At 46.4% G+C, this 72,089-nt stretch overlaps 1 protein-coding gene across 1 annotated transcript; it reads left to right on the top strand.

Moving 5' to 3' along the window:
• The first annotated feature begins 45,502 nt into the window (after positions 1-45,502).
• LOC139264104 (putative nuclease HARBI1) lies at positions 45,503-50,857 on the top strand. The gene is made up of 2 exons (XM_070880193.1): positions 45,503-45,642; positions 49,921-50,857. Exons 1-2 carry the CDS (start codon positions 45,503-45,505, stop codon positions 50,855-50,857), a joined length of 1,077 nt encoding a protein of 358 aa, XP_070736294.1.
• Positions 50,858-72,089: the final 21,232 nt, after the last annotated feature.

Raw genomic sequence — 72,089 nt, 5'->3', positions numbered from 1 at the left:
CTGGCTACCATTTTACACATACATACATGCATACATATATTCAGCAGGTGCCTTTGCCTTTGAATGTGCCCTACAACAATCCCTCCTTTCGGTAAGGGACTAATCCTAGTCCCCTTTAACCGACAACATAATTTGTTACTCTATTTTTATGTCCCACCCGGTACCTCCTGCCTCAACGTGTTGGCCAGTCACGTGGTTTCAGAAGTCCTGGTTGCTTAGATCAAATTGATATAGTTCAGATTCCCCTGTCCCTCTGCTGGACAAGTCTCTTTATTTACTTGAGCCCTTGTTCTAATACTCCTTTGTCGCGCATAATGCCTGTACGATCGACATGCCATGACGCCCCATGTTAGTGTTTAGACCAGCTGTATCCCTACCAGTATGTGTGATATTATTTGAATCCAGGGGTGGATGTTTACGTTCATCCCCCAGTCCCAGACCCTCCTCCACCAACTCTGGTTTTGTAACTCTTGGTCAGTATCCTTCTCCAGTATTTCAATCTTTGTCTGTAGTTGGTGGTAGAGTCTGACAGACTGGCCTACTCTGAGTCTTAGTTCCCTAATACTTCAACTAAATGTGGGATAGGGGCCTGCTCTGGCTCGTCATAATCCTGCAGGTGATCGTGGAGCTGATCGATGGCATTCATGATTTTGGTGCCTCAGCGTCTAACCTGGATAATGCGGGCTTGTCCTATTGTGACGGGTCACAGGGGTGTGAAGCAAAAGTTTGGTTGCGAGATCTAGCATTGTAAGCCATTGTACCTATATGAATGTGCCGTGGTAGAGACACAATATTTCCCTTTGCCTCCGTAACTTGCTCTGGCAAAATGTGTGGGGGCAGGTAGTATTTCCAATACACAACCATCGGTTGGATTAAATCCATACTCGTCTAGTTCTCCCTGTCCCACTGGGTGAGGGCACACCATAATGTCACCCGTCTGCTTGCATCCCGTTAGGGAGATCCCATAGAGTGTGTTGTCTCTGCGGATAGCAGAGGCTGCGGTCAGATAGTAATGGAGGGAGGTGTTTTCCCGTATGATCCCGATATTCTCCAGTTGATAAAGGGGAAACGGTCCTGAGTCTTGTGTGACTATAGGTATCATCAGGGCTATTCCCACTCCGGCAGCTTTTCCCATTGGGCAGTTTGGGATCACTGGGTATACTCTGGTTAGTCCCTTCAGAGTGCAATTATCCAGTGTCCTCTTCAGTTTGGCCAACAGAGCCAGGTGTGGGCTGTCTATCCAGTCTGGCAACTCCCCCCTTTGGATCTGATCGAGGTTGTGCCGTATCTGTCCCACCATCCATAGGCCATAAGCGTGACAGAGTTGCCCCTGTCTAAGTTTTCCGGTATCTTCTCTCTCTCTGTGAATAAGGTGATTGATTGTTTTTGTGTGAGCTTCCAGGACCGAGATACTATTCAATTGGATTTCGGCACCCTCTCTTCCTAGTTCTGCTTGATCTTCCTGATTCCGCTCTGCCCATTCTAATAATCCCTTCATCACCCTTTTAAGTTGCTCCACTCGTTCATTTAGCCCTTGTATGTCCAGTGAGTTTACTATGGAGGTTCCAGCATTAAAACATCATTAACTATTTCCCTTTTAGTCCTATGAACTGGCTCCTGCCCTCGGAATCTACTGGCACCCATGGCATCGGCAGCCTGCTGCATTACAACTTTACTTAATACATTATACATTTTTCTTGCCTGCTCTGTACAATATCCTGGCATCTGTATATCTGAGATATTGATCAGGACAGGCACAATTTCATGCTCAACATTATCATACAATAGTTCACCCTCGTTGGACAGCACGATCTCATTTTATGGTCCCCTTGTAATTGTTGGACATGGCAATTCCATGGGCAGTGTGGTGGTTCTTCTGGGGCGCAGTCTCGGAGGGGGTGAGAAGCATACATATAACGATATTGCGGCAACCTCTACCTCCTCATATTATCCACACAGCCCCACCCCCTTTTTGTTGGTGACGAACGGTTGTGGCTGGGCAGGAGGCGCGCGAATTATTCCAAAGGTACATTCATGGGGCCCCACAACCTCCCTTCGTCTAATGCAACTGCTCCTTGTACCCGTGGAGCATTGCACACATACTCTATTCTTATCCGGATTCACTTGCAGCCACGCGTTAAAATAAGTTCTGCCTTGCTCCAGTCCTTGGCTGCTGGAATGCATATTCCGTCAGTCAAAGTAAACAAAACCCCATAGTTCATGTAGTTGTATCTTTCCTGCGTGTGCTGTATTTCTCGTAGTCCGTCTGTATTATCCAGTGCTTGCATGGGCCTGACACCTAGGTCTTGCTGCACCTCCCCTGGCGCAAAAATAAAAAAGGGAAGGTGGCTCAACCGTGGCTATCAAGGGAAATCAGGGATAGTATTAAAGCCAATGAAGTGACATACAAATTGGCCAGAAATAGCAGCGAACCCGGGGACTGGGAGAAATTTAGAACTCAGCAGAGGAGAACAAAGGGTTTGATTAGGGTAGGGAAAATAAAGTACGAGAGGAAGCTTGCAGGGAACATTAAAATGGAGTGCAAAAGCTTCTATAGATATGTAAAGAGAAAAAGGTTAGTAAAGACAAACGTAGGTCCCCTGCAGTCAGAATCAGGGGAACTCATAACGGGGAACAAAGAAATGGCAGACCAATTGAACAAGTACTTTGGTTTGGTATTCACTAAGGAGGACACAAACAACCTTCCGGATATAAAAGGGGTCAGAGGGTCTAGTAAGAAGGAGGAACTGAGGGAAGTCCTTATTAGTCGGGAAATTGTGTTGGGGAAATTGATGGGATCGAAGGCCAATAAATCCCCAGGGCCTGATGGTCTGCATCCCAGAGTACTTAAGGAGGTGGCCTTGGAAATAGCAGATGCATTGACAGTCATTTTCCAACATTCCATAGACTCTGGATCAGTTCCTATTGAGTGGAGGGTAGCCAATGTAACCCCACTTTTTAAAAAAGGAGGGAGAGAGAAAACAGAGAATTGTAGACCAGTCAGCCTGACATCGGTAGTGGGTAAAATGATGGAATCAATTATTAAGGATATCATAGCAGCGCATTTGGAAAGAGATGACATGATAGGTCCAAGTCAGCATGGATTTGTGAAAGGGAAATCATGCTTGACAAATCTTCTGGAATTTTTTGAGGATGTTTCCAGTAGAGTTTCCAGTTGATGTGGTGTATTTGGACTTTCAGAAGGCTTTCGACAAGGTCCCACACAAAAGATTAATGTGCAAAGTCAAAGCACATGGGATTGGGGGTAGTGTGCTGACGTGGATTGAGAACTGGTTGTCAGACAGGAAGCAAAGAGTAGGAGTAAATGGGTACTTTTCAGAATGGCAGGCAGTGACTAGTGGGGTACTGCAAGGTTCTGTGCTGGGGCCCCAGCTGTTTACATTGTACATTAATGATTTAGACAAGGGGATTAAATGTAGTATCTCCAAATTTGCAGATGACACTAAGTTGGGTGGCAGTGTGAGCTGCGAGGAGGATGCTATGAGGCTGCAGAGTGACTTGGGTAGGTTAGGTGAGTGGGCAAATGCATGGCAGATGAAGTATAATGTGGATAAATGTGAGGTTATCCACTTTGGTTGTAAAAACAGAGAGACAGACTATTATCTGAATGGTGACAGATTAGGAAAAGGGGAGGTGCAACGAGATCTGGGTGTCATGGTACATCAGTCATTGAAGGTTGGCATGCAGCTACAGCAGGCGGTTAAGAAGGCAAATGGCATGTTGGCTTTCATAGCGAGGGGATTTGAGTACAGGGGCAGGGAGGTGTTACTACAGTTGTACAGGGCCTTGGTGAAGCCACACCTGGAGTATTGTGTACAGTTTTGGTCTCCCAACTTGAGGAAGGACATTCTTGCCATTGAGGGAGTGCAGCGAAGGTTCACCAGACTGATTCCCGGGATGGCGGGACTGACATATCAAGAAAGACTGGATCAACAGGGCTTGTATTCACTGGAGTTCAGAAGAATGAGAGGGGATCTCATAGAAACGTTTAAAATTCTGACGGGTTTAGACAGGTTAGATGCAGGAAGAATGTTCCCAATGTTGGGGAAGTCCAGAACCAGGGATCACAGTCTAAGGATAAGGGGTAAGCCATTTAGGACCGAGATGAGGAGAAACTTCTTCACCCAGAGAGTGGTGAACCTGTGGAATTCTCTACCACAGAAAGTAGTTGAGGCCAATTCACTAAATATATTCAAAAAGGAGTTAGATGTAGTCCTTACTATTAGGGGGATCAAGGGGTATGGCGAGAAAGCAGGAATGGGGTACTGAAGTTGCATGTTCAGCCATGAACTCATTGAATGGCGGTGCAGGCTCGAAGGGCCGAATGGCCTACTCCTGCACCTATTTTCTATGTTTCTGTGTTTCTATGTTTCCTAATCTGTCACCATTCAGATAATATTCTGTCTTCATGTTTTTGCCACCAAAGTGGATAACCTCACATTTATCCACATTATACTTCATCTGCCATGCATTTGCCCACTCACCTAACCTGTCCAAGTCACCCTGCAGCCTCTTAGCACCCTCCTCACAGCTCACACCTCCATCCAGCTTAGTGTTATCTGCAAACTTGGAGATATTACATTCAATTCCTTCATCTAAATTATTGATGTATTTTGTAAGGGGTCCCAGCACTGAACCCTGTGGCACCACACTGGTCACTACCTGCCATTCTGAAAAGGGCCCGTTTATTCCGACACTCTGCTTTCTGTCTGCCAACCAGTTCTCTATCCACGTCAGTACATTACCCCCAATACCATGTCCTTTAATTTTGAACACCAATCGCTTGAGTGGGACCTTGTCAAAAGCCTTTTGAAAGTCCAAATACACCACATCCACTTGTCCACTCTACTAGTTACATCCTCAAAAAATTCTAGATTTGTCAAGCATGATTTCCCTTTCATAAATCCATGCTGACTAGGACCGATCCTGACACTGCTTTCCAAATGCGCTGCTATTTCATCTTTAATAATTGATTCCAACATTTTCCCACCACCAATGTCAGGCTTATCGGTCTATAATTCCCTGTTTTCGCTCTCCCTTCTTTTTTAAAACCCTCTATCCAGTGTCACCTCATTGGAACAACCTCTCTCACCATTGACAGATCACTTTTGTCATTTAAATCTCACCTGCCATCAATGCCAGCAGCATCGGTGCCCTTGACAGAATTTTACCATGGTTCTCAGAATCCCACCACGATCAGCCCCAACACCAGCATCACCAGGCACACCAGCAGCACCAACAACAACACCAACCTTCTCTGCAATCAACTGATGCTGCACAGGAGACAGGGCTATAGCACCCAATCACATTGCTGCCAGGGATGCCCGGGGTGGCCTCACCATGACCAGATTTACTTCACTTGACACTATACACCCTGGCTGCCACATGATGCACCAGGTTGGCACCACCCCACACCAACACCATAAAGCATTCCTACAAAACCCAAGCCATTCCTTTCACACTCTTCATCATTGCGGAGGTACCTTTATGTCTCACCATTCACTGCTACTCGCTATGTCACTTTCACAGATGCACACAAGTCTGTCCAAAAACACAAAGGGCTAGATTTTCCACTTTTTCTTTGCATGCATAATGCCTACTAAATGTCCATTTTACCGCTGACATTATGTATAACGCCCAGATATCGTCCATTTAGCCACAAAATGGAAACTGACGGGCATTTTACAGACACTTATTGCCGAGCGTTACTTTCCCCATCTGCATAATGCCAGAAAAAAATAATACCACCCACCCACTTTTTTTGGCCAGATCAGCAGAATGGGCAAAATCAACGCCCATAATATTGCCCAGCATTAGTTTCCGCACGGTATTAACACTGAGATTCAATAATACCAACCGCGCACTTTTTTTTGCCATTAAGATCACATTATGCCGAAACTAACGCCCAGGAGATCGGCCAGTGTCACTTTAACCACCTCGCACATGTATCGCCCACAATATCGCTCGCCCAAAAAACTGCCCGGAAAAAGTGGAACTGTTCTGAACTAATCACTGCGGTATGGACGCCATGTTCGACATCACATGCCACATCATTTAAAAGGCTGCTCTGCTTCAACCTCGGGGGAGTTCGGATGTACTTTGGAGGTGATGTGCACATCTGTACAAGCATCTTTATAATACTTTGAACGATTGGAATTTAATTGGTGTCTTCGTCACGACATTCATTCTTTGTGACCGAACGGTGGAAAGCAGAGAGCTATTGCAATGCGGCCTGTCCTTTCTCACCTTTTCTTGATGACCAATTACATGCTGCAGACTCGAGATGGCAAAAGGTATGCTCCACAGCATTATGTGCCCAATGTAAGACGTGCCAGACTGATGAGGAAGACCAGACGTTACACCCTCCGCAAGTATAGGAACAAGCAGTCTTACCTCAACTTGCCTGACACCACCTGCCTTCGGAGACTGCACTTCCACCAAGAGGTTATCACTGAGGTATGCCAGCTCAGAAGGGGAGATCTGCAGCCTGCCAGCGCCATCAGTACTGCACTGTCCGTCGAGGTCAAAGTCATCGTGGCACTGTCGTTCTACACGTCGGGTTCTTTTCAGTCCTCAGCTAGCGACATTTGCAGTCTGTCTCAGCATGCCACACATTGCTGCATTAAACAGGTCACTGAAGCCCTGTACGCATGCAGGATGGAATTTATCAGCTTCCCTGTGACCAGGGAGGCTCAGATTGAGAGAGCTTTAGGATTCTTCCGAATTGCCAACTTTCCCAAGGTGCAGGGAGCAATAGACTGTATGCACATCGCGATGCAGGCACCTTTTCAGGATGGAGAGGTTTTCAGGAACCGCAAGGGATTCCACTGCCTGAATGTGCCACTCGTTGTCAACCACCAGCAAATTATTATAGCAGTGAATGCTAAATTTCCGGGCAGCATCCATAATGCTGACATCCTGCCTGAGAGCATTGTATATGACTTGTTTGACAATCAGCGTCAAGGTCAATGCTGGATGCTTGGTGACAAAGGATATGGCCTCGGCACCTGGCTGATGACCCCACTGCGTGACACCCACACCGAAGCCGAGAGGCGATACAACGAGTGCCACAGAGCCACTCGTAATATCGTGGAGAAAACTATTGGAGTGCATAAGCAGCAATTTAGATGCCTGGACCACTCAGGAGGCGAGCTCCAATACCACCCTGAGCAGGTAGCTCAATTCGTGATGGTGTGCTCCATGCTGCACAACTTGGCTATCAGGAGGGGAAAAGAATTGCCTGAAGTGTCTGACAGTCCACCTCACCAGAGAGAGGCAGTGGAGGACGAGGAGGTGGATGCTGACATCGGCCCAGACAATCAGGCTGACGCTGAAGCCATGCCCCCGTCCCCTGTAGACCGCATGAAAGGGCCCGTCGTGGCATGATAGCTGCAAGACCCTTACGTCAGGAGCTCATAAATGAGTGCTTTGCCTGAAAGAACGTTGGTGGTATTTACAAAGCTGACACACTGCTGGGTGTGCAGGTCATACATCAGTGGTGGGTGTGCAGGTCATACATCAATGCATCACCTTGGTGACAGTTAAAGTTTAAGTTGATTGAAGTTAAGTGTAATTATACCCTTTGATGTTAAGGAATCACCGGCGTGTAACAGTGCAGCTATCTGAGCCAATGCGCTACAAGGTCTTGTTAAATAAAAAACATTTAAACCGAACATTTGTCTGAAATCATAAGTATTTCTGTAAAAACACGCCCGAGCTTCTTCTACCCACCTCTACCCCTTACCCTTCCCCTCCTGACTCCAAGCCACCTGTACGAGGAACTCCTCAGGTGATGCTTCATTGTGGTGGGGGTCGGGGGTGGATGACGGCTGAACCACTGCTTGGACGTATACGGGAGAGGACGGTCCCGAGGTGGGAATGTGCTCCGAGCCCAAAGCAAAATGTTGCTCCTGGCTCTCGTGTGTCATTGGCAAAGGGGGTGCGGCACCTTGGGGTGCAGTGCCACGCTCCGGGATCACTGGGAGCCCTCTGCCACCAGTGTTCCTGGCTACCAGCTCCAGAGCCTCCTCCATCCCTTCCGTGTTATATATTATTTGTTGGACAGAAACTTGGTGCCAACTATGTTCTTGGTGCTCAATAGACTTTTTTCTGCTGGTGAATCTCCCTTGTGCCTCCCACAACAGCCAAACAAGCACATACCACAGCCACACACGCTTTCTGTTCCTCTCAGCTCCCTCTCTGTCTGTCTCCTCTTCTGCGCATGTCATGATGACCCTTAAAACATAGAAACATAGAAAATAGGTGCAGGAGTAGGCCATTCAGTCCTTCGAGCCTGCACCACCATTCAATAAGATCATGGCTGGTCATTTAACCTCAGTACCCCTTTCCTACTTTCTCTCCATACCCTTTGATCCCTTTAGCCATAAGGGACATATCTAACTCACTCTTAAATATTTCCAATAAACTGGCATCAACAACTCTCTGCGGTAGGGAAATCCACAAGTTAACAATTCTCTGAGTGCAGAAGTTTCTCCTTATCTCAGTCCTAAATGGCTCCCACTTATCCTTAGACTGTGTCCCCTGGTTCTGGACTTCCCCAAATCAGAAACATTATTTCTGCATCTAACCTGTCCAATCCCGTCAGAATTTTATATGTTTCTATGAGATCCCCTCTCATTCTTCTAAACTCCAGTGAATAAAGGCCCAGTCGATCCAGCCTCTCCTCATTTGTCAGTCCAGCCATCCTGGGAATCAGTCTGGTGAACCTTCGCTGCACTCCCTCAACAGCAAGAACGTCCTTCCTCAGATTAGGAGACCAAAACTGAACACAATATTCCAGGTGAGGCCTCACCAAGACCCTGTACAACTGCAGTAAGACCTCCCTGTTCCTATACTCAAATCCCCTAGCTATAAAGGCCAACATACCATTTGCCTTCTTCCACCGTCTGCTGTACCTGCATGCCAACTTGCAATGACTGATGTACCATGACACCTAGGTCTCGTTGCACCTCCCCTTTTCCTAACCTGTCGCCATTCAGATAATATTCTGCCTTCGTGTTTTTGCCCCCAAAGTGGATAACCTCACATTTATCCACATTATACTGCATCTGCTATGCATTTGCCCACTCACCTAACCTGTTCAAATCACCCTGAAGCCTCTTAGCATCCTCCTCACAGCTCACACCGCCACCCAGTTTAGTGTCATCTGCAAACTTGGAGATATTACACTCAATTCCTTCATCTAAATCATTAATGTATATTGTAAATAGCTCGTGTCGCAGCACTGAGCCCTGCGGCATCTTACTAGTCACTGGATGCCATTCTGAAAAGGACCCATTTATCCCGACACTCTGCTTCCTGTCTGCCAAACAGTTCTGTGTCCACACCAGTACATTAACCCCAATACCATGTGCTTTAATTTTGCACACCAATCTCTTGTGCGGGACCTTGTTAAAAGCCTTTTGAAAGTACAAATACACCACATCCATTGGTTCTCCCTTGTCCATTCTACCAGTTACATCCTCGAAAAATTCCAGAAGATTTGTCAAGCATGATTTCCCTTTCATCAATCCATGCTGACTTGGACTGATCCTGTCACTGCTTTCCAAATGCGCTGCCATTTCATCTTTAATGATTGATTCCAACATTTTCCCCACTACCGATGTCAGGCTAACTGGTCTATAATTTCCTGTTTTCTCTCTCCCTCCTTTTTTAAAAAGTGGTGTTACATTAGCTACCCTCCAGTCCATAGGGACTGATCCAGAGTCGATAGACTGTTGGAAAATGATCACCAATGCATCCACTATTTCTCGGGCCACTTCCTTAAGTACTCTGGGATGCAGACGATCAGGCCCCAGGGATTTATCTTCCTTCAATCCCATCAATTTCCCTAACACAATTTCCAACCTAATAAGCATATCCTTCAGTTCCTCCTTCTCACTAGACCCTTGGTCCCCTAGTACTTCCGGAAGGCTATTTGTGTCTTCCTTCATGAAGACAGAACCAAAGTATTTGTTCAGCTGGTCTGCCATTTCTTTGTTCCCCATTATAAGTTCACCTGAATCTGACTGCAAGGGACCTACGTTTGTCTTCACTCATCTTTTTTGCTTCACATATCGATAGAAGCTTTTGCAGTCAATATTTAAGAACATAAGAACATAAGAATTAGGAACAGGAGTAGGCCATCTAGCCCCTCGAGCCTGCTCCGCCATTCAACAAGATCATGGCTGATCTGGCCGTGGACTCAGCTCCACTTATCCGCCCGCTCCCCATAACCCTTAATTCCCTTATTGGTTAAAAATCTATCTATCTGTGACTTGAATACATTCAATGAGCTAGCCTCAATTGCTTCTTTGGGCAGAGAATTCCACAGATTCACAACCCTCTGGGAGAAGAAATTCCTTCTCAACTTGGTTTTAAATTGGCTCCCCCATATTTTGAGGCTGTGCCCCCTAGTTCTAGTCTCCCCGACCAGTGGAAACAACCTCTCTGCCTCTATCTTGTCTGTCCCTTTCATTATTTTAAATGTTTCTATAAGATCACCCCTCATCCTTCTGAACTCCAACGAGTAAAGACCCAGTCTACTCAATCTATCATCATAAGGTAACCCCCTCATCTCCGGAATCAGCCTAGTGAATCGTCTCTGTAACCCCTCCAAAGCTAGTATATCCTTCCTTAAGTAAGGTGACCAAAACTGCACGCAGTACTCCAGGTGCGGCCTCACCAATACCCTATACAGTTGCAGAAGGACCTTCCTGCTTTTGTACTCCATCCCCCTCACAATGAAGGCCAACATTCAATTCGCCTTCCTGATTACCTGTTGCACCTGCAAACTAAGTTTTTGGGATTCATGAACAAGGACCCCCAGGTCCCTCTGCACCGCAGCATGTTGTAATTTCTCCCCATTCAAATAATATTCCCTTTTACTGTTTTTTTTTCCCAAGTAATGACCTCACACTTTCCGACATTGTATTCCATCTGCCAAACCTTAGCCCATTCGCTTAACCTATCTAAATCTCTGCAGCCTCTCTGTGCCTTCGACACAACCCGCTTTCCCACTAATCTTTGTGTCATCTGCAAATTTTGTTACACTACACTCTGTCCCCTCTTCCAGGTCATCTATGTATATTGTAAACAGTTGTGGTCCCAGCACCGATCCCTGTGGCACACCACTAACCACCGATTTCCAACCGGAAAAGGACCAATTTATCCCGACTCTCTGCTTTCTGTTCGCCAGCCAATTCTCTATCCATACTAATACATTTCCTCTGACTCCGTGTACCTTTATCTTCTGCAGTAACCTTTTGTGTGGCACCTTATCGAATGCCTTTTGAAAATCTAAATACACCACATCCATCGGTACACCTCTATCCACCATGCTCGTTATATCCTCAAAGAATTCCAGTAAATTAGTTAAACATGATTTCACCTTCATGAATCCATGCTGCGTCTGCTTGATTGCACTATTCCTATCTCGATGTCCCGCTATTTCTTCCTTAATGATAGTTTCAAGCATTTTCCCCACTACAGATGTTAAACTAACCAGCCTATAGTTACCTGCCTTTTGTCTGCCCCCTTTTTTTAAACAGAGGCGATACATTAGCTGCTTTCCAATCCGCTGGTACCTCCCCAGAGTCCAGAGAATTTTGGTAGATTATAACGAATGCATCTGCTATAACTTCCGCCATCTCTTTTAATACCCTGGGATGCATTTCATCAGGACCAGGGGACTTGTCTACCTTGAGTCCCATTAGCCTGTCCAGCACTACCCCCACTAGTGATAGTGATTGTCTCAACGTCCTCCCTTCTGGCATGGTTTCTGTGTATTCCACTGTGAAGACCGAAGCAAAATAATTGTTTAAGGTCTCAGCTATTTCCACATTTCCCATGGTTAAATCCCCCTTCTCATCTTCTAAGGGACCAACATTTACTTTAGTCACTCTTTTCCGTTTTATATATCTGTAAAAGCTTTTACTATCCGTTTTTATGTTTTGCGCAAGTTTACCTTCGTAATCTATCTTTCCTTTCTTTATTGCTTTCTTAGTCATTCTTTGCTGTCATTTAAAATTTTCCCAATCTTCTATTTTCCCACTAACCTTGGCCACCTTATACGCATTGGATTTTAATTTGATACTCTCCTTTATTTCCTTGGTTATCCACGGCTGGTTATCCCTTCTCTTACCGCCCTTCTTTTTCACTGGAATATATTTTTGTTGTGCACTCTGAAAGAGCTCCTTAAAAGTCCTCCACTGTTCCTCAATTGTGCCACCGTTTAGTCTACTTTATCTAACTCTGCCCTCATCCCACTGTAGTCCCCTTTGTTTAAGCATAGTATGCTCGTTTGAGACACTACTTCCTCACCCTCAATCTGTATTACAAATTCAACCATACTGTGATCACTCATTCCGAGAGGATCTTTTACTAGGTGATCGTTTATTATTCCTGTCTCATTACACAGGACCAGATCTAAGATAGCTTGCTCCCTTGTAGGTTCTGTAACATACTGTTCGAAGAAACAATCCCGTATGCATTCTATGAATTCCTCCTCCAGGCTACCCTGTGCGATTTGATTTGATCAATCGATATGTAAGTTAAAATCCCCTATGATTACTCCCGTTCCTTTTTCACATGCCTCCATTATTCCCTTGATTATTGACCGCCCCACCGTGAAGTTATTATTTGGGGGCATATAAACTACGCCCACCAGTGACTTTTTCCCCTTACTATCTCTAATCTCCACCCACAATGATTCAACATTTTGTTCATTAGAGGCAATATCGTCTCTCACAACTGCCCTGATATCATCCTTTATTGACAGAGCTACCCCACCTCCTTTCCCTTCTTGTCTATCTTTCCAAATCGTCAGATAACCCTGTATGTTTAATTCCCAGTCTTGGCCCCCCTGCAACCACGTTTCTGTAATGGCCACCAAATTATACCCATTTGTAATGATTTGTGCCGTCAACTTATTTACTTTATTTCGAATGCTGCTTGCGTTTAGGTAGAGTGTTTTAATACTAGTTTTTAAACCATGATTTTTAGTTTTGACCCCTCCTGCAACCCCTTTACATTCAGTGGCCCTTTTTGTTTTTTGCCTTGGGTTTCTCTGCCCTCCACTTTTAATCATCTCCTTTCTGTCTTTTGCTTTTGTCTCCTTTTTGTTTCACTCTGTCTCCCTGCATTGATTCCCATCCCCCTGCCATATTAGTTCCCAGCAAGCTTCCTCTAAAACTCTTTTTTCCCCCTCTGAATTAAACCCTTTCTCCTCCTCTGCTGAATTCTAAATTTTTCCCAGTCCTCAGTTTTGCTGCTTTTTCTGGACAATTTATACGCCTCTTCCTTGAATTTAACACTCTCCTTAATTTTCCTTGTTAGCCACGGTTGAGCCACCTTCCCCGTTTTATTTTTACTCCAAACAGGGATGTACAATTGTTGAAGCTCATCCATGTGATCCTTAAATATTTGCCATTGCCTCTCCAACGTTAACCTTTTAAGTATCATTTGCCAGTCTATTCTAGCCAATTCACATCTCATACCATCGAAGTTACCTTTCCTTAAGTACAGGACCCGAGTCTCTGAATTAACTGTATCACTCTCCACCTTAATAAAGAATTCTAACATATTATGGTCACTCTTCCCCAAGGGGCCTCGCACAACAAGATTGCTAATTAGTCCTTTCTCATTGCACATCACCCAGTCTAGGATGGCCAGCCCGCTCGTTGGTTCCGACATATTGGTCTCGAAAACCATCCCTAATACACTCCAGGAAATCCTCCTTCACCGTATTGCTACCAGTTTGGTTAGCCCAATCTATATGTAGATTAAAGTTGCCCATGATAACTGCTGTACCTTTATTGCACGCATCCCTAATTTCTTGTTTGATGCTGTCCCCAACCTCACTACTACTGTTTGGTGGTCGGTACACAACTCCCACCAGCGTTTTCTGCCCCTTGGTATTCCGCAGCTCCACCGATACAGATTCCACAACATCCAAGCTAATATCCTTCCTTACTATAGTATTAATTTCCTCTTTCACCAACAACACTACCCCACCTCCTTTTCGTTCCTGTCTATCCTTCCTGAATGCTGAATATCCCTGAATGTTGAGTTCTTAGCCTTGGTCACCCTGGAGCCATGTGTCCGTGATGCCAGTTATATTATATTCATTAATTGCTGCCTGTGCAGTTAATTCGCCCACCTTATTACGAATACTCCTCGCATTGAGGCACAGAGCCTTCAGGCCTGTCTTTTTAACACACTTTGCCCTTTTAGAGTTTTGCTGTAATATGGACCTTTTTGATTTTGCCTTGGGTTTCTCTGCCCTCCACTTTTACCTTTCTTCTTTCTATCTTTTGCTTTTGCCCCCATTTTACTTCCCTCTGTCTCCGTGCATAGGTTCCCATCCACTTGCCATATTAGTTTAACCCGTCCCCAACAGCGCTAGCAAACACTCCCCCAAGGACATTGGTTCCAGTCCTGCCCAGGTGCAGACCGTCCAGTTTGTACTTGTCCCACCTCCTCCAGAACCGGTTCCAATGTCCCAGGAATTTGAATCCCTCCCTTCTGCACCACTCCTCGCGCCACGTATTCATCTGAGCTATTCTGTGATTCCTACTCTGACTCGCACGTGGCACTGGTAGCAATCCTGAGATTACTACATTTGAGGTCCTACTTTTTAATTTAACTCCTCGCTCCCTAAATTCTGGTTGTAGGACCTCATCCCGTTTTTTACCTATATTGTTGGTACCTATATGCACCATGACAACTGGCTGTTCACCCACCCTCTTCAAAATGCCCTGCAGCCGCTCCGAGACATCCTTGACCCTTGCACCAGGGAGGCAACATACCATCCTGGAGTCTCGATTGCGACCGCAGAAACTCCTATTTGTTCGCCTTACAATAGAATCCCCTACCACTATAGCTCTCCCACTCTTTTTCTTGCCCTCCTGTGCAGCAGAGCCACCCACGGTGCCATGAACTTGGCTGCTGCTGTTCCCCCCTGACGAGTCATCCCCCTCAACAGTACCCAAAGCAGTGTATCTGTTTTGCAGGGGGATGGCCACAGGGGACCCCTGCACTACCTTCCTTCCACTGCTCTTCCTGTTGGTCACCGATTTGCTATCTGGCTGTGTAACTTTTTCCTGCAGTGTGGCCAACTCACTAAACATGCTATTCACGACATTCTCAGCATTGTGGATGCTCCAGAGTGAATCCACCCACAGCTCCAGTGCCACAACGTGGTCTGTCAGGAGCTGCAGCCGGATACACTTCCTGCGCATTTAGTTATCCAGTGTCCCTGACTTCCCACATAGTACCGGAGGAGCATAACACGTGTCCGAGCTCTCCTGTCATGACTTAACCCTTAAATTAACTTAATTGGCAACAACAATGACAAAGGTTACCTACTGACCTCCTGAATCCGGGAATCGAGCATTGCCATGCCATTGCTAAGGACGGCCACACTTTACGGCAGAAGTTCGGAGAGATTTAACGCTACCACCCATTTCATATCGCTCACGGTAGTGCCCAATTTCAAAAATGGAGACTAGGTGCTTTGAGAATGGGCTAGAAGCCGATGATCTGAAAACCCCTTTTTACCGACCACGCCCAAAATAACGCCCATTTTTGGGCGATCTGCACAAAAGTGTAAAATCTAGCTCAAAGTGTTCAAACTAAAGGTTTCAGTGTTTGACACCACATTAACAGAAACTTCACACGAACATTGGCGAAAATACCCAAGTGCCTGCCCTTGTGTGTTGTTAGTTGGTATGATTGGACACGGATGAGGGTGAGGGTGAGGGGTGGCTAGTGAGATGGGGATGTGATAATGTAGATAGAGAGAGAGGGATGCCTGGAGGTACAAGGTAAATTGGTATGAGTAAGGATGTGTGGGACTAGGGTAGGGAAGGCAGAATGATAGGGATGTGATGAGTGGAACAGCAGGATGAGGTTGAGTTTAACTTTGCAGTAACTTTTCGTGGTTTAAAGCGATCATTGAAAGGTCTGCGCCACTGCAGCCTGGTCCTCCTGATGACCTCCCTGCTTGTGCCCTCCTCTATAATGTGCAACCAGGCTGTGTTGGTCTCCTGGGGAGGTCGCTTCCGCCCACTGGAAGGGATGAGAACCTCCCTGCATGCAGTGACTCTCTCTATAAGCGTCGGGAGGAAGTCATGGGAGAGCCTGTGTTCAGCCGTGCACCTCTGTGCAGTGCTTGTCAGTGTTTGCAGCACCTCAATGCTGTGGAACACTAACAGCACAACTGTCAAAATCAATTTGGACATGGTCCCTTTAAGAAAACCGACTGATGACGCATCATCAAATTATGTTTTTTGAACTGCTTCCTTTTAATTGACTGGGAACCTCGATGGGCAGGCGTAATTACCATAAAATTACTTGTAAAGAGTGGGATGGACACGTGCTACGGATGTCGCCCGCCTCGCTCCTGTCTCAGTTGCTGAAATCGCAGCCAATAGCTCTGTTTAGGTAGGTTGATAAAATCAAGGCTCTTTTAATAAATCTTAATAAACTTATTCTGAGCCTTTTAACTATGCAATAATTAGAAAACTCTTGACTGCACAATGGCCTAAATGCTCTATAATTCCCGCACTTTTGCATCAGGCTTTGATACTACAAAGTGCTGTAAATTGGCAGATCTACTTTTGTGCACTTCCTTTACTTTATTCAAGAATTCATTGCAAAATTTAAAAAAAATGAAGATCCCCTTTGTTCCAGAATGGTTTACTGTTTTTGTCAAATATCAAAAAAATGTAAAAGCAACGTGACTTTAACCACATACAGTTTATTCCCTTACAGTGGTACGCATTTCAAAGGCATAGACTTCTACATTTACCCTCAACTGTCATCTATCAATGCACTGGCAGCACCTTTCAGCCAAGGGTTTTTGCCTTGTGATTGTACTAGCTATAAAATGTGTGTGTATTACTAATAAGAATGAAGCAGCATTTCTTAGAACTGATCCTAACATAAAGATAGTAGACAGTCATAAGTAGTTTATTGATTATAGTACTTTTTTAAGGTTTTTCCAAAGCTGAAAATGGAAATTTCACCCAGTGTAAATGAAACTGTCAGCATCCATTCAGTAGCAATCAACAATAAAGAGCACTGAAAAGCAAGTGCACAATGGAAACAATCAAGTGGTGTTAATCTGGATGAATGAGACTGAAGAGAATGTGAGCAGATAATCTTTACCAATCTCCTCAGACATCAACAGTAGATTAGCATAGTGATCATTAAACTAGTGCATTGTCCTCTCAAAAAATATTTTAATATTTACTTATGAGAAGCTGTCTCGAATGCTAATAGGCAAGACTAGAATATTTTATTTTGAATAGCAAGCGTGGGAATTGGTTCCTAAAACAATTTAAAATGCAAGGGTGAGGCCATTGTAATTTTTTTTAGGAACACATATCAAAAGTAATCTGTGAGAGATGAATGGCTGTGTCTGTGACCTCTGTTCAAGCTCAAAAAGAATCCTCAGGCACAAGTCACAAATATAGCAAAAAAAACTGTGAATAAATTAAAACTTGGACATTAAACTGTCCTAAAAGCAGTGACAGGATGGAGACAACAAATACAGGAGATGCCAAGTATGGCCTTCCTCAGATAAGGAGACCAAAACTGTGTACCGAACTCCAGCTGTGGTCTCACCATAGCCCTGTACATTTGTACTAAGACTTCCTTACTCTTTACTCCAATCCTCTTGCAGTAAAGATCAACATGCCATTTTCCTTCCTAATTGCTTGCTGTACCTGCATTCTAACTTTCTGTGTTTCCTGTATGGGGACACCTAAATCTCTTTGAACACCCAACAGTTATTAGTTTCTCACCATTTAAAAAATATTCTGCTTTTCTATTCTTCCTGCCAAAGTGAATAACCTTACATTTCCTTACATTAAACTCCATCTGCCACCTTTTTGCCAACACATTTAACATGTCTATATTCTTTTGCAGGCTTTTGGGTCCTCCTCACAGCTTACTTTCCAACCTAGCTTTGTATCATCAGCTAACTTGGATACATTACATTCAACCCCTTCATCAAACTCATTAATATAGATTGTAAATAGCTGAGACCCAAGCACTGATCTTTGCGGCACCCTACTAGTTACAGCCAACTGGAAAATAACCCGTTTATCCCTACACTCTGTTTTCTTTCCATTAACCAATCCTCCATCCATGCTAATATATTACCATGAGCCCTTATCTTGCACATGAAACTTTTATGTAGCACCTTATTGAATGTTTTTTGGAAATCCAAATATACTGCATCCACTGGTTCATCTATATCTACTGTTCTAGTTACATCCTCAAAACCTCCAATAAATTTGTTAAACACGATTTCCTCTTCATAAAACCATGATGACTCTGCCCAATCACATTATGATTTTCTAACAAATAGAAAAACTTGCATTTATATAGCACCTTTCACGACCACCAGACGTCTCAAATTGCTTTACAGCCAATGAAGTACTTTTTGAAGTGTAGTCACTGTTGTAATGTACCCTGTTACCATTTCCTTAACAATGGATTGCAGCATTTTCTCGATGACTGATGTCAGGCTGACTGATGTCAGGCTAACTGACCTGTAGTTCCCTGTTTTCACTTTCTCTCATTTCTTGAATAGTGCGGTTACATTTGCTGCCTTCCAATCCACTGGGACTGTTTTGAATCTAGGGAAATTTGAAAGATCACAACCAATGCATCCACTATATTTGCAGCCACCTCTTTTAAGAACCCTCGGATGTAGACCATCAGGACCAGGCGACTTATCAGCTTTTAGTCCCATTAGTTTCTCAAGTATTTTTTCTCTACTGATATGAATTACTTTAAGTTCCTCACTCTCATTAGCCCCTTGGTCCTCAGTATTTTTGGTATACTTTTGATGTCTTCCTCGCCCTCCCAACACTCCTCCCATCCTCAGGGTGAACCCTGCCAAGCAGGTCTCTGCATCCCACAGGACTCCACTAAAGAGTCAGACGTGAAAGTTGTACAAAAGTACAGGTGTATGTGCAAACCTCTGAGCAGCATTCAGCAGGTTGAATGGAGCCAAACCAATTAATAAAATTATATGAAAAGATAAATATTGAGGATGCTAGAAAATGAAATAAAAACACTAATAATGAATAAAATTATATGAGAAGATAAATATTGAGGATGCTAGAAAATGAAATAAAAACACTAATAATGAATAAAACTATATGAAAAGATAAATACTGCGCATGCTGGAAAATGAAATAAAAACAATAATAATTAATAAAACTATATCAAAAGATAAATACTGCAGATGCATGCTGGAAAATGAAATAAAAACACTAATAAGTAATAAAACTTTTTATTTACTAAATGGCCCCAGCAGTGTCACGTTCGAGCACCACATTGAAAACCTCACGGGGGCACTGCCGGGAAATGTCCCACCTTTTCCTTTGTGAATTTTGCTGTGGTAGTCCCTTTCCAGCAGTCTGTACGCTGCAGAGTTCACCGCTGGAAACCTTCCTTTACAGCAACTTCACCGCGCCGTTTTTGGTGGAAGTGAGCACCACTGAAATCCTCCCCGAGCTGAATATGGCTCAGGGAGGGAAAAGTTCCCGCCTGTGGCGGCTGATCGATTTTTTCAATCGACCGCCCAAACTCCACGGTAGCTGTCCTTTCAGGGACGGTGAATTTTGGGTCCGATATCTTCACAAGATGAGCATAGTGAGGAGGAAAGGGTGTCAGAGAAAAGATAGTCATCCGTGGCTAACTAAAGAAATAATGGATGGTATCCAATTAAAAACAAGAGCATATAAAGTGGCTAAAACTACTGGGAGGACAGAAGATTGGGAAGCTTTTAAAAGCCAGCAAAGATTGACTAAAAAAATAATTAAGAAAGGGAAGATAGACTTTGAAAGTAAACTAGCATGAAATATAAAAAGAGATAGCAAGAGTTTCTACAAGTATATAAAAAGGAAAAGAGTGGCTAAAGTAAATGTTGGTCCATTAGAGGATGAGACCAGGGAATTAGTGATGGGAAACATGGAGGTGGCAGAAACTCTGAACAAATATTTTGTATCAGGCTTTACGGTAGAGGACACAAAAAATATCCCAACAGTGGATAGTCAAGGGGCTATAGGAAGGGAGGAACTTAACACAATCACAATCACTAAGGAGGTGGTACTCAGTAAGATAATGGGCTAGACGTTCCATTATTGTCCAGATCACCTAAAAGTGGGTGATATTTCCAGCGTTTATATTGGTTTTTGAGATTGCCGGAATAGCGCCCATTTTCAAATCCACTAGTTTCCACTTTATAATTTGGGTGTTAGCGGGAGTGATGTGAAATGGGCGTTAGCGTTTTTCTTAGTTTTTTTCTGTCATAAAAGATCTGCATCCATAGCACCGCCATAGCAACGGTCTTTTCCCACTTTTCAGGAGGTCAGGGATCATCAGCACATATGCAGAACATAGAGAAAGAGAGAGAGAGAGAGAGAGAGATGGAGGAAAAAGCTTGTGGGAATTGTGGAGATTGTAGTGGTGGTGACTTATATTGAGATTTTTTTTGAAAACTACCATTAGGGAGTGAGAGAGTGATTATATATATATATATATATATATATACATATATTATATACATATCTAACAGAAAAAGACAAAAGAATGGAGGACATGGAGAAGGTGCATGCTGATGCTTTTGAGGTGGAGGAGGTTGGTGAGGGCAGTGATGTGGGTGAGGTTGGAGAGGAGATGGCGATGGATGGAAGAAAGAGAGCCAGGCGCATTTTGGATGAGGCCATTGCTGCCCTCCTGCAAGAGGTTGAATCTCGTTGGGCCCAATTGACCCAGGTGGGCGTGGAAAGCCAACCCCAAAAGTTTGCCAAGAAATCTGGGGTGAAATCGCTAAAGTGGTGTCGTCGGTGAAACACGAGGTCCGTGAGGCCAACCAGAGCCGCAAGCGCTGGAACAACCTTGTTGGTTCCAGTAGAGTATTACATTTATTTATATATATATTTATATAATTGTAATTGTAAGTGTAATGAGGCAATGATGATTTTAAATTCAGATCTGATGTATTGCAGTTAGACCTGCAATCTTTTAATCCAAACATACGTTTGCTGTGGACTACCATGTGTGTTGTGTAGCATAATAATAATAATATTAATAATAATAATTATAACATCTGTCAGTAATGTGCTATGTGCCTGAGGAAAAGAGTGTTTGAAGACCAGACCCTCAAAACTGCCACCAAGCTCATGCTCTACAGGGCTGTAGTAATACCTGCCCTCCTGTATGGCTCAGAGACATGGACCATGTACAGTAGGCACCTCAAGTTGCTGGAGAAATATCACCAACGATGTCTCCGCAAGATCCTACAAATCCCCTGGGAGGATAGACACACCAACATCAGCGTCCTCATTCAGGCTAACATCCCCAGCATTGAAGCACTGACCACACTTGATCAGCTCCGCTGGACAGGCCACATAGTCCACATGCCAGACACGAGACTCCCAAAGCAAATGCTCTACTCGGAGCTCCTTCACAGCAAACGAGTCAAAGGTGGGCAGCAGAAACGCTACAAGGACACCCTCAAAGCCTCCCTGATAAAGTGCGACATCCCCACTGACATCTGGGAGTTCCTAGCCCAAGACCGCCCTAAGTGGAGGAAATGCAGCTGAGCACCTCGAGTCTCAACGCCGACAGCATGCAGAAATCAAGCGCAGGCAGCGGAAAGAGCGTGCGGCAAACCAGTCCCACCCACCCCTCCCCTCAACGACAATCTGTCCCACCTATGACAGAGTCTGTGGCTCTCGTATTGGACTGTTCAGCCACCAAAGAACTCACTTCAGGAGTGGAAGCAAGTCTTCCTCGATCCCGAGGGACTGCCTATGATGATGATGATGATGTGTTGCATCAGTATCTGCAACAGTGTCTAGCAATGATCTTACACCATGCCATCTGTTGTCACCTTTTGCAGAAGACTCTTTCAAAGAATAGGGCCGAGCAGCGGCACCTGGGTGGCGACCCACCGGTAATTTGTGAGCTCACTGATATTGAGGAACGGGCGCTGGCACTCGTGGGCATCCACAACCGGTCGGCCACCCGTGCAGCATCAGAACCTGTCCTCATGCCATGTGAGTAAAGTATAAACCATTGCGTGATGTAAAGTCAATAAATGCCACACCCATATAATATATGATTGATGATATGATGTATTTTATTGATGCAATGTTATGTAATGTTATGTAATTAATGATGGACTCATGAAAATCAGTGTAATGCAGATTTTATACTCTCATGGTGTTCATTAAATGTGATGTCTGTGATTATTTTTATGCTGTGTGTAGCCTTTGCATTCCCCTGTTATCCAAGCACCCGCTTCTCCCCTAATTACCTAATTTATGTTTTCTAGCTCAGTCAAAATTGCAGGCCCTTCCAATTGCACTGAGGCAAGGTATCGATCCAGCAGCGGTGGATCGTGTTTTTGGGGGTGAGGAGCCCTGAATCTCGCTTGTCTTGCTGCAGATCATCCTCTACACTGAGGACAGTGAAGAGGTGCAGAAGGAGCCTGCAGCAGCAACACCACGTCCTTGCAGTGCTCCGATGGCATTGTCCTCCTCAACTGTGGAGGTAATGGGCCCAAGCACTTTGCCGCAGGGCACCCCAAGGGATTCCATGCCACGCCAACCCCACGGAGGTTGATTCGGCGCAGCAGGACTGTTCCACGATCGGCAAATCTGAGTGTGGACATGGTCAATTTGTCCAGGAGAAGTGTTGAAATTGGTCAGCAGCTCCTCCAGGCAATGGGCGGAATATCAGACCAGATGGCCATCCTATCCATGAATATGAACAAAAGAATGACGCGGATAGCGGTGGCCCTGGAGGTAATAGCTAGGAACACTGGTGCCAGAGGGCTATCAGTGTTTCCGGAATCCGGCACTGCACCCCAAGATGCCACACCCGCATTGCCAGCGACACATGCGAGCCAGGAGGAAGCTGTTGCTTCTGGCTCGGAGAACGTTTCCTCGGAAACCTCTTCTCCAGCATCCGGTCAAATAACGAATGTGCCATCATCCCCCCAACAAAGCAGCGCTTGAGGAGCACCGCGGCAAAGTGACTTGGAGTTGGTAGGGGAAGGGGAAGAGGTGGGGTAAAGACCTGGGTGGGGGGGAAGGAAAGGAGAGGCGTGGCTGCAGGTAGGGATGGAGGGAGGGAGGGAGGGAGGGAAGGAGTTGTTACATATTTGCTGTTAAAAATTGTTTGTTGTTGTTGTCATCAATTTTTTCAATGTTGGAATGGTTTGAGGGAGGGGAGAGGGGGGGTGCTTTTTATAACCCTTGTTGTATTTGTTATTGTTATTGAAAATGTTCTAAAATTGTTGTCGAGGAAGGGGTACTGCATTCTTTTATGTTTTTTGAATAAGAAAACATTCCATGTTAGCATTAAAAAAAAATGATTTAACATAACATTGTTATGCATTTTCTCAGATAGCTGTAACATTAAACACAGGCGAGTCCTTACCATGAAAGGGGATCATTAAACGTAACGTAAATGAACTTTAACTTGAACTGTCACCAAGGTAATGCACACCATTCATGTATGAGCTGCAGACACAATAGTCTTGCAGCTGTGTAAATGCCACGAACGTTATTTCAAGCAAAGTGCTCATTTATGAGCTGTTGACGTAACAGTCTTGCAGCTGTGTAGCCACCATGGGCCCTTTCCTGCAGTTTAGAGGGGGGGGGGGGGAGTGCATACAGGCCCAATTACAATAACAATCACTATTATACCTATTCTTCGCAAACAATACATTTTCCTACTAAAACTCATAAAATAAATTCAAGTCAATTCGTCCACAATATGATAATATGTTTCTTCAGATTTTCAAATCAATTTAAAAGAACTCACAGATTAAATCAAAACTCCCCAGAATTTGAAGCAGCTGGGCGATAAATGAGCGATACATGGGCGTTAGTTTCCATTTTTTTGTGAAATAGATGATAAATGGGCGTTATACTTCATTTCAGCATTAAAGGCGGATAAATCCTGGACCTGATGGCTTGCATCCTAGGGTCTTAAGAGAAGTAGCGGCAGGGACAGTGGATGCATTGGTTGTAATTTACCAAAATTCCCTGGATTTTGGGGAGGTCCCAGCAGATTGGAAAATTGCAAATGTAACACCCCTATTTAAAAAAGGAGGCAGACAAAAAGCAGGAAACTATAAACCAGTTAGCCAAATCTGTGGTTGGGAAAATGTTGGAGTCCATTATTAAAGAAGCAGTAGCAGGACATTTGGAAAAGCAAAATTCAGCCACGCAGAGTCAGCATGGATTTAGAAGGGGAAGTCATGTTTGACAAATTTGCTGGAATTTTTTGTGGATGTAACGAACAGGATGGTAAAGGGGAACCAGTGGATGTGGTGCATTTGGACTTCCAGAAAGCATTTGACAAGGTGCCACATAAAAGATTACTGCACAAGATAAAAGTTTACTGCACAAGATAAACGTTCACGGGCTTGGTGGTAATATATTAGCATGAATAGAGGATTGACTAACTGACAAAAAACAGAGAGTCGGGATAAATGGTTCATTCTCGGGTTGGCAATCAGTAACTAGTGGGGTGCCGCAGGGATCAGTGCTGGGACTCCAACTATTTACAATCTATATTAATGACTTGGATGAAGGGACCACGTGTAATGTAGCCAAGTTTGCTGGCGATACAAAGATGGGAGGAAAAGCAATGTGTGAGGAGGACACAAAAAACCTGCAAAAGGACATAGACAGGCTAAGTGAGTGGGCAAAAATTTGGCAGATGGAGTATAATGTTGGAAAGTGTGAGGTTATGCACTTTGGCAGAAAAAAATCGAAGGGCAAGTTATTATTTAAATGTAGTAAAATTGGAAAGTGCTGCAGTACAGTGGGACCTGGGGGTCCTGGTATATAAAACACAAAAGGATAGTATGCAGGTACAGCAAGTGATCAGGAAGGCCAATGGAATCTTGGCCTTTATTGCAAAGGGGATGGAGTATAAAAGCAGGGAAATCTTCCTACGTCATATCGGGTATTGCGTACAGTTTTGGTTTCCATATTTAAGAAAGGATATACTTGCTTTGGAGGCAGTTCAGAGAAGGATCACTCGGTTTATTCTGGAGACAAGGGGGGTGACTTATGAGGAAAGGTTGAGTAGGTTAGGCCTCTACTCATTGGAACTCAGAAGAATGGGAGGTGATCTTATCGGAACGTATAAGATTATGAGGGGGCTTCACAAGGTGGATGCAGAGAGGATGTTTCCACTGATTGGGGAGATTGGAACTAGAGGGCATAATCTTAGAATAAGAGGCCGCCCATTTAAAACTGAGATGAGGAGGAATTTCTTCTCTCAAAGGGTTGTAAATCTGTGGAATTTGTTTCCTCAGAGAGCTGTGGAAGCTAGGTCATTCAATAAATTTAAGACAGAGATAGACAGTTTGTTAACCGATAAGGGAATAAGAGGTTATGGGCAGTGGGCAGGGAAGTGAACCTGAGTCCATGATCGGACCAGCCATGATCGTACTAGATGGGCCAAATGGCCGACTCCTGCTACTATTTCTTATGTTCTTTTATGTTGCCACCTTCCCACAGGTCTTTACTTTATCTTAAAGAGGCCTTTACCCCCACTTCCTTTCTCCAACGCAGCACCCCCCCCCTTCCCCACCACTCCCACACCTACTCAATGGGGTCTCAGGGCCTTCAGCAAGGCTGGTAGTCGGCTGCTGCCTTGGATCCACAGCCACACATAATAGCCTAGCAGGACATCCCCGACCAGCTCAGGCCCTGGAAGACCCGGCTGCGAACTGCATTACCTCAGCATGGTGGAAGCACTCTGTTGTAGATGGGGTGCAAAGAGCGGCAGCTGCGAAGGCGGAATTATGTCATCCTGAGAAACGACATCACATTCCAATTCACCCAACAGGCTCATACTCTCCCAGGGCAGAGCACATCATCTGCAGAAATCTAGGTGAGGTCGGATTCCTCCCCTAGTTCGGCAAGGTTAAGTCCCCATTGAACTGATGGTGCCCCAGACTGGATGGTCAGTGCGTAAGTTGAATCTATTTGCATCTGCACCAAGAGTGTCTGGAGTACACCAGAGAGCTGACTCAGGACCCCACACATTGATGAACTTTGAATATGGCCTACAATAGCATAAGCCTGGTGCTAACTGGCCACTGCAGTGTTGTGCCACCATGTCTGGGGTCCCATGGTCACTGTTTGTATCCAGCATCTGTTGGGATCTACCAAGGATGGGCTCAGTGGGCTGCAGAGAGGCATGATCAATAGTTGAGGTGGACTCCTCCATCCTCACAGCTAGTGCATCAAGACTCTGGGGCACCTTTACCAGAGTACCCAGCAGGTCAGTGTGCAACTGCAGGGATTGTCTTGTGACAACCTCTAGGTCAGGCTCATCATCAGAGTGCTGCTGAACATTACTCAGGCAAGCACTCACACTCTGGGTAGCTGGCCCCTGGGCTTCCCCTCCCCCGTGCCATTGCTGCAGGCCGCTGGGACCAGAGCATCACATACCTCTGCCTCCCCCACCTCTCCTTTGTCAATAGCACTGCTGGCCACACTCTCAGATGGCGCAGCCTCCTGCGTGAGGTCGAAGGAGGTGCCGTCCTCCTGCTCCTCGTCCTCTTCATCATCATCATCTCCACCAACTGCACCTCTGGAAGGCGTCCAAGAAGGCCCTGGGCATCTGGTTGATCATCTGTAAGCACAAACACAGAGCAGCAGTTACCTGCATGGACGGGGGCCAGGAGCGAGAAAGGCATTTGTGAATGCCAGTCTCATGGAAATAGCTGAACGTTGATGGTGTGAGGGCCAAATATCCTGCAGGTCGCTGCAAAGGAACTCAACACACCATCACTGTCCCAAGGGGGGTCAGCCACACCCACCGCCATTGTATCAACTTGGACACACATCAGGGCAGCTAGCTCTTCCTCCAACGGAGTGAGCACTTGGAGGTCTGGCTCCTCTCAATAGTCTACATTTGCTACTGTCAGTTTTGTGCGAGCTTTGACTGTAACATTAAAAAGAAATCGAAGTTGGAGACATTCTATCAATGTGTCCCAAATGCTTTTCATACTTTAGTACATTTTACTCTATGACAGTTTTCACAGTTCGATGTAAGTACCATTCGCTGCGTTGTCTTGCTGTGGCAATGGTGGGAATAGAGTGCAAGGACCTAACAGTAATGGAAGGCTACTGTCTTCGAGACGCCTATTAAGACTGAGGAGTCAACTGTCATGTATCTCACACGACTGTACATAACTGTATCTTACCATGCTATACATGACTGTAACTAGATATGACCTGTACCCACAAGCATACCTTACCATCAGGAGTGCACTTGCAGGGGACACTGGATACCTGTTCCACACAGGTATATAAGGACAGGTCTCAGGCAAGTGAGACATTCGAGAGCTGTGTAATAAAGGTGCAGGTCCTGAGTGACCTTGACTTCAGCATGTGCCTCGTGTGAGTCTGTACTGCAGGGACAGGACTTTACAGTGGCGACGAGTTACGGGATTACAGAATCCACAGAATGGCGACCAACGGCTCAGATGAAAAATACAATGCTGGAGATAATTGGGAGGACTTTATAGAAAGGCTCCAGCAAAGCTTTGTAACCAAAGACTGGTTAGGCGACGATAAGGCAGACAAGAGAAGAGCCCATCTCTTGAGCATCTGTGGCTCGAAAACATACGCCTTAATGAAGGACCTGCTGGCACCCGAGAAACCAGCAAGCAAGTCGTTTGAAGAGTTGAGAACACTGGTAAGAGACTACCTGAAGCCAGCGAGCAGCCTACACATGGTCAGATACAGGTTCTACAACTACAGACGCTGTGTGGGCCAGAGCATACCCGACGTCGTGGCAGAACTTCGGAGGTTGGCTAGCTTATGTGAGTTCTCCGATGAACTAAGGAGAGAAGTACTGTGAGACTTTTTCATTGAAGGAATAGGCTACGCAGGCATATTCCAAAAGCTCATAGAGACCAAGAACTTGACTCTAGAGGCAGCAGCACTGGTTGCACAGAAATTCTTGGCAGGAGAAGAAGAAACGAGGTTGATCTACACTGCGGGTATGACAACTAACGAAACATCGGAACAAGGGGTTCACAGCGTGAAACAGGCCACTACCCCCACACACACAAAGGCAGGAGAGCAGGCCCCCAACAGCAGGCAGTGGCACCAGAAGCCATCAAGGGCCACATGAACGGCCATTCACACCTCATCAACCCACAATGCGAACAATCAACTACAAACTGAGAGAAGCTCAAGAGAGATCAGCCAGACGCAGCTCATCCTTCGGAAACAATGGAAGCGGTCTGTGCTGGAGATGTGGGGGAAGGCACTCATCAAGGCGGTGTCGATTTCAGCACGCCATTTGCAGAAACTGCAACTATACAGGGCATCTGGCCCACATGTGCAGGAAAATGACAGCTCGGCTGGTATAGGAGTCGGAAGGGTCGGAAGGCGGACCAGAAGACGGTGGGGACAGTAACCGGGACATCAGGGTACAGCGGGTCAACACGATCAATGTCCACTGTTTTTACAACAAGACATCTCCAATAATGATAAGGGTCCTACTCAACGGGATACCTGTCAACATGGAGCTGGATACGGGAGGGAGTCAATCTCTCATGAGCGCTCAACAATTTGAACAGCTGTGGCCGCACAAAAACTCACAAGAGTCGACACCAAACAAAGGACCGAGACCAAAGAAATCGTCCCAGTCCTTGGCAGTGCCATGCTCTCAGTCACACACAAAGGGACAGTGAACCGACTTCACCTGTGGATTGTCCCCGGAGATCTCCTAGCACTGCTGGGGAGAAGCTGGCTGGCTAAAGTAAATTGGAAATGGGATGATGTTCATGCCATGTCATCAGAGGAACGGACCTCCTGTTCAACAGTTCTAAGTCGATTTGAACATCTCTTTCAGCCAGGTATGGACACCTTCAAAGGGGCTAAAGTCAAAATCTACATCACACAGGATGCTAGACCGGTCCATCACAAGGCTAGAACTGTGACCTATGTGATGAGGGAAAAGATTGAACATGAACTAGACAGGCTTCTGCGGGAAGGCATTATATCACCTGTGGAATTTAGTGACTGGGCAAGTTCCATCGTCCCAGTTATGAAGCCTGATGGATCTGTACAAATCTGTAGGGATTATAAATCAACCATAAACAGAGTCTCCCTACAGGACCAATACCCGCTGCCCAGAGCAGAGGAACTATTTGCCACGTTGGCTGGAGGAAAACTTTTCTCGAAACTAGACCTCACATCTGCGTATATGACGCAAGAACTGAGCGAAGAGTCTAAGCTACTCACCACCATCAACAGACTTCAAGGCCTTTTCATGTACAATCGATGCCCATTCGGTATCAGGTCAGCAGCTGCTATATTCCAGCGCAACATGGAGAGTCTGCTCAAGTCCATCCCGGGGATGGTTGTATTTCAAGACGACATACTTATCACGGGCAGGGACACCGACTCCCATCTCCGCAATTTGGAGGAAGTACTAAAGCGGTTGGATCGGGTAGGCCAAAGAGTTAAGAAATCCAAGTGTCTGTTTCTTGCGCCCGAGGTTGAATTTTTGGGCAGAAGGATTGCCGCTGATGGAATCCGCCCAACAGAGTCCACAGGTTCGCCCATGGCGGCTCGCCAAATCAGAGCCTGGAAGACCAGCGACCCCACGTTATCCTTAGTAAAAAGATGTGTCTTAACTGGTGACTGGGCAGAGGCTCACGATGACTGCCCCGAGGGGATCAAACCCTTTCATAGGCGCATGCATGAGCTGTCACTACAAGCAGACTGCCTGATGTGGGGCAGCCGAGTAGTTATGCCTCTGCGAGGCAGAGAAGCATTTGCCCGGGAGCTCCACCACGAGCACCCGGGGCTCGTTCTCATGAAGGCCATAGCCAGATCCCACGTCTGATGGCCTGGCATTGACGCGGACTTGGAGCTCTGCGTCCAACGATGCACCATTTGTGCCCAACTAAGTAATGCCCCCAGGGTGGCTCCCCTGAGCCCCTGGCCCTGGCCCACCAAACCGTGGTCGCGGGTGCACTTAGACTATGTTGGCCCATTCATGGGCAAAATGTTCCTCGTAGTTGTAGATGCATTTTCAAAGTGGATCGAATGCACCATTTTAAACTCGAGCACCACCTCCACCACTGTGGAGAGCCTTGGAACCATGTTTGCAACGCAGGGAATTCCTGACATATTGGTCAGTGATAATGGTCCGTGCTCCACCAGTGCAGAATACCAAGATTTTATAATTGACCACGGCATAAATCACGTTAAGACGGCACTGTTCAAGCCGGCCTCCAATGGCCAGGTGGAGCGAGCAGTGCAAATCATATAGCAAGGCATGCTTAAAATCCAAGGTCCCACGCTGCAGGGCTGCCTGTCGCGACTGCTGCTGGCATACAGATCGTGTCCGCATTCATTGACTGGGGTTTCCCCCGCGCAACTGTTGATGAAAAGGACCTTAAAGACAAGGCTCTCATTAATCCTCCCAGACATGCATGAAATCGTTGAGGCAAAGCGTCGTAAGCTAACTGAGTACCATGACCGAAATTCGAGGGGCTGGTGGAATGAGATAGGGGACAAAGTGTTTGTACTAAACTATGGCATGGGTCCCAAATGGCTTGCAGGGACAGTAACAGGCAAGGAAGGAAACAGGCTACTGGTGGTACAAATGGACAATGGCCAAACCTGCCGGAGGCATGTAAACCAAGTCAAAAGTAGATTCACCAACAACACTGCTGAACCAGAGGCAGACTACAATGTGGAACTCACACCACACCTGGTGGACAGACAGAGGAAACAACCTGAGGAAAGGGCAATCTCATCAGACAGCCCAGGTGAGATACCAGCAATCACACCGAAAGAAAAACAGGCACCAAGGCAAACAACTGAACCACAACTAAGACGCTCCATGCGAGAGCGTAGACCACCTGAGAGACTGAACCTATAAAGACAATAAGACCTTGGGGGAGAGTGATGTCATGTATCTCACACTACTGTACATAACTGTATCTTACCATGCTATACATGACTGTAACTAGATATGACCTGTAACCACAAGCATACCTTACCACCAGGGGTTCACTTGCAGGAGACATTGGATACCTGTTCCACACAGGTATATAAGGACAGGTCTCAGGCAAGTGAGACATTCGAGAGCTGTGTAATAAAGGTGCAGGTCCTGAGTGACCTTGACTTCAGCATGTGCCTCGTGTGAGTCTGTACTGCAGGGACAGGAATTTACATCAACAACATAAGGGGTGGGTCTGCAGAACCGAGTAGCAAGGTTAACAGCACATGCAGGCCCTTGCAGTGGGTAAGGCTGAAAATGGGAACCTTGACTGTGACCTCACCCACTTAGAACATGGATTCCGAAACACTACATTGAGCAGAGAGTGCACAGTGAGGTCAGAGCATAGCATGTTGAAGTTTGAAATGAAAGATACTCACCCTCACTATCCGTGTCAGGTCATTCCACATTTTTCGGCATTGCATAGCTATCCTTGACACCATGTCACTCGCAGACACTTGCTCTGTTTTTTCCCTCCATTGCCTTCAATAAGTTTGGGGTTGGGGTCTTCTCCCAGCTTCTGTCCTCAGCACCTGCCGATGCCTGTCCAAGACATCAAGGAGTGTATCGACTGCAGCGTCCTTGAACTGCTGGGCGCGTTGATGAGCTGCTGCTGCAAGGTCTGCCATGCTCACCATCTGAGTCAGCGCCTCAATTAAATCCAGGTGGCGCCACTATGTCTGCAGCGCAGCTTCAAATGCTGCCTAACGCCTGAATGTTGAGCCCACACTTAACGGCCCACTTAGCGCAGTGTAACGCCTCCAGGTAAGTGTGCAATGCCATGACTTTAGGTGTCAACACTGAATTTCGTGTTTGGGGACTGCGCCTGAAGCGAGGTGTTAAAAATTTCTCTCATTCGACGAAACCGCCTCAAAAATGGCGGTACCGAATTTCGACCCCGAAGTCTCTTGTTCCGGATTTAAGTATTTCACTCTCAAACTCAATGTGAAATTCTATCATATTATGACTTCTTTAGCCCAGAAGATCTTTTACTATGAGATTATTAATTAACCTTGTCTCATTACACAATACAAGATCTAAAATAGCCTGGTCCCTGGTGACTTGTAAATTTTGAGAGATGCCAACCAATTTAGCTATTTGTTTCTATCTATTTTTATCCTATCCAATATCTTTAATCCCCTCCCCTTTACTGTTACATTGGCAGCATCCTCATCTCGAAGGAAGACAGATGGAAAGTACTCATTAGGTACCTCAGCCAGGCCCTCTGTCTCCACAAGAATATATGGGATATGAAGTTAGGTCGCAGATCAGCCATGAATGACAGAACAGACTTGGGGGGGACTAAATGGCCTACTCTGGTTCCTATCTTCTTATGATTCCTATAAAGAATATCTCCTTTTTGGTCCTTAATTGACCAAACTCTTTCTTTGACTACCCTTTTACTATTTGTGTTTATGAAAGTCTTTTGGTTTCCCTTTTATGTGAGTCACAAATCTATTCTCATACTCTCTCTCTCTGTCCCTCTTAGTCCCTTTTTTCGATCTCCTCTGTACTTTCTATATTCAGCTTGGTTCTATACTGTATTATGAACCTTATAATTGTTATAAGCCTCCTTTTCCAATCTCATTTGAACTTCTATGGGGTGGAAATTCAGTTGGAGGCTTTTTAGTGCACTAATGGCGGTGGGTCAGTAAATTTTGCGCCGTAAAATGGTTTGCGACGGCAGCCAAAAACTTCAGTTGCTGCACCCTGAGGGTGGAGTGGAGTACTAAGTGAGGTGCTCCACACTTCTGTTAGGGCGCTAGGCCGGGTGGACAACTGACAATCCAGTACTAATCTCGTAGCGCCCGAAGAGATGCCATCTGCAAAAAAAAAAAATCGGCACAAAAAACATTCCCCATAAAATACTCCCCCAAATAAAGGTGAATCACAAAAAAAATTCAACGAAATATGAATTTCACTTACCTTTTTCAATCATTCCTTCCCTTAGCGCCCCGGGACAGCTCCGCATGCCAGCTTTCTCTGGTGGTGTCACTACGGGACACTATGGGTCCCACACCAACCCAAATATCGCATCGCTGTCGAAACTGGGGACTTTGCACACTGGTGACGCTCCTGGGCGATACTGCTCAGGGCTGCTGGCACCGGCACACTGAATGTGCCGAGCGGCCTGAATGCCAACATTCGCGGCTCCCACTCCTTTAGCGCCCCTGTTCCAACCCTGTCCAGGATTGCTAATCGACCGAATTTCTTCCCCTATTGTGTTAGTCATCGAGGGAGCTCTAGCTTTGGATGTCCCTCATTTCCCCCTCGTGGGAATGTGTCTACTCTATACTTGAACCATCTCCTCTTTGAAGGCCTCCCATTATTCAGTTACTATTTTACCTGCCAAATTTTGATTCCAATCCACCTAGGCCAGATCCCTTTTCAATTCACTGAAGTTAGCGCTCCTCCAATTATATTTTTATGCGTGATTATACCTTGTCCTTCTCATAACTATTCTAAACCTGCTGATATTATGCTCACTGTTCCCTAAATGCTCGATGACTGAAACGAGCTCCAATTACCCCACTTCATTCCCCAAGATGAGATCCAGCACTACTTCCTTCTGCATTGGGCACTGATAAAGGAAGTTCTCTTGCACACATTTCAGGAATTACCCCCCTCTTCGGCCCTTACAGTTTTACTTTATCTTCTGCCCACTATTTGGTGTTCAATAGTATAGAGGCAGTAGTGTAATAGCTCCTCTATTGTTCTTTAATTCAAACCAAATAGACTCTGGCCACTAAATTCGGGGGTATAGCACCAGTCATTAAGGCCAGTTTTGCTGAAAATATGGTCGCCATCTTGCTTCCGCCCACTTCCACGCGGAATACAGGAGTCGCTATTTTGCAGGGATCATTAGTGCTGCTGTTGTCTGCCCTTGCCTCTCACATGTAAATATGCAGACACACACATCTTTCAGGTGAGCTTCAATTTAAACTTTTGGACTTTTTTTTAACCTTTGATTGGAATAGTGGCTTGGTGCAATACATTAAAACATTGCTAAAAGTGGGCAAGAGTGCATGGAGTGCTGCTGGATGCTTGCAAGGCTTTGGATGTTAAAGGAAGGCCTCTGAGAACACCACTTGCTCAGAGAGTTAAACACATGGCTCAAAGACTGGTGTGGGAGAAATGGGTTTTGGTTCATGGGGCACTGGCACCAGTACTGGGGGAAGAGGGAGCTGTTCCGATGGGATAATCTTCATTTGAACCGTGCTGGGACGAATGTCCTGGCGAATCAAATAACTAAGGCTGTAGAGTAGGCTTTAAACTAATTAGTGGGGGGAGTGTTCAGGTGAGCAGAAATTTTAAAAGTCAAAGAAAAAGGAGAAGGTAATAGAGCAGGGTAGCAGTGGGGGAAAAGATAACCAGAGTGTGATAGGAAGGGGCATAATGTATAAACATGAGTGTATCAGAAAGTGGGATCAAAGCAAGGAAAAATGGTAAAAAAAATTAAAAGCTCTTTATCTGAATGCACGCAGCATTCATTACAAAATAGATGACAGGACAAATTGATATAAATGGCTATGAATTGATAGCCATTACAGAGATGCGGTTGCAAGGTGATCAAGGCTGGAAACTGAATATTCAGGGTTATTTGATGATTCAGAAGGATAGACAGAAAGGTCAAGGAAGTGGAGTAGCTCTGTTAATAAAGGATGAGATCAGTGCAGTGCTAAGAAATTATATTGACTCATGAGATCAAGATGCAGAATCAGTTTGGTGGAGATAAGGAATACTAAGGGGAAGAAGTCACTGGTGGGCGTAGTCGATATGCCCCCTAACAATAGCTACACTGTTGGATGGAGCATAAATCAAGAAATAATGCAGGCTTGTGAAAAAGGAACAGCCATAATCATACGCGATTTTAATCTTCATATTGATCGGACAAATCAAATTGGCCAAGGTAGTCTTGAGGAAGAGTTCATAGAAAGTATTCAGGATAGTTTCCTTGAACAGTACATTGCAGAACCAACTAGGGAGCAGGCTATCTTAGATCTGGTACTGTGTAATGAGACAGGATGAATAAATTATTTCCTCGTAAAGGATACTCTAGGAAAGAGCGATCATAGCCTGGTTGAATTTCAAATTCAGTTGGATGGTGAGAAAGTTATATTTCAAACCAGTGTCCTCAGTTTAAATATATGAGACTATAAAGGTATAAAGGCAGAGTTGGCTAAAGTGGACTGGGAAAATAGATTAAAGTGTAGGACAGTTGATGAGCAGTGGCGGATATTTAAGGAGATATTTCATAACACTCAACAAAAATATATCCCAATGAGAAGGAAGAGAAGGGATAAACATTCGTGGCTAACTAAGGAAATAAAGGATGGTATCAAATTGAAAATATTGGCATACAAGTTGGCCAAGATAGTGGGAGGCCAGAGGATTGGGACATTTTTAAAAAACCAGCAAAGGACGAATAAAAAAATAATAAAGAGAGGGAAGATAGATTATGAAAGTAAACTAGCAAGAAATATAAAAACAGCTAGTAAGAGTTTCTACAAGTACATAAAAAGGAAGTGAGTAGCTAAAGTAAATGTTGGCCCATTAGAGGATGAGACTGGGGAATTAATAATGGGGAATAGGGAAATGGCAGAGACTTTGAACAAATATTTTATATCGGTCTTCACTGCAGAAGACACTAAAAATATCCCAATAGTGAATAAGCAAGGGAGGGAGGAACTTAAAACAATCACTATCAATAAAGAAGAAGTACTCGTTAAAATAATGGGACTAAAGGTGGACATGTCCCCTGGACCTGATGGCTTGCATCCTAGGGTCTGAAAAGAAGTGGCTGCTGAGATAGTGGATGCATTAGTTGTAATCTTCCAAAATTACCTGGATTCTGGGGAGGATTGGAAAACCGCAAATGTAAAGCCTCTATTTAAAAAAGGAGGCAGACAAAAAGCAGGAAACTATAGACCACTTGGCCTAAAATCTGTTTTGGGGAAAATACTGCAGTCCATTATTAAGGAAGCAGAAGCAGGACATTTGGAAAAGCATAATTTAGTCTAGCAGAGTCAGCATGTATATATGAAATGGAAATCATGTTTAAAAAAATTGTTGGAGTTCTTTGAGGATATAACGAGCAGGGTGGATAAGGGGGAACCAGTGGATGTGGTGTATTTGGATTTCCAGAAGGCATTCGATAAGGTGTCACATAAAAGGTTACTGCACAAGATGAAAGTTCACAGGGTTGGGGTAATATATCAGCATGGATAGAGGATTGGCTAACTAACAGAAAACAGAGTCAGGATAAATGGGTCATTTTCCAGTTAGCAAACAGTAACTAGTGGGGTACCGCAGGGATCAGTGCTGCGGCCTCAACAATTTACAATCTATATTAATGACTTGGATGAAAGGACTGAGTGTAATGTAGCCAATTCTGCTGCTGATACAAAGATGGATGGGAAAGCAAGTTTTGAGGAGGACACAAAAAATCTGCAAAGGGATATAGACAGGCTAAGCAAGTGGGCAAAAATTTGGTGGATGGAGTATAATGTGGTAAAGTGTGAGTTTATCCACTTTGGCAGAAAAAATAAAAAATAAAATTATTATTTAAATGAAGAAAATTACAAAATGCTGCAGTACAGAGGGACCTGGATGTCCTTGTGCATGAAACAAAAAAGTTAGTATGCAGGTACAGCAAGTAATCAAGAAGACAATGGAATGTTCGCCTTGATTGCAAGGGGGATAGAGTATAAAAGCAGAGAAGTCTGGCTACAACTGTCGAGGGTATTGATGAGGCCACAACTAGATAACTGCATACAGTTTTGGTCTTCTTATTTAAGGAGAGATATACTTGCATTAGAGGCAGTTCAGAGAAGGTTCACTTGGATGATTCCTGAGATGAAGGGGTTGCCTTATGAAATATAGAAACATAGAAAATAGGCGAAGGAGTAGCCCATTCGGCCCTTCGAGCCTGCACCACCATTCAATAAGATCATGGCTGATCTTTCACCTCAGTACCTCTTTCCCACTTTCTCTCCATACCCCTTGATCCCTTTAGCTGTAAGGGCCAAATCTAACTCCTTCTTGAATATATTGAACAAACTGATATCAACAACTCTCTGCGGTAGGGAATTCCACAGGTTAACGACTCTCTGAGTGAAGAAGTTTCTCCTCATCTCAGTCCTAAATGGCTTACCCCTTTTCCTTAGACTGTGACCCCTGGTTCTGGACTTCCCCAACATCGAGAACATTCTTCCTGCATCTAATCTGTCCAGTCCCGTCAGAATTTTATATATTTCTATGAGATTCCCTCTCATTCTTCTAAATTCCAGTGAATACAGGCCCAGTCGATCCAGTCTCTCCTCATATGTCAGTCCTGCCATCCCGGGAATCATTCTGGTGAACCTTCGTTGCATTCTCTCAATAGCAAGAACGTCCTTCCTCAGATTAGGAGACCAAAACTGAACACAATATTCCAGGTGAGGCCTCACCAAGGCCCTGTACAGCTCCCTGCTCCTATAGTCAAATCCCCTAGCTATGAAGGACAAAATGCCATTTGCCTTCTTCACTGCCTGCTGTACTTGCATGCCAACTTTCAATGACTGATGTACCATGACACCCAGGTCACGTTGCACCTCCCCTTTTCCTAATCTGTCGCTATTCAGATAATATTTTGCCTTTCTGTTTTTGCCACCAAAGTGGATAACCTCACTTTTATCCACATTATACTGCATCTGCCACTCGTTTGCCCTCTCACCTAACCTGTCCAAGTCATCCTGCAGCCTCTTAGCATCCTCCTCACAGCTCACACCGCCACCCAGTTTAGTGTCAACTGCAAACTTGGAGATATTACACTCAATTCCTTCATCTAAATCATTGATGTATATTGTAAATAGCTGGGGTCCCAGCACTGAGTCTTGTGGTACACCAGTAGTCACTGGCTGCCATTCTGAAAACGACTCATTTATCCTGACTCTCTGTTTCCTGTCTGCCAACAAATTCTCTATCTACGTCAATACATTACCCCCAATGTGTTGTGCTTTAATTTTGCACACCAATCTCTTGTAGGGGACCTTGTCAAAAGCCTTTTGAAAGTCCAAATACACCACATCCACTGGTTCTCCCTTGTCCACTCTACTAGTTACATCCTCAAAAAATTCTAGAAGGTTTGTCAGATTTCCTTTTCATAAATCCATGCTGACTTGGACTGATCCTGTCACTGCTTTCCAAATGCGCTGCTATTTCAGCTTTAATAACTGATTCCAACATTTTCCCCACTGCCGATGTCAGGCTAACTGGTCTATAATTCCCTGTTTTCTCTCTCCCTCCTTTTTTAAAAAGTGGTGTTACATTAGCTACGCTTCAGTCCATAGGAACTGATCCAGAGTCGATAGACTGTTGGAAAATCCACTATTTCTAGGGCCACTTCCTTAAGTGCTCTGGGATGCAGACGATCCAGCCCTGGGGATTATCGGTCTTCAATCCCATCAATTTCTCGAACACAATTTCCTGATTAATAAGGATTTCCTTCAGTTCCTCCTTCTCACTAGACCCTCGGTCCACTAGTATTTTCGGAAGGTTGTTTGTGTCTTCCTTTGTGAAGACAGAACCAAAGTATTTGTTCAATTGGTCTGCCATTTCTTTGTTCCTCATTATAAATTCACCTGATTCTGACTGCAAAGGACCTACATTTGTCTTCACTAATCTTTTTCTCTTGACATATCTATAGAAGCTTTTGCAGTCAGTTTTTATGTTCCCAGCAAGCTTCCTCTCATACTCTATTTTCCCCCTCCTAATTAAACCCTTTGTCCTCCTCTGCTGAATTCTAAATTTTCCCAGTTCTCAGGTTTGCTGCTTTTTCTGGCCAATTTATATGCCTCTTTCTTGGCTTTAACACGATCCCTAATTTCCCTTGTTAGCCACGGTTGAGCCACCTTCCCCGTTTTATTTTTACTCCAGACAGGGGTGTACAATTGTTGAAGTTTATCCATGTGATCTTTAAATGAAGAAAGGTTAGGCCTGTACTCATTGGAGTTCAGCAGAATGAGAGGTGATCTTATTGAGGCATATAAAATAATGAGGGGGCTCGACAAGATAGATACAGAGAGGATGTTTCCACTCATGGGGGAATCTAGAACTAGGGGGCATAGTTTTAGAATGAGGGTGTCATGTATGTGCTTTTGGGATCACTAGCCACTAGATGGAGTCACTGTTGGAAGCCATTGGGCTGCACGCACATCTGTGCAGCCCAAGTATAAAAGGCCAGCCATTTTGTATATGAGTCACTTTGGGCCTTAATAAAGCAGAATCAAGGTCATACCTCTTGGAGTTAAACAGTACTCAGTCTAAGAGTTATTGCATATGTTATGTTTAGAATAACTCCACAAGACTGACTACTGTGAGCTTAAACTGATGTGACCTTAGTCTCTTTAATAAAACTCCAGAGTGCCAAAGCAGCATGGCAGACAACCTTTTATACTCGCTTGCATGAGGTGTACAGGTGACCCTTGGGTCTCCAACAGGTGCGCCTTTGGTGGCATGTCTTACACAGTTATAATGTTTACATACATAACATCACTTCCCTCAAAGTCTTTGATACAAGTTATTTACAAGTTGAGGCGGTCAGGGGCCCTTCGCTCCCTGGTTGAACGCCTGAGTTCGAACCCTGGCATGGGTGAATTGGTCGGGCCATTGCTGCACTGCAGCGTGGCTGATGTGAACGGAGTGTTGGGCATGGTGGGCTCATCCTCTTGATTGACGGCGAGGTCTATTGCTGGTTGGGTGTGTGTTGGTGGATCGATGATGGTGATGTCCTCTTCAAGTTGCTCCTGGTTGTCAATGAATTGCAGTTTGGTCTGATCCAAATGCTTTCTGCACGTTTGTCCATTACATAGTTTGACAATAAACGCTCTATTCCCCTCCTTGGCCAGGACAGTGCCAGCAACCTCTTTGGAACCATGACCGTAATTAAGGACAAACACAGGGTCGTTTACATCAATGTTACGCAATGCAGCCGCTCGATCGTGGTATATGTTTTGCCGGTGACGCTGGGTTTCCACATGATCATTAAGATCCGGGTGGATTAAGGAGTTCCTGGTTTTGCGTGCTTCATTAACAATTCCGCAGTGGATACCCCAGTAAGTGAGTGGGGTCACGTCCGAAAGCTGAGCAGAACATGAGATAAACGGGTCTGCAGGGAGCCGTCTGTCACGCATTTCAAGCTCTGCTTGATAGTTTGGACTGCCCGTTCTGCTTGACTGTTGGATGTGAGCTTAAACGGGTAGTCGTGACATGCGGGTCATAAACTCATTGAATTCCGAGCTGGTGAAACACGGTCCGTTGTCACTGCCAAGGACGTCGGGCAAGTCATGTGTGGCGAACATGGCCTGGAGGCTTTCAATGGTGGGAGTGGACATGCAGGATGACATGATTACACATTCAATCCATTTAGAGTAAGCGTCCACTACTATTAAGAACATCTTTCCTAGAAAGGGGCCAGCGAAATCTACGTGGATCCTGGACCACAGTTTGGAGGGCCATGACCACAGACTCAGTGGAGCCTCCCTTGGTGCATTGCTCAACTATGAGCAAGTGTTACATTGATGTCCAGGTCCTGATCTGGCGAGCCATGATGGGTGACCCCTTGCTCTCAAAAACATCCATGACCAAAAGGAAGTCTGCGGGTTGCGCCATTTCGACCCCGGTGGTGGGCAATGGTAGCCGACCGAGGGCATCAGCACAGTTCTCCGTGCCTGCTCTGTGGCGAATGACATATTCATAAGCGGACAATGTTAGTGCCCATCTTTGGATGCAGGACGAAGCATTGTTGTTTATACCTTTGCTTTCTGAAAACAGCGAAATGAGCGGTTTGTGGTCAGTTTCAAGCTCAAACCGAAGTGCAAATACGTATTGGTGCAATTTTCTTAACCCTGTATACGCATGCTAACGCCTCTTTCTTGGACATACTGTAGGCTCTTTCAGCCTTAGATAGACTTCTAGAAACATATGCAACTGGTTGCAGTTTCCCTGATACATTGGTTTGCTATATCACACACCCAACCCCATATGAAGATGCATTACAAGCTAGCACTAAGCATTTACACAGTTGCATGTTCAGCCATGAACTCATTGAATGGTGGTGCAGGCTCGAAGGGCCGAATGGTCTGCTCCTGCACCTATTTTCTATGTTTCTATGTTTCTAGGTCATACAATACAAGTAACTTGTTAGAATATAACAGATTTCTGGCCTTCTCAAAGGCTGTCTCTTGAGATTTACCCCAAACCAAGTCATCACCCTTACGTAGCAACATGTGCAATGGCTCCACCAAAGTGCTCAACCCGCGTAGAAAGTTACCAAAATAGTTGAGGAGTCCCAGGAACGAACGCAGCTCCATCACATTCTGTGTTCTGGGTCCATTCTTGATGGCCTCCATCTTTGAGTCTGTGGATCTGATGTCGCCTGCTACAATCTTTCTCCCCAAAAATTCGACCTCTGGTTCCAGGAAAACACACTTGGAGCATTTCAGCCTGAGTTCCACTTTGTCTCGTCAACTTAGAACCTCTTCCAGGTTGTGCAGGTGTTCGATGGTATCACAACCGATGATCAGGATGTTGTCTTAAAACACAAAGGTGCGCGGAACCGATTTCAGCAAACTGTCCATATTCCTCTGGAAAATAGCAGCAGCCGAGCGAATCCCAAAAGGACATCTGTGGTATATAAACAGTCCTTTGTGCGTGTTGATGCACGTCAACCTTTTCAAAGATTTAGCCAGTTCCTGTGTCATGTAAGCGGAAGTTAGATCCAATTTGGTGAACGACTCACCCCTGCTAACGTTGCGAAAGGTCATCCACCTTGGGTAGTGGATACTGGTCTTGTAACGAGACTCGGTTAATCGTTACCTTGTTACCTTGTAGTCTCCGCAGATTCTGACCGTGCCATCGCTTTTCACCACCGGAACAATGGGCTGGCCCACTCATTGAACTCGACTGGCGATATGATTCCCTCTCGTTGATGTCTGTCCAGTTCGATCTCGACTTTCTCCCTCATCATATATGGAACCACTCGAGCATTGTGATGAACAGGCCGTGCATCAGGGACTAGATGGATCTGCACCTTGGCACGTGTGAAGTTGCCGATGCCTGATTCAAATAGCGACGGAAATTTGCTCAGCACTTGAGCGCACGAGGCGTCATCCACCGAAGATAGTGCTTTAATGTCATCCCAGTTCCATCGAATCTTTCCTAGCCAGCTTCTACCGAACAGGATTGGGCCATCACCTGGTACAATCCACAATGATGTCATGCACAGCTCCATCATATGATACCTTCACTGCCGCACTGCCAATGACTGGTATGAGCTCTTTGGTGTAAGTGCGCAGCTTTGTATAAATCGGGCTCAGTTTGGGCCTTTGTGCCTTGTTGCCCCACAGTTTCTCAAAAGCCTTCTGGCTCATAATTGACTGACTCGCCCCTGTGTCCAACTCCATGGAAACTGGAATGCCATTTAATTTGACTTTCAGCATTATTGGAGAGCTCTTGGTGGTGAAGGTGTGTACCCCATACACTTCTTCCTTGGCCTCGGGTTGAGTTGCTTCTCTTACTCATTCTGTATGATCCGCTTCGGATCAACCATGTTCTGCCAACTCTGCACATGGTGAGTCACAGCACGTTTGCACATTCGCTGGAGGTGCCCCATTATTTCGCAGCCTTTGCACACGTAGTGCTTGAATTGACATTGATGGGCTGTATGATTACGCCTGCAGCACCAACTTGTTGTTAATGGTTTCGCATTCACGCCCCATGGCGGACTCTGAGTCATCCTAGGTCTTGCAGCTGCAGACGTGTAGGCCCTGCCTTGTACAGTTCTGTCTGCTAACGGCATTATTTTATGCACAGTACTTGCCGGTGAGCTTCGATGCTGAGAAGGTATCAGTTTAGTATTATCATACATGGACATGAAAGCCTGGGCTATCGTGATGGCCTTGTTCAGTTCTGGGAATTCGGCAGACAGCAGCTTGCGAAGAATGACCTTGTGGCCGATTCCAAGCACGAAAAAGTCCTGCAGCATTTCCCCCAAATATCCAGCAAAATCGCAAGGTCCCGCAAGGCGTCTTAGGTCGGCAACATAACTCGCCACATCCTGGCACTCGGAGCGATGGTGCATATAGAAGCGATACCTGACCATTAAGATGCTCTCCTTTGCTTGAGGTGTTTCCGAACCAGCATACACAACTCTGCATATGTCTTTTCCATTGGTTTCGTCGGTGCTAGCAGATGCTTGATGAGGCCGTATGTTGTAGGCCCACAAACAGTGAGGAGAATCGCCCTGCGCTTGATCACTTTATCGTCCGCATCCAGCTCGTTGGCCATGATGTACTGGTTGAGACGTTCAACGAAGGCTTCCCAATCATCACCCTCTACAAATCGCTCAAGAATACCAATGACAGCCATAACCGCTTGAAAGTTCGTGATCTGTTACTCGTCACCAATTGTTATGTTTTGAATAACTCCACAAGACTGAGTACTGTGAACTTAAACTGATGTGACCTTACTCTCTTTAATAAAACTCCAGAGTGCCAAAGTAGCATGGCAGTCAAACTTTTATACTCGCTTGCATGAGGTGTGCAGGTGACCCTTGGGTCTCCAACAGGTGCGCCCTCTGGTGGCAAGTCTTACACAGTTATAATGTTTACATACATAACAGCATACACAACAGAGGGGTCACCCATTTAAAACTGAGATGAGGAGGAATTTCTTCTCTCAGAGGGTTGTAAATCTGTGGAATTCTCTGCCCTGAGAGCTGTGGAGGCTGGATCATTGAATATATTTAAGGCAGAGATAGACAGATTTTTGAGTGATAAGGGAACGAAGGATTATGGGGAACGGGCAGGGAAGTGAAGCTGATTCCATGATCAGATCAGCCATGATCTTATTGATTGGCGGAGCAGGCTCGAGGGGTCAAATAGCCTACTCCTGCTTCTATTTCTTATGTTCTTATGTTTCCAGTCCTGGAGGCTCTAGTTGCAGTCCCCGTTGGGCTGCAACATCACATGGAGATGAAGGAGAGGCAGCAAAGGGGAGAAGCTGCTCGCAGAGGGAAGAAACATAAGAGAAGAAGCAGAACAGGAGGAAGCAGAAAACTAAAAAGCAGAAGAAGAGGAAACAGAAGGAAAGGAGAAAACCCAGACAGCCCCTTTCTGAATGTAATATCTCGGATCGAATTATCCACCTGCGGTACCAGTAAACACAACCCCAATTCCCCTTTCAACACAAAAGCAAAATACTGTGGATGCTGGAATCTGAAATAAAAACAGAATGCTGGAAATCTCAGTGGGTCAGGCAGCATCTGTGGAGAGAAAAACAGAGTTAACGTTTCGGGTCGACGACCCTTTATCAGAACAGCCAAATATTCAAAAAGAGTACATTCTTTAGCACTGAAAGGGGTAGGGAGTGAAAGAACAAAAGAGAAGGTCTCTGATAGGGTGGAAGGCAGGAGAGATTCGAGAGACAAAAGGGATGATGGGCCGATTTGGGATGGTAATGATAGAGGTTAGAAAAAGGTTTATCAGGGTAGGGTGTGAATGGCCAGCTGCCAACATTTGTCTCACACCTTACCTTATTACAAAGGGGATGGAGTATAAAATCAGGGAATCTTGCTACAGCTATCCAAGGTATTGGTGAGGCCATACCTGGAATACTGCGTGCAGTTTTGGTTTTCATATTTACGAAAGGATATACTTGCTTTGGAGGCAGTTCAGAGAAGGTTCACTAAGTTGATTATGAGATTATGAGGGGGCTTGACAAGCTGGGTGCAGAGAGGATGTTTCCATTGATGGGGGAGACTAGAACTCGAGGGCATGATCTTAGAATAAGGGGTCGCCTATTTAAAACTGAGATGGGGAGAAATTTATTTTCTCAGAGGATTGTAAATCTGTGGAATTCGCTGCCTCAGAGAGCTGTGGAAGCCGGGACATTGAATAAATTTAAGACTGAAATAGACAGTTTCTTAAACGATAAGGGGTTATGGGGAGCGGGCATGGAAGTGGAGCTGAGTCTATGATCAGATCAGCCATGATCTTATTGAATGGCGGAGCAGGCTTGAGGGCTGTATGGCCTACTCCTGTTCCTATTTCTTATGTTCTTACGTTCTGTTACAATCACAGCATCCTCTTGGCCACAATGCTGAAATAAAAGCCACCACAAAGACAAATTTCCAATCCAAATTTATTCATATATGCATCCAATACTGCATCAAAACAATCAACTAATCACCCTTGAGCATTCCCTTAGTAAATGTCTTGCACCTGCTGATATAAGGCTGCTGACCTTCAGTGGAGGATACTGCAGATGTCCTTACAGGACAACCTCAAGGAGCTGGTGGCTGGGAGTGTAAAATTGAGTGATGGTGTGAGATTATTAGTGAAGTTAGTAGAAGATGGCTTTTGAAGATGCATTCACTGACCTTTTCCACTCACCTAAGGTCATGAAACTTCTTTGGGCAATGGAGTCAGGTCTCAGGGACAACACTGCTGGAAGTGATCGCCTCAGCGATCTGGTCACACATCTTTCTTTCTGGTAGGCCTTCTGGCCCTCTGTGGGTTGAGGACCTCTCTTCAATTGTTGAATCACTGCACAAAGCTTGATTACTGCGTTCGAGCCCCTGGGTGTTCTTTCAATTGCCCATTGAGCCATTTGTGTTAGTGCTGAAGCACATTTACCATTTGTTATGTACAGAGGCAGTTTAGGTTTAATAGCTGCAGACTGCTTTGAAAAGTAACAGTCGAGCTTTAAGGAAATGTAACGTCGCTTCAGCAACACAACCTTGCACCTCCTGCTGAGCACACAGCCTGTCGGCAGCGCTATAGTCACTGGGCTGTGCAACAAATTGACATGCTGTCTGCGCTTTCAAAATCGGCAAATCTTGCAGCACACTGCAGACACCCATTTTTGAGCCTTATCGAATTTCTCGGCCTCTGTCTTTGACCACTCAGCTACATCATCCATCTCCAGTGTTATAATAGTTTCTTTGATCAATACTGCCACCACCGCCCTCCCCCCAACATCACCTCCTTTTCTTTCTTCTTTTCACAATATCTTGTAATCAGGAATATTAAGGGATCTAAATTCCCCCCTTTTGCGCCGCCTGTTAGCGCCTCTGGGGAGCGCTAATGGTGCGTGAAACATTTTTTGACCAGGGCGGGGGGCGCTGTTGGGGCGCTATGAGGTCCAGGGAAATTGCCCAGGAGTTAGTGGAGATGCTGTTATGGCAGCGCCACACCCAGTGGGAAGCGCTCCGAGCTGTTGCAAAACCATCGATGACTTCATCGCCGTACACAGTAACCCCTTAGTGCCGCGTGCTGACCCCTTTCTGCTCCGCTGATGGCGCAAGTGGGTGTCAACGCCAGCCTCGCAGGTCGCGAAATGGGCTGACACCCGCTTGCGGGGCGGATGTTAAAGGGGAGGTCACCAGCACCCCGCACCGCCATCTTGGCAGTTTTTTACCCTCCGGTCGGCTCCAAGGCTGCACCCTGGCGTGGTCTGGGCCGCCAACATGCAACTCGGCACTCCGTTTTGGATGCCGAGCTACAGCCCCGGTACCAAGCTGCCCTGGTGGCCTAGTGGAGGCCTTGCAGATTGTGCAGTGGCCCTCCCCTTTAAGCGAAGAGCAGGGGCATTGAAACACCTCATTAGTGCCGCTGCAGGAATTTCTCGGCCTCTGTCTTTGACCACTCAGCTACATCATCCGTCTCCAGTGTTATAATAGTTTCTTTGATCAATACTGCCACCACCGTCCTCAGCGCAATGCATGCCTCGTTAGCACCCTACAGGAAGTGGAGCGCGCGAGATTGCGCCCCTAATTTCACCCCCTAAATTCTGAATACTTCTCTTGTTTGAGCCAAACCTCTGTTATTGTCATTATATCAGAGTACCTTGTGGCAATTTGTTCCTGCAGCTCACCAACCTTATTGACCATGTTATGTTCATTGACTTTCAGCGGTTGCTATCTCCCTGACTATCAAATCCCCTATGACCACTGCTTTTCTACACTTTGCTGCACATCCCTCTGTGCAGTCATTTGACCCAAAGTGCCATGAATGTGCTCTACACTGCACTCCTCCAAGCCCCCAAGGTGTGATTACACTCACTGGTATTCAGCATTGAAATTTGAGAGTCATCATAGGCAGTCCCTCGGAATCGAGGAAGACTTGCTTCCACTCCTGAAGTGAGTTCTTTGGTGGCTGAACTGTCCAATACGAGAGCCACAGACTCTGTCACAGGTGGGACAGATAGTCTTTAAGGGAAGAGGTGGGTGGGACTGGTTTGCTGAAAGCTCTTTCCGCTGTCTGCACATGATTTCTGCATGCTCTTGGTGTTGAGACTCGAGGTGCTCAGCGCCCTCTCGGATGCACTTCCTCCACTTAGGGCGGTCTTGGGCCAGGGACTCCCAGTGGGGATGTTGCACTTTATCAGGGAGGCTTTGAGGGTGTCATTGTAGCGTTTCCGCTGCCCACTTGCCGTAAAGGAGCTCCGAGTAGAGCACTTGCTTTGGCAGTCTCGTGTCTGGCATGCGGACTATGTGGCCTGCCCAGCAGAGCTGATCGAGTGTGGTCAGTGCTTCAATGCTGGGGATGTTAGCCTGAATGAGGACGCTGATGTTGGTGCGCCTGTCCTCCTGGGGGATTTGTAGGATCTTGCAGAGATATTTCTCCAGCAACTTGAGGTGTCTACTGTACATGGTCCATGTCTCTGAGCCACACAGGAGGGTAGGTATTACTACAGCCCTGTAGAACATGAGCTTGGTGGCAGTTTTGAGGGTCTGGTGTTCAAACACTCTTTTCCTCAGGCGGCCGAAGGCTGCACTGGCGCACTGGAGGCTGTATTGGATCTCGTCGTCGATGCCTGCTCTTGTTGATAGGAGGCTCCCGAGATATGGGAAGTGGTCCATGGTGTCCAGGGCCGCGCCATGGATCTTGATGACTGGGGGGCAGTGCTGTGCGGTGAGGACCTTTGTCTTACGGATGTTTAGCGTAAGGCCCATGCTTTCTTACGCCTCAGTAAATACGTCGACTATGTCCTGGAGTGCAGCCTCTGTATGTGCGCAGACACAGGCATCGTCCCCGTACTGTAGCTCAACGACAGAGGTTGGGGTGGCCTTGGATCTGGCCTGGAGATGGTGCAGGTTGAACAGGTTCCCACTGGTTCTGTAGTTTAGTTCCACTCCAGCGGGGAGCTTGTTGACTGTGAGGTGGAGCATGGCGGCGAAAAAGATTGAGAAGATGGTTGGGGCGATGACGCAGCTCTGTTTGACCCCAGTCCGGACGTGGATTGGGTCTGTGATGCATCGGTTGGTAAGGATCACGGCCTGCATGATGCCGTGGAGCAGGTGGAGGATGGTGACGAACTTTTGGGGGCATCCGAAACGGAGGAGGACCCTCCATAGAGCCTCGCTGCAGACATTGTCAAAGGCCTTTGTAAGGTCGAAGAACGCCATGTATAAGGGCTGGCGCTGTTCTCTGCATTTTTCCTGTAGCTGTCGCGCTGCGAAAATCATGTCCATTGTGCCCCGTAGGGAACGAAATCCGCACTGTGACTCTGGGAGGAGCTCCTCTGCCACGGGGAGAAGACGGTTGAGGAGGACTCTAGCGACGACTTTCCCAGTGGTTGATAGCAGGGAGATTCCTCTGTTGTTGCCGCAGTCAGACTTGTCTCCTTTTTTAAAGATGGTCACGATTACTGCATCTCTAAGATCTTCCGGCATGCTCTCCTCCCTCCAGATGAGAGAGATGAGGTAGTGTATTCGCGCCAGCAGTGCCTCTCCGCCATACTTCCTTGAGAGTGCCACACAGTTGGTTCCCAATGATTCCAGGGTGGATAAGTAGCCTGGGCTATTTGAACTGCCACTCATTGAGTTTCCATCGGGTAGGAAGAACTAAAATCGCTCCCTTTGTCTACCATATTTCAGATTTAATTCTTTTCTACTTGGTTGTAAGTAATCCTCTGAGAGGATTGCATAGACAAAAATGGAGTGCAGAGGATTGCATGTCCGGAACAGAGCCCAGATGAGTTTCCATACACTAATTTGAATAGGCAGAAAATTAGACCGGCTTTGTTATGGGCACAAAATAATCCCCACCTGGTTTTCCTTTATGTACTCTGTCCAGCAAAATGGAGGTAAATCTTTCCCCACAGCTGTTAAAACCAACTTTAAAGCTCTTTAGGGGAACAATTCATCCCCTTAGCGCTTCCTGTTAACGCCAGCAGATGGCACTAATGAGCACTAGACCATTATCGCTGGGGCGGGACGAATCCAGTGCTGCATGTCAAATCCCACCCCTTATAGTGCTGCTGGTAACAATTATCGGCGGTAGCGTTAACGCTAGGTGGGTCGTGACATCAGTGAGTGTGCAACGCTCACTAACTGCCTGATATGCAAAATTGTTTGTCGCCACCTACCTTAGCGCCTGGAGTAAACAGGGAGAGTTAATGTCAAGCACTAGAAAGCTTGCTCCAGGGACGTTATTTAAAGGGATCATCAGTAATGACTTGCAGCTATCAGGTTGGTGCAGTTTCGGTATTTATTTTGGCAGTATCACATTCTGCAACAGTTTAATTCAGTAATTTAAAGGTTTGTTTGTATCAGGACTGTCGTGGCAAGTAAAATGTTGCTATATTTATTTTTCAAAGAATCAAACTTCCACACTTAGTTATATTAATGGGGGCTGTACTGCCAATCGACTTCACCCTCCAATATTTACAGTGGAGGGAGCGGAGGCAGCGAGAAAGACTGTAACATGTACCCAGAGGGAGGAGGAGGGCCATCAGGGCTCTCAACCGGAGGCCTTACCCTCCAAGGATATTCCGAGAGCACTTCTCCTACCTCCAATTAAGTGAGGAGCAGCGTATTAGAAGGCTCCGCTTCACCAATGAGCTGGTCGTAGAACTCTGCCACCTCCTGCAACCAAACGTCCAGCCTCAGATCAGGGCAACCACGGCTCTTTCAGTGGCAGTCAAGGTCACCTTCGCCCTCAATTTCTTCGATAGTGAATCATTCCAGTCTGCAACAGGAGACATAACTAACATTGTGCAGTTCACTGTCCATCACTGCATCCAAGAGTTCACAGAGGCACTCTACAGTAGGAGAAGAGATTACATTTCCTTCCAGATCGCCGGAGAGATGCAGGATGAGCGCGCATGTGGCTTTGCCTGGATAGCGGGATTCCCCATGGTGCAGGGCACCATTGACTGCATGACATGGCTTTTCAGGCATTGCATAACAATCCTGAGATCCTCCATAACTGCAAAGGCTATGACTCACTTAATGTGCCATTGGTGTGTGACCACACATAGCGAATCCTCAATGTCAATACTCGCTATCCTGGTAGCAGCCATGATGCCTTCATCCTGCGCCAGACCGGTGTGCCAGAACTCTTCCAGCCAGCTGCTCTCCACCTGGCTCACGACTCCCCTCCACAACCCCAACACTCCTGCCCAGCACTCATATAATGAGAGCCATGCTGCTTCCAGGAACATCATTGAACAGACTATCGGCCTGCTGAAACAACGGTTCTGCTGCCTTGACTGCTCGGGCGGAGCCCTCCAGTACTCGGCTGAGCGGTTGTCCCATTTCATGGTGGGCTGCTCCATGCTCCACAACTTGACGATCACGAGGGCCCAGCCCTTGCCACCAGGGATTGCGGGAACACCTGAAGAGGAGGAGGAAGATGGGGAGGAAGAGGAAGACCAGGTGGACAGTGAGGAGGACGAGGAACAGGAGTTTGGGAGGAGGTAGCTACTTAATCAGCCTTTCGGAAAGGCGGTCTGTGATTGCCTCATCAGAATGAATTAAACTCCAGATCCCCATTGCTCACCACATCCCCATTGCAGGCCATATCATAGCGCAAACCTGAAATGAGACACACTACAAAAGAATCCAAACTGAATTAATAAATTTATCAAAAATCAATGAACACAATTATAACAATCAATTATAACAAAAATATTAACGATTCACCCTTGTGATATCTCTTAGTGCCTCTTGCTACTGTGCCTTTGCCTATTCTAGTGCTCCTATGAAGTGCTGGCCCAGTGGCTGCTGCAGGGCTGATGGAAAGCTGCTGAGTGTCCATGCAGGAGACTTCAGATGGCCTTGCAGGACCTCCTTGACCAGCTCTGAGTCTGGAAGGCCAGCTGTAGACTGCACCACCTCAACATGGGCAGCAGCAATCTGGGCTGGCTGGACGACAGGCAATGACAAGGGCAATGGTGGAATGGCAGTGGTGGGTGCAGGAATGCCATAATTCTGAGAGAGGACAGCAGGTTCTTGCTCCACTGATCAAGACCACTCCCCTGGGGCAGCACTTCAGCATCCCTAGCAATCTATTAGAGCACAGTTGCTGGCTTGCTGCAAAATCGTGAAAGCCCCGGTCGAGGGATGAACATACCGTTAATATCCCCAAGGTGGTCAATGTCGCTGGTGGCCATGGTGCCCACTACCTGACACCCAATAATCTGCAGCACTCTATTCTCCAGCGCAGACAGTGGTTGGGTGTCAGCTTGTCCCCTGCCTGAACGCTCCTGCCCTCTCCTGTTGTGAGCCACCTTGGCCTACAAAAGAAAAGAAAGTGTGCAAATGAATGTGGAGCAATGTGTTTGGTTATATGCCTGCCATAGTTGAATAGCTGTCATTGTGTGCAAGATGTGAGATGTGCGCGTGAGTGTTGGTAGGTGGAGATTGGGTGAGTATTGGGGGTATGGTGCTTTGAGCAGTGTGTGAAGACTGTGGTTCAGATGGTGGTATGTAGCATTTGTTGAAGCATTCATTCACCCTAACCACCCAAGTGAGATCATTAAATTTCTTCCTGCACTGTGTGTGGGTCCTCCCTGCACATGGTGCGGAAGACCTGCATCAAGGGCCTCCTGCCACTTGCTGGGTAGAGCATCACCCTGCATCTCTCCACAGCGAACACCAATGCCTCCAATGCTTGATCACAGAATCTGCAGGCTCTCTCCCTGGGGCGTGGATCTGCCATGAGTACAGATGCTTTAGTCCGGCTCCTTCTCCTTGTCCTGCTTCTGCTTGTTGAGACAGCTGCACAGCCCGCAATGCTGAGAATGAGAGTCTGCAGCATCAATGAACCTCCCCTTTAAGTAGTGAAAAAGGCCTGTGGCAATCATGACTTGCGATTAGACTGCACAAAATATTGGTCAACCCTTTGAGTGTAACACCAATGAGCCTGGGCTTTAAGACTTGAATTAGGACTCCCATCATTTCTTTGAGCAGTGAGCACAAATTTTGCATGCAGTTTAAAGCATTTGTGCCTCGCACTAATTCTCCAACTTTTCTAATCGTGCCACCCATTCCTGGGCTATAATGAATTTCTAGCCCAAATTTGCTTTCAATATTAGAAATAAAATTGAATCCAAATGCTGAAGTTTGAGATAATCAAAAGCAAAAGCAGTAATGATTTACGTAGCTACATCATAGACATGATCAGATCAATATCTGTTGTGAAAAATCATAAGGGTATTTCTGTAATTGAGGAGCTCTATAGAAATGCAAGTTATTTTGCACCTTCACGTTTATTAAAAAAATTGTGGATTTTCTTTTCTTCAAATATTGGTATTGTCTGTAGTGCACTGAAATATAAGATGAATTAATTAGATCTCAGGTAAAAAAAAGGAGCACTCCATGTAATAGGGTCAATTACAAGAGTTAACCCAAGAAAATAACTATAGCAAAAATTGGAAAATTGCGACAGGTGGTTACATTATTGTTTATATTTATTAGTAAAGGTTTTGCCATTCAAACCATTGGGTAAATATATATGCTGAACCAGATGGACCTGTTCTACGGTGAAGCCTGATCCTGGTTACTCCTGGTTTACCTATTATACTCTCCTGTTCCTTGTAACCATTTATGATAACGTAATTTTAGAATGTGGCTAGTATGGGTTGGACAGGTTGAACATGATTTGCCGGTCTTTGAGTAGTGGTACGCAGCTCTGCAAGAAGTATACATTACAATTTATAGCATATAATTCAAAAGATTCCTCTAAAACTGATTTTTGATTACAATAAGCACATAATATGATGAATGTGCCAGCAGGCCTCCATCAGAAGTTCACACTCCATCACATCTAATTACCTGGCAGTGCATTTATTGTCACAGTGGGAAAAGATCAAACAAAATGAGTTTGGAATAGAAGCGTTGGTCAGAACTGCAATCCATTGGTTTGAAGATACAAGCCCTGCTGTCATTTATTTTGTCCCTGGGAATACATACGAAGATTTTCTTGTGAATACAGGAAAATAAAAGGCAAAATGGACTGTCCTAATCTTTGTGGAACAGACTGGTTCTCACACAAAGCAACCACTCAATCAGCTCTGAAGAATTTTATTCAAGTTCCTAAACGTCAATGAGCTGCATCGTTCAGATTATAAAGCATGAAGACAAATAAAAAGGGCAATCATGTAAGAACTAAAATGGAAATTCCCTTGTGGATAAATATGGGTTGTATATTCTCAATGCAGCAGGGACAGAATGACATTTAGAAGTGCCCCTTATACCCGGAGAAGGTGAACTCATAAAGACCCATTATTTGTAAGTATTGTTAAACACCAAATTGAAAATAAACAAAGAATATATCTATTGAATGTAGGGAAAATACCTCTGTTACAAAAATACAGGCATTTTGCTAGTTTTCTTGCGATCGGGAAACTTGCACATTATGGTACTCGCTTTACCCTATACATACCAATTTTAGCAGAAGGGTCAACATCCTCAGCTATTGATAGAACTTTCACTAATAATTATAACCACTGTGCTCTCAGCTGTCCAGCCATTTATTATATATAAAAATACTACAATCTGAATGTTTAAGTTAAGGGGCTTATAACACCTGAATAGAACTTTACACATTTTTAGAAAATAATTAATCACAAGTGACATTGTCCAGCTAAGAAAATCCAGACCACATTGAAGCTAGTTATATGCCCACAAGAGGACAACAAACCAATAGACAAGACACAAAACAGAGTTTTAAGGAGATCAACCTGAAAAATGTTAATGCAAGATAGTAGCAGATGCACAAGTAGAGACTCAACCGGTACCTAGTTTAACAGACAGTTAGAATAATCTGCAAAATTGCAGAAGCCGAAAGAAACTGTCCAATGTGAACATTACAACAAGAAAGTAGATTTAATTAAATCAAAATACCATTAACTTAAAAAGTATTACAAAGAATTTACAGCCTAACAGGTCCATGCCGGTACTTATGCTTTGAGCTTCCTCCCACCCTTATTCATCTAACATCATCAACATATCCTTCTATTCCTTTCTCCTTCATGTGCTTAGCTAGCTTCCACTTGAATGCAACTGTGCTATTCGCCTCAACTACTCCTTGTGGTAGTGAGTTCCATATTCTAACCAGTGTCTGGGTAAAGAATTTTCTTCTGAATTCGCTATTGGATTTATTAATGACTATCTTATACTTATGGTCTCTAGTTCTGATCTCATCCACAAGTAGAAACATCTGCTCATAGAATCACAGAATGGTTACAGCATGGAAGAAGGCCATTCGGCCCATCGAGCCCATGCCAGATCTCTGCAAGAGCACCTCAGCGAGTCCCACTCCCCCGCCCTTTCCCCGTAGCCCTGCAAAATAATTTATTTCACGTATTTATTCAACTCTATTTTGAAAGCCGTGATTGAGTCTGCCTCCACCATCTGTTCAGGCAGTGCATTCCAGATCCTAACCATTTGCTGTGTAAAAATGTTTTTTCTTATGTCGCCTATTATTCTTTTTCCACCATTGCCATATACCTTAAATCTGTGTCCTCTGGTTCTTGAACCTTCTCTCAATGGGAACAGTTTCTCTCAATCTACTCTGTCTAGACCCCTCATGATTTTGAACACCTCTATCAAATCTCCTCTCAATCGTCTCTGCTCTAAGGAGAACAATCCCAACTTCTCCAGTCTATTCACATAACTAAAGCCCCTTATCCCTGGCATCATTCTCGTAAACCTTTTCTGCGCCCTCTCCAAGGCCTTCACATCCTTCCTAAAGTGCGGTGCCCAGAATTTAACACAATACTCCAATTGAGACCGAACCAGTGTTTTATATAGGTTCATCATAATTTACACACTTTTGTACTCTATACCTCTATTCATGAAGCCCAGGACCCTGTAAGCTTTTTTAACCACTTTCTCAACCTGGCCTGCCACCTTCAATGATTTGTGCATATATACCCCTAGGTCTCTCTGTTCATGAACCCCCTTTAGAATTGTACCCTTTAGTTTATATTTCCTCTCCTCATTCTTTCTACCAAAATCTTTTACTTCACACTTTTCTGTGTGTTCACCCATTCCACCAGCCTGTCTATGTCCTCCTCATTGTTCACTATACTTACAAGTTTTGTGTCATCTGCAAATTTTGAAATTGTGCCCTGTACACCCACATCCACTTCATTAATATAGATCAAGAAAAGAAGTGGTCCTAGTTCCAATCCCTGGAGAACACCACTTGTATACCTTTCTCCATTATGAAAAACAACCATTCACCACTACTCTGTTTCTGTCACTTAGCCAATTTCGTATCCCTTCTGCCACTGTCCCTTTTATTCCATTGATTTCAACTTTGTTGGCAAGCCTATTATGCGATTCAATTTGTAAACAAAACTATTTAAAATCAACTGAAATGAATTGTTCCAATTAATATATTCTTTTTGAACCAAGTGGGAAACAAATGATGTCTTCCCATACACGGAGCAGTTGAATGGCCTCTCCTGGTGTGACTGCATCGATAAGTTTGCAACTGGGATGGGAAATTGAATCCCTTCCCAAAGTCCTTACATTCCCACGGTTTCTCCGTGGCGCGGGTGTCCTTGTGTCTCTCCAGGTTTGATGATCAGTTGATGTGTCGTCCACACACAGAACACGTGTATGGTTTTTCCCCTCTATAACTGGTGCGATGTGTAACTGGTTAAAGCTCTTTCCACAGTCAGTCCACTGGAACACTCTCACCTGGCTTTTCCAGTCACACTGATATTTGAAATCTTTTCCCACAATCAGAACATACAAACATTTCTCCTTCCACTTTCAAAGGCTAATGATATTCAGATCCTGATGAATCGAGTGACTCTGTCAGATCTTAATCTGCCCTATCAAACCCTTTCATAATCTTAATTACCTCGATCAGGTCACCCCTTAGCCTTCTCTGTTCCAGCCTATTTAATCTTTCCTGATAGGTATAACCTCTCAGTTCTGGTATCATTCTAGTAAATCTTTTTTTGCATCTTCTCCAGTGCATCTATATCCATTTTAAAATATGGAGACCAGAACTGTTCCCAGTACTCCAAGTGTGGTCTAACCAAGGTTCTGTACAAAATTAACATAACTTCTCAGCTTTTCAATTCTATCCCTTTAGAAATGCATCCCTGTGCTTTGATTGCTCTTTTTATAGCGTTATCAATCTGAGTCGCTACTTTTAGTGATCTGTGTATCTGTACCCTGTAAGGAGTCGGCGAAAACATCGACAGCAAAAGCATAAACTTTTAGACTTAAACTTTTGGACTTTAAGTTTTGTACATTGCTTTTAACTTGACGTTTACTGCAGAAGGGCAGACAGCATGATGTGGGACAGGTCCAAACATGTTCCACAGGAATACACGTCAGGTGGGCAGGAAAGCATCGCAGGAAGGAATCTAATGGAGGGAACTTAGTCATGTAGTGAGAGATCAGGAAGATTGGTCGGTACTCAAGACACAAAGGAAGCTTTTCGACCACCCAGACTTGTTGGAGCCTTATCCCAGGACCAGGACAGTTGACAAAGACACTGTCCGAAAAGGTGTTTCATTTGCTCTTTCAGTTGGACTGCCTCAGGCGAAGGACTAACTTTTGGTGTGAGAAGAAGCATTTTTGCAGCAATAAGAGAGGCAGTTTTGCTGCCATCTCTCTCTCTCTCTCTCTCCTACGCTTGCTTGCTTCGTTCAATGCACTCAAAGACCGAGCACTCTGTCTGGGACGGAGAGAAGAAACACCATCTACGAGCAAAGAGAGCCTCGCTCAACAGGAGAAACAGCGAGAAAGCCAGAGGGGTAATTGTTGAGCATTTATCGCAGCCCACACATCTTTAAGACTACTGCATAGTGTGAAGGGGTGTTGTGTGTCCCAACCAAGCCTTAGGGGTTTAGTGGGGAGATTTTCTGCATGGATCATAGGCGTACGCATCTTCTGTTGGACAGATTCGGTGGTGCCCTATCGAACCAAGCACGGGTGTTTTAGTCGTGGGTACTTCGCATTAGGGGCCTGTTTAGAAAGGCCAGGGTTGTGTGTTGTACTGTGTTTGTTTGTTTTACACCATCAGGGTGTGTTTTACTGGGTGTAGGTGTGTACCTTAACTTGAATAAAAAGCATTGTGATGGTTGAGACTGAAAGATCTGGCTTTAACTGTGTATTTCTGTTCATTACTATAATTCCGGTGTCTAGAACTGTTGTAAGTGGGGTGATTCGAAACCACCAAGGGCAAAGTCACTTACAACCCAGTTCACCACCTCCCCCTCCCCCGCCACCCACCGTTTCTCATTTAGACACTTATTTTCCAAGGAGTATATGGCCTCCTTATTCTTCCTACCTCGCAATTACCTATATTTAAGCTAATTTGCCAATTACACACCCATTCTGCAAGTTTATTAATGTCTTCCTGAGTTTATTAACATCTTCTTACTAACTTAGAAAGTTAATCATCCATTTTTATACATTTCAAGTAACACAGGTTTCAAATCATTTCTATTCAATATATAGATCACAACTCCAATATCAAATTCCTCAAACTAATTAATTTCCATCATTTAACCTGAACTATGAGTGGACATTCTGGTGAGATCCAAACTATCTCAATTGTAACTCACCTATCCCAATGTCCCAATGAACTATTTCATCTGACAAGGTATCTTCAAAACAATAAGCCTTGTAGCTAAATAGAAGGCTGCAATCAATGATGCGAGAATGTTACTGGCCCTGATGCTACAGTCATTTTTTTTAAACGTTAATGACATTTGTGTTCAATAAAGCTTCGGGGAAATCTTTTCCTCTGTGTATTAATTTTTTTGAAAAATAGACATGATTACACAAGACTAGTAAAAATCAATAGTGGTGTTTTCTTCCATTTTCATTGGAACTCTGAATCTTATTTCTATCATGAAATCTGTTAACTGGACTTGGAAACAATCTGCTCATTAAGAACTGTGAAGGCCTTGTTCTAATCCAGTCATTAGAAGTTTGTGGAGAAGTGCACGGAGTGGGGTAGTAGTGGGGGGGGCTGGGGTGGTGATGATGAATATAAACAGAAAATGATACCTCAGCGTGAAGAATTCCGAGCAATACCACAGCTTTCATAGAAAACCATTTAACCTAAATCAACAAAGCTGTACAGCATAACAATTTTCCAATAAATGACACTTTTGAAAATGTAAATGTTTTTATTTGTACTCACTCTCTACCACAACAACTTGCTCTTATATTAATACATTTAATGTGCTAAAATCTCCCAAAGTGCTTTTTAGAAAAGAAAAAAACTGACACCAGGAAGTGAAGGGAGAAGGATTTGGGAAGGTGACCAAAAACAAAATCGAAGAGGTAGATTCTGAGAAGGTTTTTGAAGGAGGTGAGCGAGGTAGCAAGACAAAGGGATTTAGGGAGAGCATGCCAAAATGTGCGAACAAATCAACTACAGGTTCTGCAATCTAAAATAGAATGTAAAAAAGGGGTGAGGGTGCAAAGGAGGCTAGATATGCAATGCTATGGCTACACAGACACTGGTTACAGAGCACAAACTACAGGAGTATTCAGCATGCGCTATCCAAGATTTCACACGAGTTAAAGTATTGCCCAACTAGGGTTCAAGCTGCATGTGGTGCCACCAGATGCTAATTATTTGCTTTATAAGCTCTAATACTTGAAATAGCTGCAAAGAAGAAGAAACAGCTTCAGATCAAGATGGTAGACTGCTGGTTGAAATTACATGGAAAAACTAGCAGTTATCTGTGTTTTAAGGTAAAGGAGGAGAGGCATTTGCACCAGACTGAAAATGTTTTTAAAAGACCTGTTTTTATGAAATTTCCAAATTTAAAAATGCCATATTTATTCAAGTGCACAAAAAGGAGAAATTAGCATTAACTTTTACATAGCAATGAAGCTATACAACATTGCTGCAATCCTTAACTGATTGCCTCACAAGCAATTCCTAATTTGTTTACATTGTGCTACATTTATTGAATGTACCAAGCCCAATTATTAATTGAAAGCAGCAGCACTTTAAAGCACAGTGTTCTGATTTGCAAGCCTAAAAGCATCATCATTACTTAGACTTGCTTCTGCACCCACCAGTGCTACATAAAGGGATACTTCCAATTTCACTTGGACAATTGTGCATTAATTAATGGAAGCCAGGATGGATTTGTTAAAGGGAAATCGTGTTTAACTAACTTGATTGAGTTTTTTGATGAGGTAACAGAGAGACTTGATGAGGGCAATGCCGTTGATGTGGTGTACATGGACTTCCAAAAGGCGTTAATAGGCTTGCCAGCAAAGTTGAAGCCCGTGGAATAAAAGGAACAATTGCAACATGGATATGAAATTGGCTGAGTAACAGGAAACAGAGGGGGCTAAATTGCCCTGCGTCCCGATTGGGGACGGTAACCTGTTGGAGCCGGGAGGTACTGCACGAACTTGGACCGCCTGCTGTGCGTTCAGCCACTCAGCATGCTCTCATCGCTGGGCTGCACACATCAATAATGTTAATTAGCAGGCAACACAAATGTCACGTGCTGCCTGCACTACTCTCAACGGGCACATGCCGATCGCGCATCATGATCCCTACGCCCATTTCCGGGCCGACTCGAATTTTTAACCCGAGATATAGTGTTTGCATGTACATTATATGGAAGGACAAAAAAGTGACAAGAAATTGAATGTAACAATGAATAGCAGCAACTTGGGCAGGACCGGAACCAATGTCCTAGGGGGAGTGTTTGCTAGTGCTGTTGGGGAGGAGTTAAACTAATATGGCAGGGGGATGGGAACCAATGCAGGGAGACAGAGGGAAACAAAAAGGAGACAAAAACAAAAGACAGAAAAGAGATGAGTAAAAGTGGAGGGCAGAGAAACCAAAGGCAAGAAACAAAAAGGGCCACTGAATATAAAAGGGCTGCAGGAGGGGTCAAAACTAAAAATCATGGTTTAAAAACTAGGATGAAAACAATCTACCTAAATGCACGCAGCATTCGAAATAAAGTAAATGAGTTGACGGCACAAATCATTACAAATGGGTATGATTTGGTGGCCATTACAGAAACATGGTTGCAGGGTGGCCAAGACTGGGAATTAAACATATAGGGATATCTGACGATTCAGAAAGATAGGCAAGAAGGGAAAGGAGGTGGGGTAGCTCTGTTAATAAAAGATGATATCAGGGCAGTTGTAAGGGATGATATTGACTCCAATGAACAAAATGTTGAATCATTGTGGGTGGAGATTAGAGATAGTAAGGGGAAAAAGTCACTGGTAGTTTATAGGTTCCCAAATAATAACTTCACGGTGGGGCGGGCAATAATCAAGGGAATAATGGAGGCATGTGAAAAAGGAACGGCAGTAGTCATGGGGGATTTTAACCTACATATCGATTGGTCAAATCAAATCGCACGGGGTAGCCTGGAGGAGGAATTCATAGAATGCATATGGGATTGTTTCTCAGAACAGTATGTAACAGAACCTACAAGGGAGCAAGCTATCTTAGATCTGGTCCTGTGTAATGAGACAGGAAAAATAAACGATCCCCGAGTAAAAGATCCTCTCGGAATGAGTGATCACAATATGGTTGAATTTGTAATACAGATTGAGGATGAGGAAGTTGTGTCAGAAACGAGCGTACTATGCTGAAACAAAGGGGACTACAGTGGGATGAGGGCAGAGTTGGCTAAAGTAGACTGGAAACAATGACTAAACGGTGGCACAATTGAGGAACAGTGGAGGACTTTTAAGGAGCTCTTTCATAGTGCACAACAAAAATATAGTCCAGTGAAAAAGAAGGGTGGCAAGAGAAGGGAGAACCAGTCGTGGATAACCAAGGAAATAAAGGAAAGTATCAAATCAAAGACCAATGCGTATAAGGTGGCCAAGGTTAGTGGGAAACTAGAGGATTGGGAAAATTTGAAGCAACAGCAAAGAATGACTAAAAAAGCAATAAAGAAAGGGAAGATAGATTACGAAGGTAAACTTGCACAAAACATAAAAACAGATTGTAAAAGCTTTTACAGATATATAAAACGGAAAAGAGTGACTAAAATAAATGTTGGTCTCTTAGAAGATGAAAAGGGGGATTTAATAATGGGATATGTGGAAATGGCTGAGACCTTAAACAATTATTTTGCTTCGGTCTTCACAGTGGAAGACACAAAAACCATGCCAAAATTTGCAGGCCACAGGAATGTGGGAAGGGAGGACCTTGAGATAATCACTATCACTAGGGGGGTAGTGCTGGACAGGCTAATGGGACTGAAGGTAGACAAGTCCCCTGGTCCTGATGAAATGCATCCCAGGGTATTAAAAGAGATGGCGGAAGTTATAGCAGATGCATTCGTTATAATTTACCAAAATTCTCTGGACTCTGGGGAGGTACCAGCGGATTGGAAAGCAGCTAATGTAACGCCTCTGTTTAAAAAAGGGGGCAGGCAAAAGGCAGGTAACTATAGGCCGGTTAGTTTAACATCTGTAGTGGGGAAAATGCTTGAAACTATCATTAAGGAAGAAATAGCGGGACATCTAGATAGGAATAGTGCAATCAAGCAGACGCAGCATGGATTCATGAAAGGGAAATCATGTTTAACTAACTTACTGGAATTCTTTGAGGATATAACGAGCATGGTGGATAGAGGTGTACCGATGGATGTGGTGTATTTAGATTTCCAAAAGGCATTCGATTAGGTGCCACACAAAAGGTTACTGCAGAAGATAGAGGTATGCGGGGTCAGTGGGAATGTAATTAGCATGGATAGAGAATTGGCTGGCAAACAGAAAGCAGAGAGTCGGGATAAATGAGTCCTTTTCCGGTTGGAAATCAATGGTTAGTGGTGTGCCACAGGGATCAGTACTGGGACCACAACTGTTTATAATATAGATGACCAAGAAGATGTGACAGAGTGTAGTGCAACAAAATTTGCAGATGACACTAAGATTAGTGGGAAAGCGGGTTGTGTAGAGGACTCAGAGAGCCTGCAAGGAGATTTGGATAGGTTAAGCGAATGGTCTAAGGTTTGGCAGATGGAATACAATGTCGGAAAGTGTGAGGTCATCCACCTTGGGAAAAAAACAGTAAAAGGGAATGTTATTTGAATGGGGAGAAATTAGAACATGCTGTGGTGCAGAGGGACCTGGGGGTCCTTGTGCATGAAACTCTTTTGGAGTTTACCTGAAAAAAAACATAAACATTAAACCGTGCCACCCGCCCTGGATGACACACCAGACATTTACAAGGCCCTTTTTTTTCTTTTTTGTGGTTTTTTTTTTGTGTTTTTCTTTTTTTTTTGGTTTTTTTTTTGGGCACTAAAATCAAATTTTTTCCTCCAGTGCCCCTATAAAAGGGGAGGGGGACACTAAAAGCACCGGCAATTAAAACAAATGAAACTTTAAAACATAAAATCAAATTAAAATTTGGTTGCCGGGCGTGACGATGCACTCCAGTCCCTCCGGTGCCCACCACTCGCGGAAGGCCGCGAGCGTACCGGTGGACACCGCGTGCTCCATCTCCAAGGACACCCTGGCGCGGATGTACACGCGGAAGAGAGGCAGGCAGTCAGGTTGAACGAGCCCCTCGACTGCCCGCTGCCTGGACCGGCTAATGGCACCCTTGGCCGTGCCCAGGAGCAGTCCTACGAGGAGGCCCTCGGACCTACCCGCTCCCCTCCGCACAAGGTGCCCAAAGATCAGGAGAGTGGGACTGAAGTGCAGCCAGAATTTCAGGAGCAGCCCCTTTAAATAATAAAACAGGGGCTGCAACCTCGTGCATTCCATAAAAACATGGAACACGGACTCTTCCAGACCGCAGAAATTGCAGGCGGCCTGGGAGTCCGTGAACCGGCTTAAAAATTTGTTGCACGGCACTGCTCCGTGCACCACCCTCCAGGCCAAGTCCCCGATGAATAATGGGAGGACTCCCTCATAGAGTGCCCTCCATCGGGGACCTCCGCCTCCTCCGGACAGCAAGATGGTACGCCATGGCGTGTCCGGACGGCCGGCGAGGATGGCAAAGTTGAGAGTGTGCAGGAGCAGCCCGTACAGGAAACCCCTCCGCGCGGAACTGAAAGGCACGGAGGGGATTTCCTCGAGGCGGCTCAAGTTGTGAGGCGCCGGCTCCCGAGGGAGGTTCCGGGGTTTGGCGCCGATGAGGAATTCCGTCCGGACGGGGGTCAGTTCGGACGGGATCTCCCCACGTGCTTGAGCCTCCTCGATGCACCTAACAGAGTCAGGGCCCAAAGCTGTTTTTAGCGACTCGATGGCTTCGGCCGCGCGGCAGATGTTGGCTGAATTTAGGCGCCGCGCCAGCGTGCCTGGCGCCATCCAGCCCGCTCCACCACCATCGAGCAGGTCCCTGACCCTGGTCACCTCACCAGCCACAGCCCTCTCTTCTGACCGCCACATAAAACCTCGGTCGTGGAGGTACGGATTCCCGAGCAGCGGCTCCTGCAGGACAGCCGCCACTCCAGCCGGCGGCGAGCTGCGCTTGGTGGAGACTTTGTTCCAGACCCTGATGAGTTCCTTGTAAAAGACAGGCAGCTCCTGGAGGGCGGTCCTGACACCCCCCAAGTTCACAAACAGGAGCTGCGTGTCGTAATTGAGGTCGCGCTGCTGGCGGAAGAAATACGTTGCCAGAGCACACCACCTAGGAGGGGGCTCGACGTAAAGGTATCTCTGCAGGGTCTGAAGACGGAAAGTCGCGAGCTGGGCGCTGACGCACACCAACGACTGACCGCCCTCCTCAAGCGGGAGACTCAAGACCGCGGCAGAGACCCAGTGCTTCCTGTTGTTCCAGAAGAAGTCCACCAGCTTCTTCTGTATCTTGGCGACAAACGCAGGGGGAGGTGTCAAAGTGACCAGCCGGTACCATAACATTGCGGCCACCAGCTGGTTTATGACTAGCGCTCGACCCCTGTAGGACAGCACTCGGAGCAGTCCTGTCCAGCGCCCTAGGCGAGCGGCGACCTTGGCCTCCAGCTCCTGCCAGTCCGCCGGCCAGGCTTCCTCGTCGGGGCTAAGATAGACTCCCAGATAGAGGAGATGGGTCGTGCTCCAGGCAAAAGGCCTGAGCTCCTCCGGCACGGAGTCCACCCGCCACTGACCCACCAGGAGTCCGGAACATTTTTCCCAGTTGATTCTGGCGGAGGATGCGGCCGAGTAAATCTCCTGGCACTCACGCATCCTCCGCAGGTCAGCGGGATCCTCTACTGCGAGGAGCACGTCATCGGCGTAAGCCGAGAGGACGACCTCCACGCCCGGCCCTTGCAGAGCCAGTCCCATCAACCTCGTCCGCAGGAGGCGGAGGAAAGGCTCCACGCAAATGGCGTATAACTGGCCGGACATGGGGCATCCCTGGCGCACCCCTCTCCTAAAGCGAAGGGGCGCAGTCAAAGACCCGTTAGCCTTAATCAGACACTCCGCGGTGGCGTACAAAAGTCGGATCCGGGCGACGAAATGCGTTCCGAACCCGAAAGCGCGCAGAGTTCCGAGCAGATAGTCGTGATCCACCCTGTCGAACGCCTTCTCTTGGTCGAGAGATAGGAAGGCGACCGACAGACCAGCCTCCTGGGAATGATGGATGAGGTCCCGGACCAGATGGATGTTATCGTGGACTGTCCGGCCCGGGACCGTGTAGGACTGGTCGGGGTGGAGCATGTGGTCCAGCATGGTGCCAAGGCGAGCAGACATCGCCCTGGCGAAGATTTTGTAGTCCGTGCTGAGGAGGGAGACCGGGCGCCAGTTCTTAAGGAGGCGGAGATCGCCCTTCTTAGGCAGCAGGACGATGACTGCCCTGCGCCAAGAGAGGGGCATCTCCCCGGTCGCCAGACTTTCCCCCAGGACCCGCGCGTAGTCGCTCCCCAGGACGTCCCAGAACGCCCTGTGGAACTCCACGGTCAGCCCGTCCAGCCCCGGGGATTTTCCCCTCGAGAGCCGGTCGAGGGCACCGGTCAGCTCCGCCAGGCTTAGCGGAGCTTCCAAATTTTCACCGCCCTCCGGGCTGACTTTCGGCAGGTCCTCCCACAAAACTCTATGCGCTTCCTCGCTGGACGGATCCGGAGAGAACAGAGCTCCGTAATATTCACGGGCCCTGTTGTTGACGCCCTCCGGATCCGAGACGAGAGAGCCGTCGTCGGCCAGCAGCGTCAAGAGCTGCTTACGGACACTCTGCCTTTTTTCCAGCGAGTAGAAGTGGGAGCCGCGGTCCAGATCCCGCAGGAAGCGGATCCGCGACCTCACGAACGCGCCTCGGGACCCGACGAGCTGCAGGTCCTTCAGCGCGGCCTTCTTAGCTTCGTACACCATCCGCAGGGCCGGGTCCTCGACGACTTGACCGAGACGGGATTCCAGGTCGAGCAGCTCTTTTTCTAGGCGCCCGACTCCGGCCGCCCGCCTCTTGGTCGACCCCCTCGCGTACTCTTGACAGAAGACGCGGACGTGAGCCTTGCCCTCGTCCCACCATAGCCTCAAGGAGGGGAAGCCCCCCTGCTTCCTTCTCCAGTCGGCCCAGAATCGACGGAACGAGTCCTGGAACCGCTTGTCCTCCAGCAGCCGGTTGTTAAAGTGCCAGTACCCGGACCCCGTCCTCACGTGGAGCGAAGTGAGCTCCGCCCACACCAGGTGGTGGTCCGAACACGGCACCGGCCGCATGGAGGCCTCCGGAACGCAGGAAACGTACGCCCGAGACACGTAAAGGCGGTCGACTCTGGACCATCCTACTCCAAGCCTCACCCAAGTAAAGGCGCTGGAGTCGGGGTGGAGATTTCGCCAGACGACCACCAAGTCGAAGGACCCGACCAGGTCTCTCAACTTCTCCATCGCCGTCATGCTCTGCGGGGCACCGGAGCGGTCCCTCGCCTCGAGGGTGCAGTTAAAATCCCCCCCGAGGACAATGCAGTCGCCGACGTCGACGGAGCCAAAAAGAGCGGACACTTCTTCGAAGAAGCGCGCCTGCTGCGGGCCGGGCTGAGGGGCGTACACGTTCACGAGATGGAGCGGCACGTCCCCCAGGCGAACCGTTACATGCAGCAAGCGGCTTGGCACGAGCTCCTCGACCCCCAAGATCTCCGGCTGAAAATGCGGGCCCAGCAAGATGGCCACCCCAGTAGAAGTGGCGGTGAGGTGGCTCATGCGGACCTCTCCTTGCCATTCCAGGAGCCACGTGTCTTCGTCTCCCGGAACGGTGTGGGTTTCTTGCAGGAAGCACACCGCATATTTCCCCTCCCGCAGGAGCGAAAAATTGTCAAATCTACGGCGTGCCCCTCTGCCGCCGTTGATGTTGAGGCTGGCTATGGTTATCTTCATGGCAAAAGCATAGTGCAACCTCTACCTTAACCTATTGCGGGGGAGGGAGTGGAGTCTTTTGTTGACCTCCACTCCTTCAGCAGCCCAGCGAGGAACTTTTTGAGCCGGCGCAGCTCAAGGCCTTGCGCCCTTGATAAGGGCCCGCCCGCGGCCATGGTTTTAGCGGCGACGCGGACGGAAGCGATGAGCAGCCCCGGCTTGGACCATCTTTCCCAGGCCAGATGGGCTCGGTTGCGGCGACCCTGGCTCTCGACCAAAAAGTCCCGGAGATCCTCTACGGGAATGAGGGGGGACTCAGCGGCGGGCACGAGGAGATCCACCGCCTCACTGGCGACGGACTCGAGATCTTCACCCGCATCCTCCACCGAGTCCCCGTCCTTCTCCGGGAGGTCGCCGCTAGCAGCCGGCCTGTCGACCGCACGAGGTACGGCAAACGGCCCGGCCGCTCCATCCGGCCCTGGCTCTGCCCCGATCCCACCCCCAGGATCGTCGGCAGAGGAGTCTCCACTGGGCTCTTTTAGAATTGGTGCTGGGTCGTGAAGCGACAGCGGAAGGGGTTCCTCCTCTGCCCCAGGAACCGGGGAACAAGGAGAGACCCGGCCATAGAAAATCCCCAGGCCCTCCAAGCGCTCCAGCTCCAAAGTAGGGGGCGAGGGTGGGTGTTCCTCTCCCTCCCCGCCGCCACCCCCCGGCCCAGCGTGTACAGATTCATTAAAAGTGTTAATACTTTGTATTTCTGCCGAGTTGAGCAAATCCCGGGGGAAGTTGGATATTGGCTGGGCGGGCTCAGGTTCGGCCTTTGCGGCCCCGCCCGCCTCAGTCCCCGGGATGCTCGACCCGGCGGCTACGCATTCCTCCGCTGGCCCCACACCCCCCACGACAGGCAGATCTTTCACGCCATCCCCGGGAGGCAGCGGCTGGGCAGCCTCGACTGCCTCATCCTCCCCGGGGACAGATTCCTCGTGCCTACGGCGCAGTTTGGGGGCGCCGGTGGGGGACGCGGGACACGCTGCGGGCACCGACTCCTCCGCAGAGGGATGTTGTTCCCCCCCCCGCCTCATTGGAGCGGCGCCTCCTTTTTTCCTGGGGGGGCACGGAGACAGGGAGACCCCCATGTCTGCCGAGGCCTCCCGCTCCACTTCCCCCTTTTTCTTATCTTGCCCGCGCCCGAACCCCTCTGCGGTATTAGTCAAGGGTTCGGGCACGGGCTCAGGGCACCCCGCGCTCGCCGGTGACGGGGTTGGGCCGAGCGCGGTGAACAGCTTGTCTGGCGCACTAAGGGCACCCGCCTCTAGGTGTTTCGCCTTCTTCTGCACCTTCTTTCCGGCCGGACGCTCTCCCTCCCCCCTGCCGGAGGCCGTGAAAACAAAGGCCCCCAACGATGCCCGCGCACCCACAGCTCCCGGCACGTGGACGCTACTAGGGGGAGGGGTGGCGGCGGCGCCAGCCTTGTCCGCCCTCGGTGGTTTGGCGGCTTTGGAGGCGGGGCAGTTCTTACGAACATGCCCCACCTCCCTGCAGGCATGGCACCGCACGCCGTCCGACGTCCAAAAGATGCGTTAGGCAGTCCCCTCGTGCACCACATTAAAATTGCCCTCTGTCGTCTCTTCCCGCGCCAGCTGGATAAAGAGCTGGCGGCGGAAGGAGAACACATGGCACAGGCTGTTCTCCCTGAGGCCAAGCGGTATGGGGTTGATCCCCGACCTTACCTCCCCCAGTTGGTGTAGGTGAGGGAGGAGGAGCTCAGCGGGAACAAAGGGCGGGACGTTTGATAGAATGACCCTCTGCGCGGTGGCCTCGAGAGGGTCCACCGGCAGGAACGCCCCGCCCACCGTGAGCCCCTTTTCAATGGCCAGGGACACCGCCCGCTCCGACCCCAGGAAGAACACGGCCTTCCCAGACATCTTGGAGGCTGCGACAATGGCCGAGGGGCCGACTACCCCAGCCATCGCCCGCACGCATTCCTCAATGCTCATTGTGGGTGAGTGTAGCTCTTGACCCCGTGTTTCGTAGTTATAAGTCTGAATGGTGGCAGGGCAGCAGGTGGCGCAGGAGGTGCCGTGGATGTGGATGCCGCCTGTGCATAAGTCCTAGCTGGACCTGCCACCGGCGTAGATGGGGTCGCCATCACGGGGTCCCTTTAAGGGCTACACCCACCCCAAAGTCACAGGCCTTAATGGTCTTTAAATGGCCTCGTTTAATAGACTGAGCAGAGGAGCTCTTAACGAGGCACACCTCTCCCCTAGTTGACAATTGGGGAGGGGCCTTGCTCCCTCTGCTCAATTGTCTTAATTGTTTTATATTTTTCCAATCAATTTGGGAGGAAAAGGACTCTCAGAGAGAGAGGGGAGAGACAGAGAGTAACAGAGAAAGAGAGAGGGGGGTGGGAAGGGGGGAAACTGCGAGGGCAAGTCTCCCCTCGCAGCTGTGGGTGGGTGCAATCCCCAGATGGCAAACAAAAATAGTCTTTGGGGTGGTCTTCGGGTGAGGGGAGAAGATGGCTTCACCTGGTGCAGCTGGAGCCACACAGGCACACACTCCCAACGATGTTTAATTAGGGTGGATTAATTGTTTCTTCAGCCTGGTAGCTCCAGCTATCCCAGGCTAGGCAATGGTGGAGGGGTGCTTCAAAGGTGTGTGGGGCCTAGTTGTAAGCAAGGCCCCCACACACACTTCCACACACACACACCCCCCGCGATGTTCCGGCCCCCGACTGGTCTTCTTTCCTCCCCCCACCGATACAGCAAAGTCTTTTAGGGACTGCACCAATACACCCACCTGTAGAATGGTAGAGTCTCCCTCCTTCCACACTGGATGTTGTTGTTGGTCTTTCCCCCTCTCTCCAACTCTTTGTAGAAATGGTGAAGTTGTTCAAGTTTTCTGCTTTTTCCTCCTCTCCCTCTGGGTGAAAGTTGATGATGAAGCCCCTTCCTTCCTTCCTTCTCTTCCTGGGCTGATTCACAGGCCCAGCCAGGAGCAAAAGCAGCAGCTCCTTCTCTCACTGCTCACAGCTCCAACTGTTTAGGCCACGCCTCCACTGCTCCACAATTGGCCCAGGTGCAGCAGGTAATCAGGAAGGCGAATGGAATGTTGGCCTTCATTGCGAGAGGGATGGAGTACAAAAGCAGGGAGGTCTTGCTGTAACTGTATAAGGTATTGGTAAGGCCGCACCTGGAGTACTGCGTGCAGTTTTGGTCACCTTACTTAAGGAAGGATATACTAGCTTTGGAAGGGGTACAGAGACGATTCACTGGGCTGATTCCAGAAATGAGGGGGTTACCTTATGATGATAGATTGAGTAGACTGGGTCTTTAATCGTTGGAGTTCAGAAGGATGAGGGGTGATCTTATAGAAACATTTAAAATCATGAAAGGGATAGATAAGATAGAGGCAGAGAGGTTGTTTCCACTGGTCGGGGAGACTAGAACTAGGGGGCACAGCCTCAAAATATGGAGGAGCCAATTTAAAACCGAGTTGAGAAAGAATTTCTTCTCCCAGAGGGTTGTGAATCTGTGGAATTCTCTGCCCAAGGAAGCAGTTGAGGCTAGCTCATTGAATGTTTTCAAGTCAAAGATAGACAGATTTTTAACCAATAAGGGAATTAAGGGTTACGGGGAGAGGGCGGGTAAGTGGAGCTGAGTCTATGACCAGATCAGCCATGATCTTATTGAATGGCAGCGCAGGCTCGAGGGGCTAGATGGCCTACTCCTGTTCCTAATTCTTATGTTCTTATGTTAACAGCAGCTCAGAAATTAAAGGGAATCTGGTCAGTTGAACTTGAACTGTAGAAGAAGATAGCAATAGACAATCAATGTCACTAAAAAAGTACTAACAGTTACTTTAAAGATTCTAAGCTAAGCTTGGCCACCATTGTGATATAAGTGATACAGGAAATGGATGCAAATGCTCGCTGTCTTATTGGATTAATGAGGGCTGAACCATTGAAGGTCAGAACTCAAGGTTGAATTGTCCAGTCTTACTTCTGTTTGGGAAGATAACACAGCTGTAATTCATCACTGCCTTTCAATTACATCTTAAAGATGTGTTTTTCTTTTCAGTTAATTTTTTAAAAATTGTTACACTTCTTTATAAATCCATGTTATGCAACCTACTTCCTACTGCTTCCAGTAAATCCAGTGAAACATTACAACAGCAGTCTGACATGCTCAATTTAGCTCAGCTGTTCCGACTCGCTGCATGGTGACATTGGAGACAAATGCCATAAGTTAGACCATTGTGTTCCGCAATCCTAAAGTGGCAAATTTACACAACAATTTGCTGGAGAACTTTTAGAATTTTCCACAGCGAGCATTGCGGCGAGTCAAAAGCTGTACAGCCAATGTCTGATACAGATCCAAGCTCCTAGGGGCTATAAATAGTCCAGTGCAGTGCTGAGGGAGTGCTGCACTGTCGGAGGTACCGTCTTTCGGATGAGATAAGTTTCGACAGGAGTTGCTCCTATTTTTTTGGAGCAACTAGTTTTTTTTGGAGTATCCTAAAAATTGCAATTCTCCACGTTTAGTTTGCTCCAGTTGCAGTCAGTTAGTTCAGTTTCTTTTTAGTTCAGTTTTTTTTTCAAAAGGGGGCGTTACTAGTCACTGCCTGTTTTGGCCAGTTAAGCAAGTTTAGACAGCGAAAAGTTACTCCAAACTAACTTAGGCCAGAGTAGGTGTCCACTTTTGTATGCTCAGAAAAACCTTGCGGACACTTTCGAAATCAGGGTCAGGTAGCCAGAGATCGGCGAGGGGGTTGGGGTGGGAAAAAGAGCAGTTAGAGGGAAGTTAGAGGATTTTCCAAAGCTTTAAACACTTCACTTTTAAAAATAAAGAACCATCATCAATAATAAATGATCAATCAATCAATAAATAAATCAATAAATAAAAAATAAAAAGTATAAAATAAAAAATCAATCAATAAATCAATAAATAAAAAATTTAAAGTTCCTACCTCACCTACTGCAGCAAACTTAGTCATCGTGTAAATTGCCGATACTATTTGAGATACATCGACATCAAAGGGGTACGTTCTGGCAGGGCTGCTAATCCAAGAACAAAGGGTCCTGCCTCTTGAAAAGCATGCCAGATAAATATGTCACATATGCATGCTCAAAGTAATTAAGTTTATGTACTGGAGTATATTATATAGACTGCCAACATTATTTCCTTAGCACTGCAAACAAAGTGGCCTAAATCTCCCTGTGTACAAGGTCCATACTGCCGTGTTGCCATGGGAACTGTTCAGGGAGCACGGGAAGACAGCGGCTGGCCTGTGCAGCAGGTCACTTGGCCCAGGATAGGGGCTGCGATCATCGCGTCATTCCTTCAGCCGAGGATAGGGTCGCCCGGAGACAGGACGCGCTGGGAGGGCCAGGAGCTACTGCGCACGCGCACAGACTCCACTGCGCACGCGAGCAGCTGCCGGCACTCTTTTC

Source organism: Pristiophorus japonicus, chromosome 5 (assembly GCF_044704955.1).
Source record: "Pristiophorus japonicus isolate sPriJap1 chromosome 5, sPriJap1.hap1, whole genome shotgun sequence".
In the NCBI taxonomy this organism is placed as follows: Eukaryota; Metazoa; Chordata; class Chondrichthyes; family Pristiophoridae; genus Pristiophorus; species Pristiophorus japonicus.
This window is presented reverse-complemented; position numbering and strand designations above follow the sequence as displayed.

Excerpts from the sequence above, each read along its gene's own strand:
- LOC139264104 (XM_070880193.1), top strand. The coding sequence starts at position 45,503 with ATGGCTTTTGAAGATGCATTCACTGACCTTTTCCACTCACCTAAGGTC. Across the intron at positions 45,643-49,920 it reads GTCACACATCTTTCTTTCTG|GATATTCCGAGAGCACTTCT; the intron begins GTAGGCCTTCTG and ends TTACCCTCCAAG.